At 34.7% G+C, this 72,089-nt stretch overlaps 2 protein-coding genes across 2 annotated transcripts; both read right to left on the reverse strand.

Annotated features, from left to right (window-relative positions):
• Positions 1-24,486: 24,486 nt before the first annotated feature.
• LOC139846591 (probable galacturonosyltransferase 10) lies at positions 24,487-28,270 on the reverse strand. Its single transcript, XM_071836068.1, has 2 exons — positions 27,920-28,270; positions 24,487-26,207 (listed from the first exon to the last, which is right to left on the reverse strand). Exons 1-2 carry the CDS (start codon positions 28,070-28,072, stop codon positions 24,756-24,758), a joined length of 1,605 nt encoding a protein of 534 aa, XP_071692169.1. The 5' UTR covers positions 28,073-28,270; the 3' UTR covers positions 24,487-24,755.
• An 8,969-nt stretch (positions 28,271-37,239) lies between these two features.
• LOC139849485 (protein ULTRAPETALA 1-like) lies at positions 37,240-40,095 on the reverse strand. Its single transcript, XM_071839140.1, has 3 exons — positions 39,855-40,095; positions 37,929-38,247; positions 37,240-37,414 (listed from the first exon to the last, which is right to left on the reverse strand). The coding sequence occupies exons 1-3, from the start codon at positions 40,093-40,095 to the stop codon at positions 37,240-37,242; spliced, it is 735 nt and encodes a 244-aa protein (XP_071695241.1).
• Between the last annotated feature and the right edge of the window lie 31,994 nt (positions 40,096-72,089).

Below are 72,089 nucleotides of genomic sequence, written 5' to 3' on the forward strand. Positions count from 1 at the left end.
AGTTGTAGAGGATGAAGAGAGGATTCCAAATATGTAATTTGTTTTGTTGCAAGCTTCCTAATCCGAATTTAGATGATGAATCTTTGGATTGAAGATTGAGAGAAAATGTGGAAGTATGAAAGAAAAAGGAAAAAGGAAATAGAAAAGAATGAATGGATGAGGATGGAGTTTGACTCCTTTGACCTAGTCACCATTTTGGCATTTTGGCAAGTTTAGTCCCTCAAGTTTGTAGTCGGGTGCGGGAATTAACCGAACGAATTATTTTGACTTTCACGAGAGTACGGGAGACGTTATAATCCAATAACGAAATTATTAAGAATGTTAGCTAACGGAGGATACGAATCTAGTTACGAAGGATATTATTTAAAATAAAAAGACGGGCGTTAAAATAATTTAACGGAAAAATGCGGGATGTTACATTGCATGTGATGGAGCCACCGCGCCTACATTCTTCCTCACCCATCGCGCCCTGTAAAGGAGCTATGGGGGCGTGATGGGACCCTTTTTCGCTCGATCACGCTGCACTATTCGACGTCTAAGTTAGTTTGAATGTGAAATCGAAATTCAAAGTAAGTTACACAATCAGGATCAGCCACGTGTGTTTTACCCGAAGTGAAGTGATGTTTATCTAAATTGAAATTTGTATTGTGTTGTAATTACTATTACTATACTATCTAAAAGACAAAACCCTGTAGCACTATTCATCAATAGTAATTAGGGGTATTTTCGTCATTTCACCTTTTTTTGTCTTCAACGATAACAGAAGCAACTTTCGTAAAAGAACCAACCCTTCAATGTTACCAAAAGATGTCGAAAAAAATTCTTTTTTACAAAAAAATCAACTACCTTTTTTTTTTCCTCAACGATAAAAGAGGCAACTTTCATAAAAAGAACAACCTTTCAATGCTACTAAAAGATGTCGAAAAACATTCTTTTTTACAAAATAGATCAACTAACTTAAAAAAAAAAAAAAAGGAACGCTAAAAGAAGCAACTTTCACAAAAGGAACAATCCTTCAATGTTAGATGTCGAAAAAAAAATTTACAAAATAGGTCAAGACTTTTTTTTAACTCGCATTCAAAACGGAGTCTCCGACGCGAAGCGAGGGCTCCACAACTAGTTTAGACAATTAGACATGATAAAAAAAAGTTAATAGTGACGTATTGCGTATGTTGCCTTTTAAATAAAAAAAATAGTGACGTATTGCGCAACTATATATGATCTATTCCCTCTTTTTTCTTAACAAAATAGTTTGATGTAAACCACTCGATTATGTTCCAATATATACTTTCGATGAATTTTAAACAATGACTTTTATATTTAATTTTATTTTATTAGTACAAAATGATGATGATGTAGCTTAACAGTTAAGCAACGCTAACATCGAACTAGTATGGACTTAACATTTTATCAATCAATCAATAATACCATTTTTATACACACTCAAAATAATTGTAATCTGATGTCCGAATTTTAGTTACAATTTTAGTCTAAGTTCCTTGTTTCATTATGTATGATCAATCAATAATCAATGACTACCTAAAAAATTGTTGACGTATCTTCTATCAATACTTAATAATTTATCTAATTATCTATAGAGACACTACACAAAGTTATGGTTACTCCTAAATTGTTCATAAATGTAATGTTTTCAAGGAATTAGGAATAGGAATGATGAGCACAAATCATTAATAAATGAATCAATGGATAATATTAGCTACTTATTAAATACTTTGATGCTAAATACGAGCTACGTTTTGCTTTGTCAAGAATGAAAAGGTGTAATTGGAATAAACTTTGGAGATGAACAAAAGAAACAAAGCTACTGATAAAAAAAAATGTACACTAGCAACATTAAATAAGAACCAAAGTAAACAAACATAGGAACATCAACTGAAGTACTCCGTAACTGAATAAATCCAAAACATACCAATTACGGGCTTAAACAAAAGGCATAAGACTAGTTTTAACGCGACGTCAGAAGGGTCCGCGTCAACTGAGTTGGCCAAATTTGACGCCCCTGACGCCTATAACGCAGCGTCAAAAACTGACGCGCAGGGGCGTCAGTTGATAATATGACGAAAGGGTGAGTAAGGGTCAGGGACGCGTGGCAGCTTCTGATTCGTTCTGTAATTTCAACGGATATATAACTGTTGGAATTTAAAAAAAAAATTAAAATTTAATTTATTTAAACATTTTAATCTATATAACACCACATACACACATATATCTTCACAACCATCTTCCTCATCCATCTATTTTTTTTTTTTTTAAATCTTCAAATATTCATCTATCATAAATCTTACATTTTTACTCATGGGTTCGAGGTTGCGTAGTTCCAATTCCGATTCGGAAGATTTTCGCCTTGTTCAACTTAATCAACAAATAGAAGAGGATGATTCTGAAGTCGATTCTGCACCGCGCATTCCACGCATTCGAGCTTACATTCCTAGAGATCGTGAAGAGGCTACAGCCCGATTGTGGAGAGATTATTTTTGTGAGTCGCCGATATATCCGCAAAAATAGTTTAAAAGGCGTTTTCGTATGCGGATACAATCATTCCTTCGAATTGTGTGTCATCACTTTGTTCAAAATTGAATATATGAGATCTCCCAACACCCATGATGTTGCGAGATTATATAATGCACACGAGGAGAGACATGGTTTTAGGGGTATGCTCGGGAGTATAGATTGTATGCATTGGGAGTGGAGGAATTGTCCTGTTGCTTTAAAAGGCCAATACACTCGGGGATCACAAGAAACCAACCCTTATGCTTGAAGAATTTGCTTCATATGACTTGTGGTTTGGCATGCTTTTTTTTGAGATGGCGGGTTCCAACAATGTTATAGATGTTTTGAATCAATCCCTATTTTTTGATAAACTGAAGAACGGAACAGCTCCATCTGCACCATATGAGGTAAATGTTCATCACTATACCAAAAGATATTACCTTGCAGACGGTATATATATCGATTGGACGACTCTAATAAAAGGATATTCATGTCCAACTGAAGAGGAAACGATTAAGTTTACTAGATATCAAGTTAGTGCCCGAAAGGATGTAGAGAAGGCATTCGGGATTCTTTGTGATGACCCGAGAATTTCCGACCAAATTTAAACTTAATCCTTATATGATTTCGACAAGATAAGTAAAGTCTGTTAGGTTGTGTCTCAAAAAGTTTGAACTATTTCATATATGCAATTGACCTTCGACTGCTTTCGACGATTCACGAACAATTAATTGTAAATAGATATTTATGTATTTAACAATATTTATATATATATAATTATTATATGTATATTGTGATATAGGTTAAAATGTATAAAAACTTAATATTCAATGTTAGTTCTATAATATACATTATATAGATACATACATAAGCAATAACATATAATACTAAAATACAAAATTTAATTATTAATTGTTATAATATTATTTGTTGTTTCTTTTAATGTTAATGTCAATACTATTGTTAATAACATTATTATCTGAAGATAAGAATAATGATATATATAAAGTGATAAATTATTATTAGTAAACTTATTATTATCATTACTATAATTAGTATTACTATAAATAACATTATGGATATCACTAATAATATTATTGTTATCAATTTTTATTAATATTATCATTATTGTTAATGATTATTAAATTGATTAAAATTATTATTTTTGCTATTATTATTAACATATTATTATTATTATTATTATTATTATTATTATTACTATTAATGTTAATATTAGTATTATTAATCATCTTTATCAATATCAATATTAGTATTTCTATTATTATTATTAGTATTAGTATCTTTATTATTATTAGTTAGTATTATTATTATTAATTATTATTATTAATTATTATTTCTAATTAATTTCAAGTGCAAGGACAAAACACAAATAAAATCTTTCCATCTCTATCAATCTATATTCTTCTACTGTATTAAATTGATTCCCATATCTGATTCTTGTTATGTATCGAACCATTTAATCAATACAAACAAATTCAGTTTATTTTCTTGTCTGCCTTTTTATTTTTTTTATTTTCCTGAGTACTAGAGGCGACTAATCTTGTACTATGAACCAATCAATCCCAAATTGTTAAGTGAATTCTTTCAACCTTACACTATCATAATCAATCACAATTACTAGTATCTCTTAACTCTTAATTATTTGAGAAATCAAACCAAATAAATAAAGAAACCAAAAACCCGACTCTGCTCGTACTATCTTTTTACTCATACCCCAAATTCGAATCAAATGTCAAAATCCTTAATTACAAAGTTGTTAGGAATCATTTATAAAAACTATCTGGAAAGTTTCAACATCCAATTCTTCAAAACGAGTTCAAATTTTGTAGTCAAACTTTTAAACTCAAAAAGTCAAACTATGTTCTTCGATTAAATTCGAGTTCATATGAATGTTTTAGGTTCAATTAACGTTTCCAAAAGTTTCTAAGATTGATTTAAAAAATACTTCGTGTTATAAATTTGGCCTAATACCTTCTGTAAATCGAAATCATTTTTTTTCTCCCTAAACAGCGACGGCAGGTGCTGTTTTTTTTCATTTTTTTCGTTAATTTTTGTTATTAAATGGGAAGTCACAGTTAGTTAGATTGTTTCAAATTCGTATACTCATCCAACTTTTAATATGTGGTCTTGCTACTCCAATCGTTGGTCGATTTTATTTAAAGAGGGAGATGAAGAAGATGAAACAGTGTAATGGGTTAAATAAATTTGGGTGGGAAATAAATTAGGAGAGACAGAAACAGAAGAGTGGTCATGGTTGTTGTGTGTGAGCGGGAGGTCTCGGGTTCGAGCCCGGGTGATGGCAGTTCTTTTTTTTGAAAGGAGGCTTAATTGAAAGGTAGTCATTTTTTTTTTATTCTATTACTTCTATTATTATTATTATTATTATTATTATTATTATTATTATTATTATTATTATTATTATTATTATTATTATTATTATTATTATTATTATTATTATTATTATTATTATTGTAAAAGTTATTGATAACATATTAATATATGAAATTTGTATGATAAGTATTATTAACTTTAAATATGAAAATGAAATTATGATGTGATTATGATTGTAAATAAAAGATAAATATAAAGAATTGGGTATGAATACATGTATGTACATTGATATGTAATATGATTAGTAATAAATAAAGTTTATAATATAATATGAAATACTATGAGGAGATAACTTGAAGATTAGAATTGCGATGATTAAAAATATTTAGTTATATGTAACATGTACATATAAATAGATATATAGAAAACTCATAAGGTTAAACTTTAATATAAGTATTAATATGAACTTACTCTTAATATATAACGACTATTATAACCTTAAGGTGTAAATATTACATATAAAATTAGGTATATATTAAGGTACAAAATATATTACGACTATAAATGAGAATTGTGTATAAATATATATATAACTAAATATGAATTAACGAAACATTAGTAAAATGGTAAATATATTTATAAGACGTGAGTTATAAATATAACTAATGTTTAATATATATATATATATATATATATATATATATATATATATATATATATATATATATATATATATATATATATATATATATATATATATATATATATATATATAGTGGACCAATCCATGGATAAGCACTAAATGGGGCACAAACTGGATAAGTAAAATTTCAAAATTTTTTTTTTAAAAAAACGATCCTTTAATATGCAAATAGAAGAAAACGAAAAAATTTTAAAAAGTTTTTGAACAAAATCGTTCGAAAATCGATGATGAATGGTAAACATCGATGATGAATGGTAAAAATTGATGATGAATGGTAAAATTAACCATTCATCTGGTTAATTATCATTCATTTTTGTTCGCGATGAATGATAAAATTAATCAATGCTAAAAAAAAGCAGATGAATGGTTAATTTAACCATTCATCTGTTTATGATGAATGATAAAAAAACAGATGAATGGTTAATTTAACCATTCATCTGGTTTTTTTTAGCATTGATTAATTTTATCATTAATCGTAAACAAGATGAATGATAAATTAACCCGATGAATGGTTAATTTTACCATTCATCATCGATTTTTGAAAGATTTTGAACTTTTTTTTTATGAAAAAAATTGATTAGAGGTGCATTTTAATGCAGATTTATGAATGTAAAAAATTATTCAAAAAAAAAAATTTATTTTGCTTATCCGGTTTGTACTCCTTTTAAGCTTATCCATGGATCGTGCCCCTATATATATATATATATATATATATATATATATATATATATATATATATATATATATATATATATATATATATATGAAACACATAATTTTTTTGGACAAAACTTGTGATATTATAATCATCAAGTAATTATAATATAACATTTTGCTATAGACAATATTAAGTAATATGTATAAAATTTACTATAGAAATAATTATGATTTTAATAAGTTGTTTACTATTATTATCATTATCATCAATATTATTATTAACACTACCATTAATAATAATTAGTATTATTATTATCATTTTAATTATTACTAGTATCATTATTATTATTAAAATAACTAATAATTATATAAAAACCATATCTATTACATATAATCTAACTTTATTATTATTATATTAATTAATTATTCAAGATATATAAAATAAATATATTTAAGTTATTAATGGAACACGTAATTTATTAAAATAACAGTTATATCACTAATAATAATATATATATTTGTTCGACTACAAGTATATGTTTTAATATATATATATGAATGAAATAGGTTCGTGAATCCGAGGCCAACCCTGCATTGTTCAGTTGTTCAATATCGTAATATGTATTTTTACTACAAAATACATTACAGTGAGTTTCATTACTCCCTTTTTAAATGTTTTTGCAATATATATTTTTGGGACAGAGAATACATGCGCTGTTTTTATAACTGTTTTACGAAATAGACACAAGTAATTGAAACTACATTATATGTTTGAATGATCGAAATCGAATATGCCCCTTTTTATTAAGTCTGGTAATCTAAGAATTAGGGAACAGACACCCTAATTGACGCGAATCCTAAAGATAGATCTATCGGGCCCAACAAGCCCCATCCAAAGTACCGGATGCTTTAGTACTTCGAAATTTATATCATGTCCGAAGGAGGATCCCGGAATGATGGGGATATTCTTATATGCATACTGTGAATGTCGGTTACCAGGTGTTCAATCCATATGAATGATATTTTTGTCTCTATGCATAGGACGTATGTTTATGAGAAATGGAAATATGAAATCTTGTGGTCTATTAAAATTATGAAATGATTATTTATGTTAAACTAATGAACTCACCAACCTTTTGGTTGACACTTGAAAGCATGTTTATTCTCAGGTACGAAAGAAATCTTTCGCTGTGCATTTGATCATTTTAAAGATATTACTTGGAGTCATTCATGACATATTTCAAAAGACGTTGCATTCGAGTCGTTGAGTTTATCAAGATCATTATTAAGTCAATTATAGTTGGATATATTATGAAATGGTATGCATGTCTGTCAACTTTAGATGAAATGAAAGATTGTCTTTTCAAAACGAATGCAATGTTTGTAAAATGTATCATATAGAGGTCAAGTACCTCGCGATGTAATCAACTATTGTGAATCGTTTATAATCGATATGGACTTCGTCCGGATGGATTAGGACGGGTCCTTTCAGTTGGTATCAGAGCGGTGGTCTTAGCGAACCAGGTCATGCATTAGTGTGTCTAACTGATAGTTGTTTAGATGCATTAGTAAGTCTGGACTTCGACCGTGTCTGCATGTCAAAAGTTTTGCTTATCATTTCTAGTCGAAAATCATCTGCTTATCATCTTTAGGAAATTACCTGGTTATCATTCTTAGTCTAGACACATCTTACTGTAATGACTGCATGAATAGTGTATAGACAAAATTCATATCTTAGCGTATCTTACAATTCATATCTTAGCGTATCTGTTACTGTAGACTTTGCCTGACAACTTCCGTAGATTCCTCTGTAACTTATGGGATTTTAGTATTATATATGCATATGTAAATTATGTATTGCAGGGTACTAATCTACATCCTATAATCTATTTCTTATCGAAAATCCTTCATCTGATTGTACGAGATGAATCCTGCAACCAGTTCGAGTCCCTCAGATTCTGATAGCTATTCTGATAGTTATTCCGATAGCTATTCCGACATAGATGTTCACCTAAGCTCCGAAAATAGCGTCATCGGCATGAATCAACCAATCAGCCATTATCAATTCATCGGATGGGTTCGTAGTCGACTTAATTAATGGAAACGTGCAGAAGGCAATCCCTTCCACCAACCGAATTCACCTCTTGACAATGAACCTGAAGCGTTTACCGGCGAACCTGTTCGAGACACCATTTCTAGTCTCATTTCCATGGTAACTCGACAAGATTATATGCTATCCACAATTCTGAAACTTATTCATCCGCTCGTTCCGACCGACAATCATCCTGGAGTAATAAGTCTACGAACTTCGCGCTCGAATAATCAATTCGGAGAATATGGTGCAAAATGTACCAGCTTCAGCAACATCACTGGCACCAACAGTACCATCAATAACAGCACCAGTACCATCAACAAACCATGCTTCAATATCATCATCTGTACTTTGAGTATGATCTTCGTTCTACGTATCGTTCTACCTCATTTATCTTAGTTCGACATGGCGAATATGTAATCTCTAAAGTTTTGGAGATTATTTATTCTAGTTCCAACCGAAAAGCAAATGAGTTTAATATCATATTAACTCATTAAATCCATGAATACATCTGAAGAAAATATATATGTATATATGTTTTCGTAAAGATTGTAATTAAAAATTTCTCTTGTACAAACTGTTAATGGTGAAAATATTTTAACGGGTAGGTAATACCCGAGGAATATTTAAATATCACATTAATAAGTTACATTGTACGTTTTTCGGATATGTTTCAACAGTCATTTACTATCCTACTTACATCCACAGATATACGTATCCGATCACCACAGAATAACCATTTCCATTCAAATTTCATATTTGAATTTTGACCTATCAGAATTCAACAAGTGGCATAATGAAGAAAACATTGGACAAAATAAAAATTGTTAGAAACAAACAAATTAACTATGATAAATTTTGTTAAGAACCCACGCTAACTGTTCCTAGCTAATTGTTCCTAGCTAACTGATTACATTTTATCTATGGCAATTTAATTATCCCAATTTACATTCTCGCAATTTTATTTATCGTCATTTAATTTCTGTTATTTACTTTACGCACTTTATTTATCGTTATTTAATTTCTGTATTTATTTTACGCACTTTAAATATCGGGACACGTATACAAGGTTTTGACATATCATATCGACGCATCTATATATATTATTTGGAATCACCATAGACACTCTATATGCAGTAATGATCGAGTTCTCTATACAGGGTTGAGATTGATTCTCAAATAATATATATACTTTGAGTTGTGATCGAGTCTGAGACATGTACATGGGTCACGATACGTATTAATTAATTCGAATATTATATAGTAAACTATATATAAATTATTATTGGTACACTACTAACTGTGGACTATCAACTGAGGACTATCAACATTGGACAATTAAAATGAATTAAAATATTGATTACAATATATGAAACTAAACAATCCTTCAAGTTTTCCACTTGATTTCATTCTAAACTTCATTAGTATCTTGACGATTACAATCTGCGTTCAAACCTTTCATGATTCTTGAAAACACCTCAATCGATAGGATGAATCAACCGCACTTCAGCTACGGAAGAAAAGATTTATGCATATAGTTATGCACCTAAGAAACTCTCGGCAATTGAGTAAAAGTTTAACACGTAGCCGCGTCAGATCCTTTGGCATTTATTAGCAAAAATAACTTTGCGATCCCTTTTCAAAGTAGCCAATTTTATCACAGCTCCAGCAGGTCAACTTCGACTTTTCATTCGAAGTAGCCTTACTATAAATCCTGGTATATACGATTACCCTTTTGATACCGGAAAATTCTTTTATATTCCACCATATTACCAGCAGACGTACCAGCAACCTCGTTGCTTCTTGGCTTAAATCTCTCTGACAAATCATTATATTTATTCATTGAAACCCTATCGTATACTCATCCGCATCTTGTAACGAGAACTGCCATACCAATTACCGGGAATCAGCAATCAGTACTTTGAAAACTCACAGTATATATACGTCAACTGTTATATATATAACATTTATCTCTTAGGATTATGATCTTTCATTCTGAAATTCTGAAAAGCACTCAGTCTACAAAGCAATACTCTTAAGGTTGAAAAAAAAACTGAAGGAAGCAGCAGAAACCGTAGACAACCGTAAACGACCTTAATCATCGGAAGTGATGATAAAGAATATTATATTGGAAAAGCTCAAAAAAGTTGAAACTGAAAAACGGATTGAGCTAACCACGAAGGAGACCAAGGACAAATACAAGGACCATATCCTGTATTCAAAGAATTCAGGTAGTTCTAGATTCGATGAAATCTTTAGAGAATATCCTGCTCCAAAGTCATGTTAAAATCTTACGGAAAATCTTTCTCCATCAACCATCGAACTTAGAAATTCCAAAATATCATCATCAATATCTTCGATATTTCTGAGGATATTTTCATAAATATTCTCGTCCAAAATTATATACCTCTTCGTGTTTCCTGTGTGTCATTATATTGGAAACATTCAATAGAAAATTTAGTACCGAAAAGCAGATTATGCGAAACTATGTAGAAATCCGTAGACAAATCACAAAGAATAAGTTTGACTTCAAAGAATCCAAATGATTCAATGTCTGCTAAGGTCTTTAGTGAATATCTTGCTCCTTACTCTAAACCCTTGCGAACAATAGTCTCCATTATCCTCCGATCTTAGATATTCAAAGATATTATCGTATCTTTCATTATAAATATCTTCGATATTTCTGAATATGTTTTCATAACTAATCTTATCTGAAATCTCTTCGTGCTATCAGTGTTATATCATATAGAAACTGTTAGTTTCTATATTCTGTAAACTTTCGAGCTTAAAATATGAATGTTATTGAAGTAATGTTGGGAACTATGCATGAGTTAGTATAATATAATGACACTTGATCAACGTGATTATATTACAGTAAGTCATGCTGAGTTTCTGATGGAACGTGATGATTCACAGATCATAATGTCATCATGTCCCATGTTACAAAACTCTTTCATTTTGCTTAACTTCTGAACATATCAAGAAAATATATTCTTGATAGTTCTATTCTCAGTGATTCTGGTAATTTGACAAATCAAATCGTACTAATACATTCTTTCTTATTTAGAACATGATGTTTATCCAAATTTCCATACTTATGAATTCTGGACCGTTACTCGCTTTACTAGAGGTCGGGAGGATAATAACAAGGCAAAGAACTCCAAAATATAAGAGAAAATATTAAGCCCAATAACAACACGGAATTTCCAAACCGTGGATATTAATAAGAATAGCAACATAAAGACACGGTATAATTAAGAAAAGTATCACCACAAGGTAATAGTAGAGGTAAACAAATTTTTTTGGTGGAAGGTTGAAAAGAAGGATGACAGAAATGATAATTAGGAAAATATCAAGGATTAGAGCTAGATGAAGCATTTTCACAATCTTTTAGAAGTAAGAATTAAGAATGAAAATATAGGAATGGTGAGAATAATGGAACGAAAGAGTTTAATTTATAAATGAAGTATCAGACAGAGTAATCGAGGCAGATCATGGTATTTAATGATAGAGATCTTAATTTCCTTACTCGCCGAAGAATCAAATCTTATAGATTTCGAAGATTTTCTTTAAATCCCTTGAATTCCAGAATTCAACCCTGACTACGTCAAAAGTTAAGATGCATCTCATTTTCTAAATTCAACTAAGACAACGTCAAAAGCTAAAACGAAATTTCATTTATTCATTTCATTCTTTTGCGATAACTTCATTAGTACTCTTCGAATAATCGAATTACTTTTATCCATATTACTCAATGATGATAAAACTCAATTTATCAACTCACATTCGTCATGAAAACATTTTTATTGTTAGCCATGACCACCTCACTCAAATTTCGGGACGAAATTTCTTTAACGGGTAGGTACTGTGATGACCCGGGAATTTTCGACCAAATTTAAACTTAATCCTTATATGATTTCGACAAGATAAGTAAAGTCTGTTAGGTTGTGTCTCAAAAAGTTTGAACTATTTCATATATGCAATTGACCTTCGACTGCTTTCGACGATTCAGGAACAATTAATTGTAAATAGATATTTATGTATTTAACAATATTTATATATATATAATTATTATATGTATATTGTGATATAGGTTAAAATGTATAAAAACTTAATATTCAATGTTAGTTCTATAATATACATTATATAGATACATACATAAGCAATAACATATAATACTAAAATACTAAATTTAATTATTAATTGTTATAATATTATTTGTTGTTTCTTTTAATGTTAATGTCAATACTATTGTTAATAACATTATTATCTGAAGATAAGAATAATGATATATATAAAGTGATAAATTATTATTAGTAAACTTATTATTATCATTACTATAATTAGTATTACTATAAATAACATTATGGATATCACTAATAATATTATTGTTATCAATTTTTATTAATACTATCATTATTGTTAATGATTATTAAATTGATTAAAATTATTATTTTTGCTATTATTATTTTTTCTATTATTATTATTATTATTATTATTATTATTATTATTACTATTAATGTTAATATTAGTATTATTAATCATCTTTATCAATATCAATATTAGTATTTCTATTATTATTATTAGTATTAGTATCTTTATTATTATTAGTTAGTATTATTATTATTAATTATTATTATTAATTATTATTTCTAATTAATTTCAAGTGCAAGGACAAAACACAAATAAAATCTTTCCATCTCTATCAATCTATATTCTTCTACTGTATTAAATTGATTCCCATATCTGATTCTTGTTATGTATCGAACCATTTAATCAATACAAACAAATTCAGTTTATTTTCTTGTCTTCCTTTTTATTTTTTTTATTTTCCTGAGTACTAGAGGCGACTAATCTTGTACTATGAACCAATCAATCCCAAATTGTTAAGTGAATTCTTTCAACCTTACACTATCATAATCAATCACAATTACTAGTATCTCTTAACTCTTAATTATTTGAGAAATCAAACCAAATAAATAAACAAAACCAAAAACCCGACTCTGCGCGTACTATCTTTTTACTCATACCCCAAATTCGAATCAAATGTCAAAATCCTTAATTACAAAGTTGTTAGGAATCATTTATAAAAACTATCTGAAAAGTTTCAACATCCAATTCTTCAAAACGAGTTCAAATTTTGTAGTCAAACTTTTAAACTCAAAAAGTCAAACTGTGTTCTTCGATTAAATTCGAGTTCATATGAATGTTTTAGGTTCAATTAACGTTTCCAAAAGTTTCTAAGATTGATTTAAAAAATACTTCGTGTTATAAATTTGGCCTAATACCTTCTGTAAATCGAAATCATTTTTTTTTCTCCCTAAACAGCGACGGCAGGTGCTGTTTTTTTTTTTCATTTTTTTCCGGTAATTTTTGTTATTAAATGGGAAGTCACAGTTAGTTAGATTGTTTCAAATTCGTATACTCATCCAACTTTTAATATGTGGTCTTGCTACTCCAATCGTTGGTCGATTTTATTTAAAGAGGGAGATGAAGAAGATGAAACGGTGTAATGGGTTAAATAAATTTGGGTGGGAAATAAATCAGGAGAGACAGAAACAGAAGAGTGGTCATGGTTGTTGTGTGTGAGCGGGAGGTCTCGGGTTCGAGCCCGAGTGATGGCAGTTCTTTTTTTTGAAAGGAGGCTTAATTGAAAGGTAGTCATTTTTTTTTATTCTATTACTTCTATTATTATTATTATTATTATTATTATTATTATTATTATTATTATTATTATTATTATTATTATTATTATTATTATTATTATTATTGTAAAAGTTATTGATAACATATTAATATATGAAATTTGTATGATAAGTATTATTAACTTTAAATATGAAAATGAAATTATGATGTGATTATGATTGTAAATAAAAGATAAATATAAAGAATTGGGTATGAATACATGTATGTACATTGATATGTAATATGATTAGTAATAAATAAAGTTTATAATATAATATGAAATACTATGAGGAGATAACTTGAAGATTAGAATTGCGATGATTAAAAATATTTAGTTATATGTAACATGTACATATAAATAGATATATAGAAAACTCATAAGGTTAAACTTTAATATAAGTATTAATATGAACTTACTCTTAACATATAACGACTATTATAACCTTAAGGTGTAAATATTACATATAAAATTAGGTATATATTAAGGTACAAAATATATTACGACTATAAATGAGAATTGTGTATAAATATATATATAACTAAATATGAATTAACGAAACATTAGTAAAATGGTAAATATATTTATAAGACGTGAGTTATAAATATAACTAATGTTTAATATATATATATATATATATATATATATATATATATATATATATATATATATATATATATATATATATATATATATATATATGAAACACATAATTTTTTTGGACAAAACTTGTGATATTATAATCATCAAGTAATTATAATATAACATTTTGCTATAGACAATATTAAGTAATATGTATAAAATTTACTATAGATATAATTATGATTTTAATAAGTTGTTTACTATTATTATCATTATCATCAATATTATTATTAACACTACCATTAATAATAATTAGTATTATTATTATCATTTTTATTGTTACTAGTATCATTATTATTATTAAAATAACTAATAATTATATAAAAACCATATCTATTACATATAATCTAACTTTATTATTATTATATTAATTAATTATTCAAGATATATAAAATAAATATATTTAAGTTATTAATGGAACACGTAATTTATTAAAATAACAGTTATATCACTAATAATAATATATATATTTGTTCGACTACAAGTATATGTTTTAATATATATATATATATGAATGAAATAGGTTCGTGAATCCGAGGCCAACCCTGCATTGTTCAGTTGTTCAATATCGTAATATGTATTTTTACTACAAAATACATTACAGTGAGTTTCATTACTCCCTTTTTAAATGTTTTTGCAATATATATTTTTGAGACTGAGAATACATGCGCTGTTTTTATAACTGTTTTACGAAATAGACACAAGTAATTGAAACTACATTATATGGTTGAATGATCGAAATCGAATATGCCCCTTTTTATTAAGTCTGGTAATCTAAGAATTAGGGAACAGACACCCTAATTGACGCAAATCCTAAAGATAGATCTATCGGGTCCAACAAGCCTCATCCAAAGTACCGGATGTTTTAGTACTTCGAAATTTATATCATGTCCGAAGGAGGATCCCGGAATGATGGGGATATTCTTATATGCATATTGTGAATGTCGGTTACCAGGTGTTCAATCCATATGAATGATATTTTTGTCTCTATGCATGGGACGTATGTTTATGAGAAATGGAAATATGAAATCTTGTGGTCTATTAAAATTATGAAATGATTATTTATGTTAAACTAATGAACTCACCAACCTTTTGGTTGACACTTGAAAGCATGTTTATTCTCAGGTACGAAAGAAATCTTCCGCTGTGCATTTGATCATTTTAAAGATATTACTTGGAGTCATTCATGACATATTTCAAAAGACGTTGCATTCGAGTCGTTGAGTTTATCAAGATCATTATTAAGTCAATTATAGTTGGATATATTATGAAATGGTATGCATGTCTGTTAACTTTAGATGAAATGAAAGATTGTCTTTTCAAAACGAATGCAATGTTTGTAAAATGTATCATATAGAGGTCAAGTACCTCGCGATGTAATCAACTGTTGTGAATCGTTTATAATCAATATGGACTTCGTCCGGATGGATTATGACGGGTCCTTTCATTCTTCAAGGTCGATTTCATATTTTACGCATAGTTGAGCGCACTATGTTAGTAAACGGGATGCGAAGAGTAATGGATTGTTGTGTCATATTACATAACATGATTCTTGAAGATAATGGATTTGCTCTAAGTGGGAAGAACGATTCATTACCGAAGACATGGAGAATCGTATGGAACGTGTTCTAAATAGAGGACGACATCAAGACATCATCGCAAGAGAAATAAGGGATATGGACGTGCACAACCAACTAACCAAGGATCTAGTAGAGCATATCTGGAACCTTTCAACGACATTTCGGACTGCGAATTAGTTTATTTGATGTTTTATTAATTCTATGTAGTGTGAAATCTTATGTAATCGTTAAATTATATAATGTTGAATTTTAATTAAAATCTAATTTATGTCTTTTTTAATATTTAATATGTATTTTCATTTATGTTTTTTTTTAATATTAAATATATATTTTATTTTATATAATCCATTAATCTACTTAATTATTATTCAATAAAAAATAATAATAAAAACTGGTGGACCCTACAAAATTTTACACCAACATTTGACATTTTAGGTTATTAAGGGTCAAATATTTGACACTGCAATGTCACTGACAGAGTGCACTTTTTGGCAAAAAAATGAAAATCTGTTTGTGATGTCACATGCAGGGTTAGGATTAGTCTAAAGAGTGTAATTTACAAACCTCGAGACCCAGATGGACAATAGAAGCTTGAAGTCAATACAATTTGACTAAAAGATTGTATTTTATTTTTATTGATTAAGAACACTACATAAACACCCTACTTATAGCTCAAGAATTCAACAATAATTTTCCCTCTCCACAAAACCCTAGTTTCAATTTCGTAGCCTCCCCCCATTACCCTAATTTTTGCGCCGACACCTCCTTTTTGACGGTTTCTCGACCGTTTTTAGCCATTGAGCTTCCTTCTATTCTCCAACCACTGACATCTCGTCGGTGATTTGGCCTTCTTCCCCTTCTCTCATCTTCCGACATAATACGTATATTCCGGCAGACAATAAACTGTCTCGTCATCGTTCTCATGACTATGATCGATGGTTGGTTGGGATACACCTCGAATGTCGATCATCATTTGTTTTGATATTCGCCACCTCTTGTCTCCTCCACGCTGGTGTTGCGTTTCCCGGATCTAGCCGAATCTGGTTTCCGTTTGCTGGAGTTTTGCTCGACGTTCCGTCGGCCATCTACACACTCACGAAGCTTATTCTTTGTCGGATATTGGTGTTGATTGAGGTTGCATTATGCTTTTGACTTTCGCCAGAATAAGTTTTTCGTTGTCGGATTTCATTTTCTATGATTTTCTTTCTACTCGGGAGCCAGGCGGCGAGTACTTTCCTTGGTACTATGGTTGGTTCCCGGATTTGTGGGTGGTTTGATTTGCTGGTCATTGACTTTTTTCGACCGGTTGCCTTTTTCGCTAGTCTGTTGGTATTTTTCTGGTTCGCCTCACAAGTCCTGCTTCCTCTGCAACGTTCTCTTAGTGGTCAGATTTTCTTTCCGGCTGTTTGGTAGCTAGCCGATGGGTTGCGGGCAGTTCACTTGGTGTAGCAGGCAGTGTTCTCTCGCTCGTCTCATATGTTTTTTTTATTCCTGCACGTTTGTGGGTCTCTGGTATTCTTTCCGTTTGCTTTTGGGCTTGTGGGAATGATTTAGAGTGCCGGTACTAAGGTTTCCATGCGTTATAGCTTTAGTCACGTTTTAGTTCCTAATCAGATGCATATTCACCACCCTATTGGTGAGTTCGTTTGTTTAGGTTGTTGGTGGCTAGAGCTCGTTTGTTGATTTACTTTTGTATCGGTTGCACTTGATGTTCTTTGGATCCGTTTAATGTTATTACATGTTTTTTCGGGGGAAAAATAGGAAACAAACTAATGCAACATTACTGGGTGATAATGATGTTGCAAGACATATAAGTTAATCCGGTTTGTTTACAAATTTGTAGTATAGAACAAGTTACAACTGGATTCTAGAGCAATAGATAGGATCATAGGCCGTTTATTTATCGTAATTAATCAATGAAGATAACATTCAATTGTTATAATAATAATAATAATATAGATATGGATAGTCAATTTTGGTGTATACATATAGTCAATTTTGGTACACAAAGTATGTATTTTTATATTGAGATTTTAGGCTATAAATACTCATGAATGCAAGCATTAAACTTGCACCATTTCTCACACTTACAAAGTGTTTCTTTCTTTCTCTCCATTATCATCTTTGTTCTTACACTTCATTATTAGTATTCTAAATCAAGAATCAAATCACTAAAGGTAGTTATAAGCCTACTGAATTATAACATCAAGAATCAAACCACTAAAGGTAGTTATAAGCCTACTGAATTATAACATCAAGAATCAAACCACTAAAGGTAGTTATAAGCCTACTGAATTATAACACGTTATCAGCACGATAATCTTAATACTAAATATGGTTGGCTCTGCCACCAAAATGATATATGGTCGGTTATACCACCAAAATGATATATGGTCGGTTATACCACCAAAATGATATATGGTCGGTTATACCACCAGAATGATATAGGTCGGTTATACCACCTGAAAAAATATATGGTCGACACTGTCGCCAAATTTTCATTTATGTTTACTAATATTTATATTTTTGTTATATAACATTTATTTATGATTGCTTACACATGGTCGACACTGTCACCTACTTATCATTTATGTTATATTAAATTTATGTTTAATGTTTATATACTTATGAATATAAATTGACTCTAATTTATCATGATGTTTGTTTTAATTTTTGATAATAGAAAATGTCGAATCTGGAAAAGCTTAAATTTACTCCTTTAGAATCAACTGGAAACAACTACATGCCATGGGTTATAAAAGTAAAAATGCATCTTAAATCAATGGGCATTCTTGAAACCATAAATGAAAACAACACTTGTTCTGAAAAAGAACAAGCTACGGCATGTTGCTTTATTCATCAACATATTGATGAATGCTTACAAAATAATTATGTGACTGTAGAAGATCCCCATGTTTTATGGGAAGGTCTCAAAAGCAGATTCAATAATCAAAGAGAAATTTTACTTCCAGCTGCAATGGAACAATGGAGAACATTAAGGTTCCAAGACTTTAAGAAAGTAAATGAATACAGCTCAGCTCTGTATAATACATGTTCACAACTTAAATTCTGTGGACATGAAATTAGTGATGCAGACATGATGGAGAAAACTTTCTCCACAATGAATGCTGCAAACATCACAGTGCAAAGAAATTTGAGAATGCTAAAGTTCAAAACATATCCTGAACTTAATTCATATCTCTTAGTTGCAGAGCAAAATGATGAGCTATTAATGAAAAATCAGCAATCCCGTCCTACTGGTACACTTGCAATCCCTGAAGCAAATACTGCAAATAATTATAAACAGGGACAAGGACGCGGGCAAGGTCGTGGTTATAATAACCATCACCATCATCATGCCAAAAGCCATAACTATGGTAGAAACCATCCTTATGGTAATGGTAATGGGCGTGGACGTGGTCGTGGTCGTGGCCGTGGTGGTCAAAGAAATAGTAATCCACGAAAATATAAATATCAACCACAAAACAAGCCCATTAAACAAGATGTTGAAGAAAATTCTTCTAAAAATTCTGAAGAATCTTGCTACAGATGTGGTAGAATGGGCCACTGGACTAATACTTGCCGAACATCTAAACATCTTGTTAAGATGTATCAGGATTCGCTGAAAGGTAAAGAAAAGGAAGTAAATTTTGTGGATAATATTGATCCAACAGTCACTGAGAAACCATCTGATTTATATGAAGATTTCTTGAATGTTTAAGTTGTGTGTCTTTTGAAAAATAAACGATTTAATATCGTCTGTCTTTGTCATTATGTTTGCTAAATGTTTCAGTACTATCTATTTGCGTTTAAAATATTGTGTAATATTAATGTACTCACTATTTATTTCTTATATATGAAGTTCAATATGAATTTTGCTGGAATACAACATCAATCAAGTGGTGGAGATCTCTGTATAGCAGACAGTGGAACTACACACACTATACTTAAATCCGAGAAATATTTTATTGATCTAAAACCAACGGAAGGAACTATACATACAATATCAGGACCTGCTAACTTGATAAAAGGGATAGGAAAGGCAAATTTCATACTACCAAATGGTACAAAATTTTTAATAAATGATGCCTTATTTTCTCCCAAGTCAAGCAGAAATTTATTGAGTTTCTCCGACATATACCTTAACGGGTATGATTATCAGTCAGTGACAACAGAAAATGAGAAATATTTAAGTATCACTGACAAGAGTCATGTGGTTGAAAAACTGCCAAGACTTAGTTCTGGATTACATTATACACATATAAATGTACCAGAAATACATATGGTAGTTAACGAAAAATATATTGATCCTGGTGTATTCAGTTTATGGCATAACAGATTAGGTCATCCAGGATCAACAATGATGAAAAGGATTATTGAATGTACTCATGGACATCCACTAAAGGATAGAAAAATCCATCATGATACAATGGTTCCATGTACATCTTGCTCTCTTGGAAAATTGATAACTAGACCCTCACCACTTAAGGTTGAGAAAGAATCACCAATGTTTCTTGAAAGAATTCAAGGTGATATATGTGGACCAATTCATCCACCATGTGGACCATTTAGATATTTCATGGTTCTAATAGACGCATCTAGCAGATGGTCTCATGTTTGTCTGTTATCAAGCCGTAATGTGGCATTTGCAAAATTTCTTGCCCAAATTATTAAATTGAGAGCTCATTTTCCTGATTACACCATTAAAAGGGTGAGACTTGATAATGCTGGTGAATTTACATCTCAAGCATTTAATGACTATTGCATGTCTATAGGAATTGTTGTTGAACATTCTGTTGCTCATGTGCATACACAAAATGGTTTAGCCGAGTCATTGATTAAACGTTTACAGTTAATCGCTAGACCATTGATAATGAGAACAAAACTCCCTGTATCTATATGGGGTCATGCAATTTTACATGCTGCTGCATTGATTCGCATCAGACCAAGTGCAAGTCATAAATATTCCCCCCTACAACTTGCTTTTGGTCAAGAGCCAAATATTTCCCATCTTAGAACATTTGGTTGTGCAGTGTATGTTCCAATTGCGACACCACAACGTACAAAAATGGGTCCTCAAAGGAGGTTGGGAATATATGTTGGATATGAAACATCTTCAATATTAAGGTATATTGAACCTATGACAGGTGACGTTTTTACAGCACGTTTTGCTGATTGTCATTTTAATGAAACATTGTTCCCTAGATTAGGGGGAGAAATGAAAAATAAAGAAAATGATGTTTCATGGTGTGAACCTCAATTAAAGTATCTTGATCCTCGCACAAAAGAATGCGAGACAGAAGTTCAAAAGATAATGCATATACAAGAACTTGCAAATCAATTGCCTGATGCATTTACAGATACAAAAACGGTGACAAAATCATATATACCAGCAGTAAATACTCCAGCTCGAATTGAAATTCCAAAAGCTGGCAATAACGTCACTCATGAATCTTTGCCACGTCAGAAACGTGGAAGACCAATCGGTTCAAAGGATAAAAATCCTCGAAAAAGAAAATCAGCTGATAATGAAGTAAAAGAAAGTGTTCAAGAAGAACCACAAATCAGTACTCCTACTGCAGAGGAGATTGATGATGTCAATACAGAAATTGCAATCAATTATGCATATTCAAAAATATTATGGAACCGAAATGAAATGAAAAATCTTGATGAGAAATTTTCATTTAATGTTGCATATGACATCATGAATAATGATGATGATCCAGAACCAACATCTATGGTTGAATGTCAAAATAGACATGATTGGGCTCAATGGAAAGAAGCAATACGAGCTGAATTAGAATCACTCAATAAAAGAAAAGTTTTCGGATCCATCATTCTCACTCCTAAAGATGTGAAACCTGTAGGATACAGATGGATTTTTGTCCGAAAAAGAAATGAGAAAAATGAAGTTACAAGGTATAAAGCTAGACTTGTAGCTCAAGGTTTTTCTCAAAGACCGGGAATTGATTATGAAGAAACTTATTCTCCTGTTATGGATGCAATTACTTTTAGGTACTTAATCAGTCTGGCAGTTTCTAAAAATTTAGAAATGCATCTCATGGATGTTGTGACTGCTTATCTATATGGATCACTTGATAGTGATATATATATGAAGATACCTGAAGGATTTAAGGTACCAGAAGCATCAAATGCAAAACCCAAAGAAATGTATTCGATTAAATTACAAAGATCTTTATATGGGTTAAAACAATCGGGACGTATGTGGTATAACCGATTAAGTGATTACTTGATAAGCAAAGGGTATACAAATAATCTTACTTGCCCTTGTGTTTTCATTAAGAAAACAACATCCGGATATGTGATCATAGCTGTTTATGTTAATGATCTTAACATCATAGGTACAAATAAAGAGATCCATGAAGCCATTCAACTTCTAAAGAAAGAATTTGAAATGAAAGATCTCGGAAAAACCAAGTATTGCCTTGGTTTACAAATTGAGCATATGCCTAATGGTTTACTTGTACATCAAACAACATATACTGAAAAGATTTTGAAACGTTTCAATATGGACAAGGCAAAACTATTAAGTACTCCTATGGTTGTTAGATCACTCAATGTTGAAGCTGATCCATTTCGTCCATGTGAAGATCAAGAAGACATTCTTGGACCAGAAGTACCATATCTTAGTGCAATTGGAGCTCTTATGTATCTTACAAATTGTACAAGACCTGACATTTCTTTTGCAGTTAATTTGTTGGCAAGGTTCAGCTCTGCTCCTACCAAAAGACACTGGAATGGGATCAAACACATATTTCGATACCTTCGAGGAACTACTGATTTAGGATTATTTTATTCTAACGAATCAAAACAAGATTTGGTTGGTTATGCAGATGCAGGTTATTTATCTGATCCACATAAAGCTAAATCTCAAACTGGATATGTATTCCTAAATGGAGGTACTGCAATATCATGGCGTTCTCAAAAACAAACACTTGTTGCTACATCGTCAAATCATGCCGAAGTGATTGCATTACATGAAGCTACTCGAGAATGTTTTTGGTTGAGATCAATGACACAACTCATTACTGATTCTTGTGGACTAGAACGCGATAAAAGTCCAACAACTATCTATGAAGATAATGCAGCTTGCATAGCACAGATGAAAGAAGGGTATATCAAAAGTGACCGAACAAAACACATACCACCTAGATTCTTCTCATACACTCAAAATCTCATTAAGGACAACCAGATTGAAATGAGATATGTGCAATCTAGCAAAAACTCTGCTGATCTTTTCACGAAAGCACTTCCAACTGCTATTTTCAGAACACACGTTCATAACATTGGCATGAGACATGTTCAAAAGATGTAACAGCTGAAGCGATGTCTACTTGAGGGGGAGTCAATTCCATGCTGCACTCTTTTTCCCTTAGCTAAAGTTTTTTCCCACTGGGTTTTCTTTAGCAAGGTTTTTAACGAGGCAGTAATTTATAGTTGATCTTCAACAAAATAAAATTGCTATCCAAGGGGGAGTGTTATAATAATAATAATAATATAGATATGGATAGTCAATTTTGGTGTATACATATAGTCAATTTTGGTACACAAAGTATGTATTTTTATATTGAGATTTTAGGCTATAAATACTCATGAATGCAAGCATTAAACTTGCACCATTTCTCACACTTACAAAGTGTTTCTTTCTTTCTCTCCATTATCATCTTTGTTCTTACACTTCATTATTAGTATTCTAAATCAAGAATCAAATCACTAAAGGTAGTTATAAGCCTACTGAATTATAACATCAAGAATCAAACCACTAAAGGTAGTTATAAGCCTACTGAATTATAACATCAAGAATCAAACCACTAAAGGTAGTTATAAGCCTACTGAATTATAACATCAATCTTTTAATTTCATTTCATATTAAAATTTAGTCCGATATTCATTTTAACCGATTTTATAGGAATTTTTAAATCCGACTTTGACCAACTAAATTTGATTTTGACACATTGACAGATGTTCAAATTGATTATTCGAATTATGAAAAATCATTTCGGCAGGTTTCTATAAAGGAGTAATCGGCATTAATTGGGTTACTTTTACAACACTAGCACTCTAGCAGTACTTGAATTTTGTCATGGAAACGTTAGATAAGTAATTTATAACATTAATAAGTTAAAAAAACTGTTAATTCAAACACTCTAAATACTAAGATATAATCAATTTTGCCAATAAAAAAGGCATCTTCAACTGTGATCAAGAAGATCCCTACTAGATCCCTCTAATCAACACACTGATAAACAAGAGTCTGGTAGTAAAAATACAAGCCTGAGGCTCGTATATCAGGTACAAACAAAACGACCCATACAATATAGTATACAGCGTAATCGTTACACTTAAACCATCGACTAATTAGTGTAATAAATAATAAATCTTGATGATAAACAAGAGACCTAAACCGAAAGAGACCCCATGTACCCAGGCAATCTAACATGAATATTTGACAATAACTTATGCTTCACTTTGCACAACAAAAAAATTGAGTCTAATCAGAAATACCGGTACATATCAGTGGAAATTGCATCGTTCCAACATCGGATGACTGTAATCAACATATTTCTCCCATAAAGCCTTGTACTTTTCCATTGCAATTTTCAACCATGGCTTCGAATTGCCATTATAGTGCAGCACAGCTCCATTTTCAATCACCTGAGGATCCACATTCGTGTAACCCAAACCTAGAACATGCCAGCTGGCATCCAAAGGCTCCGTTAATCCATAAAACGTAAGAAGTCCAGGTGGCAGCGTACCAAGCTTCCATAGCGTCCGGTCAACATTCTTTTCTTGCCAATAATGGTAAATCCCAGTAACATTCCTTTTCCTCCACTCGACTAAATCGAAAACATTCATCCCAAAAGCCCACCCACAAGCATCGGGATCAAAATGCGATCGTATAAGCGGGTGAGAGTAGTTTAAGTACTTGTGGTATCTATGAAACGTCTCCATACATGTTTCGACTGCACCATTTACATTACCCTTTAAATCTACAATAAAAAGACCCGCGAGATCCTTTTGAACCACAACATCATCATCAAGAAACACGAGTTTCTTCAGTGAAGGAAAAACTTCCGGAATGTAAAACCGTAAATGGTTCAACATCGATAGATATTTAGGATTTCTGAACTTGATTGGCGTTTTCCCATTATCGTTATTTCCCGAAAAATAATAATTTTGGGTATCGGAGTCTTGTAACTGTTTAAGAACAGGGACGTAAGACGCGTTTAACCAAGTGAAATCTTCAAACTTTTGAACGTCAACTGTGACCCCACGAAAACTGTTCATTGTAAACCATGCTTTCATGGCTGCATAGTTGACTTCATCCGTTACAAGATGGAACACTAGTCGATCGGGATTTCGAGAATTCGATGCTGACGAATTTACCACAACTGAAGTAGCAAGAATGTTGTCTGAGAAAACACAGAAATGATACATATTGTTGTCTTTTAATTTCGTGCTGATTTGCTTATTATTAAGGGCTTTTTTCTGTAGATCTGTTCGTTTGAACCATTCGGTTGTTAAACGGACACCAAGACAGTATAGGCTTTTTGGTACTTCTTCGGCAGCTATTTGTCCGTACTTATTACTTTTATCGGTTACAGAACTCATCTGTTCTTCAAGATCTTGGATTCGGGCTTTTAGTCTCATGATCATGGTTGAACTATCGTAATGGAGTTGTTGGGCTTGAAAAAGCAAAAGGGCCATGTCCCGAATAGCAGTTTCTGATTCTCGAAGTGTTAACGGAGATCGTCTTAAGGCTGCATTCGAAAGAAGGATCTGGGAGTTACGAATTTGGGCACTTAGCTCCCATGCAAATTGGAGGTTGTTGCTTTCTTTTGAAATCACAACATATGCTTTTGCTAGTGATATTTGATCGTTGAGTTGTCGTGCGATTGAGTCCGGACTCAACATTTCAGCTGTCACGTTAAGACCCTCCATCGATTTATTATTCATATACGAACTCTGCATTGACCAATTTAAAGTGTGAATGTTACAAGAATTCTTCACCATTTTAACAAGAATATTGTGTCATCATATAAATACACAGGCTTTAGAACTTAATTACACGAAAACTAGAAGATTAAACACACAATGATAGGTAGATAAAAAATTACAAATGACTATTAACACGTTCATTGGGAATTTGGGACTTTAGTTGGGAAACATATTAATTGGTCTGTTTACTCGGAGATTAAGTTAATAAGATCCCAATTTCTAAATCATAAAACAGTTTCGAACCACTTAACTTGTAGCTCCGTATTGGGAATAATTATGAACTACTTAACAATTAGCTCCACATTGAAGTATAGGTTGAGACTTTGTTAGATATTACTTGACAAATATAAATTATTAATTATTGGGTAAATTACTGTCATGATATAGGGCACATTTTACAACGGCGATTCAGAATGAGCCTATCCTCTCCATACACAGTTTTATGGACCTAGCGAACCGCAATCTAGTACCAGATCAATCTGAGTTCAATGTGACCATGGTTCTAACACAGTTTGAAACAATCAGCATGAGAGATCATGTTGACAACTTACAAGTTGTTAATTACAATTTGAGACTCACCACTTACTAAAATTAAGGCCCCACTATTTTACGTTCCTCTCACAACAGTTCATACAATGACCTCATGTTGATTTTATCATAAGCGGATCTATATCTGTTCTAATAGTATTCGGTATCAATATTAGAAAAAAAGGAATATACAAGAAGGTCTACCAGGAAGTCATACAGACGCAATAAAAACACATACAGGCCAAGGATCCTGTAAGAAAATATCTAAATTAAGAAAAGTAGGAACACTCAGTTCTTTAAATTCGAATCATATAATAGACAAATATATAAAACTGCATACTTATATCAGTAATTTTTACATTAACATTTTTTAATATACGTACGCACGTAGATGCATAAATATGGCGGATACACATTTTCATAAAAGATAAAAAATCAATCGTATATGCAAAGATTCCACATTTAAGCAAGAGGAATAGAGATGCAGAAGTCAAAAAGTGTGATTTCGCTGAATCAATGCTTTAAAATGTTAATGAGATTAAAAACCGATGCTTCCTACTATGGAACATGCGTTAGCATTATATCATTCCTACAAGTGAAAAGGCTCTCCTGGTATTAAACACTTCTATACATATATAAATGTATAAACTATGTTCGACTTACATGATTCGAGTTTTAACACTTAAATGCTTAGTTTGAGAAGTGTTCTTCAATAACAAGCATATCATAAAGATATGAAAAGATAATCAAGTACTATATATTAAAAACATGCACCCGAAGTAACATTTCGTAGTTCTAATTACACATTTTTTTTAAAAAAAAAGGGAAAACCACTAATGAGGATCACTCCACCTTGTATATGGAGCTTCAACAGTCTTAAAAGAAGCATCTAGATTAAAAAAAGCTTCTAGGTAAACAGCTAAATGATGCAGATATGCAGATGAATATACACTTATTATATCAAGATAAATAAATAAATGTCCATTTCTTGCTTAACACTTAATTCTAAATGCAGTTTTCACACATGTAATACAAAACAGTTACTCCATATATTATAATTTATAATAATTCACTATATACAACAATCCTAATCCTAATATAATAACAAAATACTAATAATTACTTAAAATATACATATAGTTTGAATTTACCTTCGATAAAACGGATCTGGATCTAGGTTGTGTTGATTCTCGACTTAATAAAATGATCAACATTAAAACCACTAATCCACATAAAGTTAACCAAATCACATTCGGAAACCGCCGTCTAACTTGCCGCCGGAACTCCGGCCGTTGTCTTCTCATATTTACGAGCCCTAAAATTACATCCAATCACTAACAACTAACAATATGAAATTAAATCGATCAATAATTAAAGTGATTTAAAGCTAGGGTTTGGAGAATTAATTCGAATAGAGATTGATGTGAAAAATACGAATTTAGGGTTTTATGATTGAGAATATTGGGGCTATTTTAAGTTAGGCATCAGCCACTGAATATTAATCAGTGTTGAAGCAAACACCAGCATAGCAGTGGTCGAGACTCGATCTAGTTTGAGCTGATTGTTAAGTTTGGAGTGATTTTCAAGAATAGTCCCTCAAGTATTTCTTAATTTAATTTTTTGTCTTTCAAATTTTTTGTTTATAATTTATTTACGTTAACTATAAGTTAAGGAATACGGAGTATTTGTTAACTTGGGTCCAACTTCTTTGTTTGAAAAATATTGTGGCTACATCCGTTCAAGATCGAAGCTGAGTCGAGTACCAGAAATTATGAGTTTAGCTTGTTTAATAATTACTTGACATAAGATGTCTAAAACTTGTTGGAAATTTTGGATAAAATAAATGGTTTTTACCAAACTTTGGACACATATTAATATATGATAATGTAATACATATTAGTAACTATTTAGTGGATTTTGTAGTCCTTGACGAGGACTTTAAAACGAGCTAAAGTGTGTCCAAAACGAATAGAATGTGAATGAGATATCGAGTCTCAATGTTGTGTGTTTGATACAAAAATATGGAAATCTAGTAGGATGCATCTTGTCCCACATAGGAGTGGAGATAAACTTATGAGAGGTATATAAGTTCTTATCTCCAAACCTATGTCAAGACCTTATGCCATATTTTACTCTAGCACCTACTCTCGCGCAAGGGGGGGGGGGGGGGGTGCAAAATAAACTTGGGATTTCCTGTGATCCAATGGGCGTGCCCGCACGAATGCAGCTCCGAAAATCCGGGCCCGTGCGAGGCCGGTTTTTGTACTACGTTTTTTTTGTCACTTGGTTATGGAGTAATTGCAGATACACATGTTTTCCAACTTGGTTTCCACTGTTGACTTTGTGAGTCAGATCCACTTCATACTGATGTGGATACCAGTAGTAAGTTGCAAGTGTGAAATACTGATGTGGATACCAACAGTAAGGCTGCAACTTTGTGCTATAAAATTGGAAACTAGCCTGCAGAAAAAAAAACACACAACAGATGACCTGCAGCACACACAACAGAAACCTGCAATCCGAACCCGTTTTCATCTCAGCTTCACGTTCCGGCTTCTTTTCAGGCAAGTGTTAAGTCCGGCAGTACGCTGCTTCGAACCGGTGTACCCTGGGAACAGACGTCGAATCTGTTTAAGGGGATTGTGTCAAACACAAGCCCGGTTCAACCCGTCACCTCGGTTTGATCGTATTTATATTCAGTTTTACGTTTCAACTTATTGTTAACTTTATAGTTATATTGCAATGCATTTATACGTTTACAGTTCCATACAGACATAATTGCTAACAATCTTAAACAGATCCGATTTCACGAAAATTAAATAATTGTTCTTGTGAAACTCAAACTGCAACCTATGATATCATATCTGTACTACTGCATATGTTTTAAAGTTTCGTTTTAAAATATGTATTGCTTGTGGCCAAACATATAAGTCGACTCCTATATATTAAATGATGTGATATACACAGACATTCATGATATTTATTTATAACAATCATTTACATCAGACCTTTAAAATATATTTAAATATCTATTTGTCATCTATCTTTGAATTATATTCTTCCATAAATATTAGTTACCACTTGCTGAATATATAATTATGAATCGTATATGCTATTTCATGTCTAAACTTAACATGAAATACACATCGTAAAAAAGTTGTGTGGAAATAAAATTACTTTCATTCGTGATTATTAATTTGGTTTACGACTTCTTTTCAGAATGAATACTCAGTCGAACCCGGATTCCACTACCGTTGCTGCTACAAATACTGGTGCGACAGTATCGATCCCGAGCTCCTCCACTGTTAACGCTACTGTTGCGACAGTTGCACCACTACCGAATGCGGTAGTTTCTCATGCTGAGAAACCTGAAAAGTTCACTGGTGTGGACTTTAAACGTTGGCAGCAAAAGATGCTCTTTTATCTGACAACGTTGAACCTTGCGAGGGTCTTAACAGAAACCGCTCCCCAACTTGTTGCTGGGGATGTTCAAACTGTGAGCGCGGTTGAGGCATGGAAACATTTGGATTACCTGTGCCGGAACTATGTCTTGAATAGTTTGGAGAATTCTCTCTATAACGTGTACTGCACAATAAAGCCTGCCAAAGAATTATGGGAGTCTTTAGAGCGAAAGTACAAGACTGAAGATGCTGGTACCAAGAAATGGGTAGTAGCTAAATTCTTGGACTTTAAGATGGTTGACTCAAAGACTGTTATGAGTCAAATCCAAGAATTACAAGTCATTATTCATGACATATATGCGGAAAAAATGATAATCAGTGAAAGTTTCCAAGTTGCAGCTATGATTGAGAAACTGCCACCAAGCTGGGTTGATTTCAAAAATTATTTGAAACATAAGCGAAAGGAAATGACCGTTGAAGACCTTGTGGTCCGTCTTCGTATTGAGGAAGACAACAAAGTTGCTCTTAAAAGAAGCATTACCCATGTTTCAGCAAAGGTTAATATTGTTGAACACGGTCAATCCTCAAAAGGTAGCAACCGCAAATGGAAGACTGAGAAGAGTAACAAGGGAAAAGGGTTCAAGTTTGGACCTAAAGGAGGTGTTGCCAAGAAGAAAAAGTTCTCTGGAAAATGCTTTAATTGTGACCAGCCAGGTCATCGTGCTGATCAGTGCACTAAGCCAAAGAAATATACTTCTAAACAAGCTAACATGGTTGATGATGCTGACAACCTGGTTGCTATGATTTCTGACCTCAGTATTATGATTTCCGAGGTTAATCTGGTTGGTTCTAATACCAGAGAGTGGTGGGTTGATACTGGGGCTACCCGTCATGTGTGTGCTGATAAGAGCCTCTTTAACACTTTCAAAGAGGTTACTAGTGAAGATAAGCTGTTTATGGGAAACTCGGCTACTGCTGATATCAAGGGTGAAGGAAATGTGATCCTGAAAATGACCTCTGGAAAAGAACTTACTTTGACTAATGTGTTGTATGTTCCTGAGATTCGTAAGAATCTTGTGTCTGGGTGGTTATTGAATAAGTTTGGCTTTAGACTAGTGTTTGAGTCTGATAAGGTCGTGTTGACCAAAAGTGGTGTTTATGTTGGTAAGGGTTATGCCCTTAATGGCATGTTTAAGCTAAATGCAATGGTTATTAACACTGAAGCTAATAAAACAAGTACTACTTCTGTTTATTTTCTTGAGTCTTCTAATGTGTGGCATGGTAGACTAGGTCATGTTAATTTTAATTCCATTCGTCGCTTAATTAAATTAAATTGCATACCAACGTTACACATTGACTCAAACTATAAATGTAAAACATGTGTAGAAGCCAAATTAACAAGATCGTCCTTCAAATCGGTTGAACGAATAACCGAACCCCTTGATATGATTCACACTGATGTGTGTGATTTAAAATCCATTCCAACAAGGAATGGTAACAAGTACTTCATTACATTTATCGATGATAGCACGAAGTATTGTTATGTTTACTTATTGAAAAGTAAAGATGAAGCAATTGAGAAATTTATTGCTTATAAAAATGAAGTTGAGAATCAACTTGAACGGAAAATCAAGGTTGTCCGCAGTGATAGAGGTGGCGAATATGTTGCACCTTTTGCTGAATTTTGTGCGCAAAATGGCATTAGACATGAATTCACTGCACCTTACTCACCCCAATCAAATGGCACTGCTGAAAGAAAGAATAGAACCTTGAAAGAAATGGTGAATGCCATGTTGGTGAGTTCAGGTATAAGCCAGTCAATGTGGGGGGATGCCATCCTATCGGCAAACTATCTTTTAAATAAGATACCCCAAAAGAAAAGGAATGAAACCCCATACGAGTTATGGTGGAAAAGAAAACCATCATATGAGTATCTCAAAGTGTGGGGGTGCCTAGCAAAGGTAGTTGTTCCACTACCTAAGGCACAAAGGATAGGGTCAAAGACTGTTGACTGCATATTTATTGGATATGCTGAACACAGTACGGCTTATCGGTTCCTTGTGCATGAATCCAAGATTTCGGATATACATAAAGGTTCGATCATGGAATCGAGAAATGCTTCGTTCTTTGAAAATGTATTTCCGTGCATTGCGAATGAACATGTTGAAGTTGAGACACCTCATAAAAAAGTTCATGAGGAACTAGTAGAATCTGAGGAAGAAGAGCTTGAGCTGAGACGAAGCAAAAGAGCAAGGACAGAAAAATCATTCGGTCCTGATTTTCACACTTACATGGTTGAAAATGAACCTACAACTTACCGTGAAGCGGTGTCTTCCTCTGAAGGACCTCAATGGAAGGAGGCCATTAAAAGTGAAATAGATTCTATTTTACAAAACCATACTTGGGAGTTAGTGGATCTTCCTCCGGGATGCAAGCCACTAGGTTATCGATGGATCTTCAAGAAGAAGTTGAAGCCAGATGGTACCATTGATAAGTATAAGGCAAGGTTGGTGATCAAAGGTTATAGACAACGAGAAGGTCTAGATTACTTTGATACATATTCGCCGGTAACGCGAATAACCTCAATCAGGTTGGTACTTGCCATTGCCGCCATTAGAAACTTGGAAGTACATCAAATGGATGTGAAAACCGCTTTCCTAAATGGAAATCTCGAAGAAGAGATTTACATGGAACAACCCGCGGGGTTTAAAGCGCCTGGACAAGAAAGGAAAGTTTGTAAACTCGTTAAGTCCTTGTATGGACTAAAACAAGCTCCCAAACAATGGCACCAGAAGTTTGATCATGTCATGCTTGATTTAGGATTTAAGATCAATGAATGTGACAAGTGTGTTTATGTGAAAGACACACCAGATGGATATGTTATCCTTTGTCTATATGTAGATGATATGCTCATTGCTGGTAGTAATGAGAAGATGATTAAATCTACAAAAGACATGTTAAAATCGAAGTTTGACATGAAAGACATGGGTTTGGCAGATGTGATATTGGGGATAAAAATCACACGAACCCATAGTGGACTTGTTCTAAGTCAAACCCATTATGTGGATAAAATTCTTGAGAAGTTCAATGCAAATGACTCTAATGTAGCTAGAACTGCCATTGACACGAGTCAACATCTAGCTAAGAACAGAGGAGAACCTGTTAACCAATTAGAGTACTCAAGAATTGTTGGCAGCTTAATGTATCTACTGAGTTGTACTCGACCCGACTTAGCATATGCTGTAAGCAAGCTAAGTAGATACACGAGTAATCCAAGTACGTCTCACTGGAGGTGTATGACAAGGTTACTTCGGTACTTAAGATACACTAGGGATTACGGGCTGCATTATAACAGATATCCTGCAGTGATTGAAGGTCATTGTGATGCAAACTGGATATCTGATACAAATGATTCCAGAGCGACAAGTGGATATGTATTCACACTTGGAGGTGCTGCTATATCGTGGAAATCGTCTAAACAAACGGTTATTGCTAGATCTACGATGGAATCAGAATTCATCGCTTTAGATAAAGCTGGTGAAGAAGCAGAATGGCTACGTCAATTCGTTGAAGATATACCAAGATGGCCTAAGCCGGTGTCGGCCATAAGTATACATTGTGATAGCCAATCGGCGATTGGTAGAGCTCATAGCACAATGTATAATGGTAAGAATAGACATATACGGCGTAGACATAATACAGTACGACAACTAATCTCTACAGGAATTATCACTATTGACTATGTGAGGTCAAAGGATAATATTGCGGATCCGCTGACAAAAGGCTTAAGCAGAGAGTTAGTGTATAAGTCGTGCGTGGGAATGGGACTAAAGCCCATGAAAGGCTAAGTTTATATGAAGGAAAACCTAACTCAGTTGACTGGAGATCCCAAGATCTGAGTTCAATAGGACAACCTACTTGTATGAACTAGCGAAGTCACTGTGGGGGAGTTAATTACTAAACTAGCAACCCCTACACCTTTTAAAGGGAGTTTACTAATTAAGAGTAGACTTCCTAGTCCATTCCTAAAAGTGACAAGTAAGAGGATAAGCATATGGCTTTTAATGATTCAACTGAAATAACCATGCGTGGTTAATCAGTAGCCACGCTGTGGTGAATCACCTATGTGAGAGAGAAGTGGGGTCGCTTCGAAGGGTATTGTTGGGGCATAATATTTGATAAGCTCTCGCAGAACCAGGCGAATGTTCATGACCATAACGAACATAACTATGAGGACTTGACTTTGTCAGGGAGAATCTTGTGTGAAGCGTATTGTCGCCTACACAAACGGCAGACGAGTTCAAAGACATCGCCGTCTACTCTGAGCCAGTAGACTAAGTGCGTTTCATAAGCGAAGGTTCAAAGGGTAACACCTACCTATCGTATGCAAGATTCAACTGCTGAAATTTAATCGGAAAATTGTTGTTTCTGAGATCGATCTCCATTCATGTGGGGGATTGTTGGAAATTTTGGATAAAATAAATGGTTTTTACCAAACTTTGGACACATATTAATATATTATAATGTAATACATATTAGTAACTATTTAGTGGATTTTGTAGTCCTTGACGAGGACTTTAAAACGAGCTAAAGTGTGTCCAAAACGAATAGAATGTGAATGAGATATCGAGTCTCAATGTTGTGTGTTTGATACAAAAATATGGAAATCTAGTAGGATGCATCTTGTCCCACATAGGAGTGGAGATAAACTTATGAGAGGTATATAAGTTCTTATCTCCAAACCTATGTCAAGACCTTATGCCATATTTTACTCTAGCACCTACTCTCGCGCAGGGGGGGGGGGGTGCAAAATAAACTTGGGATTTCCTGTGATCCAATGGGCGTGCCCGCACGACCTGCGGACACGAATGCAGCTCCGAAAATCCGGGCCCGTGCGAGGCCGGTTTTTGTACTACGTTTTTTTTGTCACTTGGTTATGGAGTAATTGCAGATACACATGTTTTCCAACTTGGTTTCCACTGTTGACTTTGTGAGTCAGATCCACTTCATACTGATGTGGATACCAGTAGTAAGTTGCAAGTGTGAAATACTGATGTGGATACCAACAGTAAGGCTGCAACTTTGTGCTATAAAATTGGAAACTAGCCTGCAGAAAAAAAACACACAACAGATGACCTGCAGCACACACAACAGAAACCTGCAATCCGAACCCGTTTTCATCTCAGCTTCACGTTCCGGCTTCTTTTCAGGCAAGTGTTAAGTCCGGCAGTACGCTGCTTCGAACCGGTGTACCCTGGGAACAGACGTCGAATCTGTTTAAGGGGATTGTGTCAAACACAAGCCCGGTTCAACCCGTCACCTCGGTTTGATCGTATTTATATTCAGTTTTACGTTTCAACTTATTGTTAACTTTATAGTTATATTGCAATGCATTTATACGTTTACAGTTCCATACAGACATAATTGCTAACAAAACTCAAGTAAATCTTAAAAGTTGTATTTAGGTTACTAATATTATTTGCCTTGTTGCCTCTACATTCTTTGTAACTTTTTCTTGGTTTATTAGAGCATTTCCATCGGTGGGTGTGGTTCATCCGTTATTGCCATCGCCATTCACCACACCAATAACATTGTTTGGCCATTGGTGTATTATCCAATTTTAGTGATAAAAGATGTGGTTGGAAAGCATATTAAATAATGAAACCATGTGCTTTAAATTGTTAAATTTGGTTGTACATTGTACGCTAATATTTGTAATATGATTAAGTAAATTAATTTAATGGTTGAAGAAGAGTGTCGCAGATGATATTGATTAGTTATTCTTTGATAGAAGAAAGTGCTAATATGACGTTGATTTAACAGTCTAGAATAAAGTTAATAGTTTTATATGATTTGCATGAATAAATAGTTTACTAATGTCAAACTCAAAATTACCGGTTTTTTGTTACTTAAATGCAAATAATTATCAATTTCAAGTTGCTCATTTATCTACTCGAGTGCGATGAATTTAGAGATCACATAAGTTGGTATAATGTTAAAATATAGCTTTGAATCCTACTATATACATTTATGTAAAGTTTTAAAATTACAAAATCCTAGATTTTAAGGTATTTGATTCGTTAAACTAGATTGGCTCATTATTTAAACAAATGGTTTAATGCTAATTTTGTACCGCTGCTTCGTTCTTTTCGACTTCAAGATGAGGGTCGACATTTCTTTCATTCCATCATGAAAAACACTTTTGGACGACTACTCAAATCGTGCAACGGATGTCTGCTTCAATCCTGCAACGAATGTTTGCTTCTGCTTCAATCCTGCATTTGCATAGTTATTCTAATCTAATCTCCGAAATGACATTACATCTTAAGTGTTGAGGACTTAGTATTGATTTATGAGAATAATGCTTCTGTAAAGATGGAATAATGTATTTTAATAGCTATTGTTCAAGCTCAAATATATTATCAAATTCGAATTTGAGTTCAACAATATCGAGGTTGAAAAGCTGTTAATTGCTGGATTCGTTAACAGATGTAACAATAGTTGAGAAGGGAGGGTAGTTTGGTTCATTTCATATTATGTTTACAGCCCCACTTTTTGAGTCTAGGACACTCATATTTTGGTAAGTCCGTAATAACCAAATGGGCTCCCAAATAACACATGTAACAATAGCTTGAAAAGTTTTTTGAACTTGGGTCCCGAAAATAACCAAATGGACCCATATAGTATACCTATGTTTTGATGCCAAAATTGTACTCAAAATTATTGTAACTTATATATAGGACGAAAAAGGACTCAAAATTATTTACCCAATCTCTACCATAAACTCATTTGAAGGCCAGAATGGTTAGTTAAGAATATAGATGAAAAAAAGACCCTTAACCATCGAATCCAATCCATAAATGAAAAGAAGTACAAGAACGATCGGTGGAACAAGTGCCTCATTCAAAACGCTCGGAACTAAATGGTTGCCCAAACGATCACATTTTGTGTTTTAAAGTACATTAAATTAAATTCGAGAACGTTTAATTGTTATGTCAAACAATGCAAAAATAAGTCAAGGAAGAGATGATAAAAAGATTAATGATTTAATTAAAATGTCTCCTCCTAAGTCAAGCTTTAGAGTTCCTCGTGAAGTCGATGCAAGTTTGACAACAACAGTCAGTAAAACGACAGATACCGCAACCAAAACAAACACAGGATGTACAACCTTTGCATGTAGTTGACCGAACACAACCTCTATATACTCTACGACTACCTCTTTCTTCTTCATCATCACATGTTATTCTGAAACAGACAAGCAAATGGTAAAACATATACCTTTTTACGTTACAAGATAATGAGCAACCGCTACACCGTATGGATTATAATATAAATACAGAATACGGATAGCAAGAGTAGTGTATAAAGATATCAAATGTGCTAATCAACTACAAATAAAACCTATGGGTCAATTTTGACCCATTTACTTATGTACGGGTTAAACTGTTTTATACGGAGTATTAATTTTATTATATCTTTTATTCATTTAAGGAAAATTGATTATTATTGAAATCATAAAATATGTAATTACATTCTGATCATAATTGACACCAAACTTTTGATCAAAAAGTGTTTCAACAAAAATCCAACCTGCCAATTTCTATATAAACTTAAACTATTTTACCAATTAAGAAACCCGCTCAATTTGCCACCTCAACCAGAGAGTGTTCGTTTAAATAATGGCGCCGAAGATCTTTTAAATGTTTCAGAAATAAGAATATAAAATATAATTTAACAAGAATAAGGGTTCAAGAAATACTTGTCAAAAGGCATTTTATAGCACTTCCAATCATCATCAATAAAAGCGTCATGATAAGCCCGACACTCCTCTTCTGTACGGAGATGAAACCTACGGAGTTTACTGCATTTCGTGCATCTAACAAACTCATCTCGATGACAAACTCGGCCATTTTGGGATTTGTTGGGTGTTTTAGTCAAAGCTCGATTATAGTACTTGAGAAGTGCAGTTTTTGATAAAGGAACCTTTTCTCCATCAACAATCACCCAAATGTTATTCTTCCATTTCCTTGCTGTTTCCCTACCCGAATGCTTCTCAAACGCCGCTGGGCTCAATTTGTCTAAACATTAATTATACAATAACAACTTGTCAATAACAAAAAATATGATAGAGAACACATACTATTAAAGCTAAAATCTAAGGCAATCAATAAACATCCACCAATGTAGCTCAATAATGCATTTTAAAACCACCTCAAATACATACAGAGACTGATTGAGGGATGCATATGAATGTTTTGTCACCCTCAAGTGAGCCAATTGCCCAATTTCAACTCAACGTCAGAGCCAACACGCTAACAGATAAACCAACTTTATTTTTTTTTTCTTTGCCAAAATAACGAATACTACTAAAAAAGGAACCTTCATCGAATGATGAAAGTCCCAAACAATTACAAACAAAACAACTCGCAAAGGCTCGAAACAAGTAAGCGTCACACAACCGGCGATAACTCCAACCGAACCCAACCGAGCTACTACACGCTCAGGGGCGACTTTAGGTTGTAACCCGTGGGGTCACGGGACACCACTAGTTTAAAATTTTGATGTAGAAAATACTCTTTAAATTGTATAGGACGCCACAAAACTTAACTATAGGATCCCATATATTTTAAGAATTTATACTTTTTCCTTTAAATTGTATAGAACACCACAAAATTAACTATTCGGATCACATATATTTCTCGAATTTGTAGTTTCTTGTAGTTAAATAACCACTAAAATAACATTAAAATATAATTAATACTTAAAAAAAAAAATCGGGATCCCATTAAGTTCTGATCCTAGAATCGCCACTGTACACGCTAAAAATTAAAGTTAGCAATATAAGAGACAAACAAACAAAGATTACTTGAAATGAAAAAAGTACAAAAATAAGACTAGTAACGAACAAAGCTAAACTTCAAAACCCACATGGAGACATGAACGTTCAACCATTTTCGGAGGATCTTTTTCCGTTTCTTTCATCCAGACGGTTAGTGATACCGTCTACTTTTTCTATGTGTCGACCTTTGCCCTTCCCCAACTATTACTGACACCTGCTAGGCTAGGTAGGCTTTAAGCTCACATCTTTAAAAGTAACATTTTGGTTAACACCAACATATAGGTCAAAGGCATTATGAGAAAATAAATTCTAAAAAACAACACAAATTTGATGTTGTCACGTGAAGGGTAAGGTAAATAACAGTATCTCTGAACAATCGCCGAATCCATGATTCTCAAACTCTGCAGTGACCAAACATCATGTAACATCACTCTCACCCTCAACCATTAAACTCACAATTTGCTTCAAAAAGACTACATTTTCTAACTTTATACAAAAACATCATACATACACAAGAACATAATATTCTTCAAAAGCACATTGTATCTATGCATCAAATTTCACAAATTGTTACTTGTAATAAAATATATACGTAGAGGTGTAATGTATCTATAACATTCTTTATTTTAAATTTTGGTAAAAACAAATATAAGTCACATGTTCGGATGTTTTTTTTTTTTTTTTTTTTTTTTTTTTTTGATGCATATGGTCAATGCAAACACATTTATTATATGAAATTTGAATGCATATATCACACACAATTATCAAATATATCAAAAATAACATTAATTATAAAGACAAGTTAACATGCATAAGTAAAAAAGGATGGAAAATATATAGATTGACCTTCTGGACAACCAGGGGTACAATCGCAGGTGATTTGAAGATCACCATTAAGAAACACCTTTAGGGTACCAACAGCATCACCATAGCAGTAACTAGTACACCCGCACGTGACCGCCACGTGATCAACGCCACCAAACTTCAACCCACACATCTCTTTCACCTCTTGTTCGGTAAACATTGCGGAATCACCTTCCACGTGTACCACCGCCACGCTGTCACTGTCTCCCGTACCATTTGCCATCTATCTTTTATTTTTATCCCAATAACAACAAACTTAACGCTTTTGTTATTAAGTTTTTATATTATATATATATATATAATTATAATTATATTATATATATTATATTATAATATAATATAATAGTTAAGAAAATCAAATCTAACAATGACGCATTTTCAAGATCTGCAGATCGAAGAGAAGAAAAGATAGATATATAGAGGTAGATGATGTACAAAGCAAAGCAAAAGGCTTTTTGAACTGTGTGTATATATTTAAGAGTATATTTTCGACGTGTTATTATTTTTCGGAGATTTAAAAAGTTTAGAGTATTATATTCTGGTTTTGTAATGATATGTACTGTGTGCAGTTGAGGTAGTATACTAGTATTTGGAATTTGTAATGTGGAAATGAAAAATAAACAAACTGATTGTAATGTGGAAATGAAAAATTTAGCAAACTGAGATTGCAAAAAATGTAGATATTGGAGAGGGGCTTAAAGTATAAATAAAACCAAGTTTTGTGATGTCATAGATTGACTTTTGGAAGGGTAAAATACTTGCATTACATGGACATGACCAATACAGTTTGTGCTGAATCCGATATCCAATAGTGAGATTCACATAATCTATGTATTGTACTTGCATTTTGTGTGTATGTTTTTGCACGGAGTATTATCATAATCTATGAATAATGTGGGGTTTAAAGAAATTTACTACTCCGTATTATTTAATTTTTTAGTTCGACTACCGTGTATAAACAAGATCCATATGATGATATCGATGTGGACTAAATGCTTAAGGCCACCATCAATATGTTCGTTGATCGTGACCTCAAAAAAGTTGTAGGTTACCGTCGATGAGGACTGGTATGTAAACCTTGTAGAACGAATGAAGGTGTTGATTGAATACGTAACTCGACTGTCGGTTTAATTCAACAAAGTGTGCTACGTAATCATGGTTGTTGTTACGGGGGTTTAGGGTTGTATTTATACGCAAACCTTAATTCTAGAATCATCTAAGATCATGTTAATCCTTTTCATTACTAACTTTCCGAGTATTGGATATAATTATGGAAAGAATCTTATCCTTGGTGACAAGGAATTAATAACCGACCTGGGGCGGTCCCCATGCCATCCGCATGCCGCATGACAACCGCATGCCGCATGACAACCGCGCGCAAAGGTAGACTTGGTCAACGATTCTGCAACAAATGCACATTGACTTTTATATATATTCCATGTGAAATAGCGCAATTACATGCGTGAATTCTGCGACTGCGGATATGCGCATGATTAAGTCCCTAAGTTCGGTGTTATGCGCTTTAAAGCGCATGACATTTAACTCTAGAAAATAATATAAAAAAATCTCTTCTAAAAATAAAAGATTTCTAAAAAATGGTAAGTATTAATTGTCTTGCTCGCAGATTTATGTTGCATTAAATACCCGTCGGGACATCATGGAAGACAACGATATGACATAAAATGTTGACGTATGTAGAGCGTGAATCCACGCACAATTATTTGAAGGAACTTGCGTTTTGCTAACGCTAATGCCAATTTTCAATGATCAGTGTCTCAGATTTGTCACACGTGACGATCAAGATTAAAAGCTATGTAACATCAACCATTTTTCTTCTACTATAAATACGTGTATGCCTTCATTCTTGAAATATTTACTAAATTCTTCCTCAAAAATTCATCGCCACCACTTTGATCATAACTTCCGGCAACTACTTTCGACGACTAGAATTAATCTCCGATCAAATCATGTTAGTTTACATTGCCTCTAGCAATTCAGTTCCTATTTAAACACATTTATTCCTTCTGTTAGTTAAGATTCAAATCATAATATTCAAAAGTTAATCACTTTATTTTGATGATGACACACAAGAAGTAAGTAGTTAATCATATGTACGACGACATGAGTTCATGAGCCTAAACTATCTCTAGCAAAAGACCAATACATAAGTAATTATCTTGGTAAAAAAAAAGGCTACACAGCTGAACTACGGTCGACCGTGAAACCAACCGTGTGTGTCCTGTACCAACGAGTTCAAGTTTTTCTAAAACTGTAAATCTACGTGTAACAACCCAAACCAAACCACCATCGAACCTGCGGAAAATATCAAAAAAAAAATTTTTTTTTGTTTGTTCAGCAACTGGCGCAGACCCCGCGCGGCGCGCCGATCTGGTCTGTCCAAAAAGTCTTGAAACGTGAAAAAGATTGGCCACTTCCCGACATAATTAGACAAAACACTTTTAACAACATATTCAAATATGTACAACTAACACTTTTCAAACCTAAAATAAGTTTTACAAAGCGGGGCCCACATCGGCCGTTTTACGAGTTTAATACATAACGAGAGTTTCGAACGCAAAAGTTTAAATACCAAACGACCCTACGAGCATGGTGTTTGGGGTTAAACTACATAAGTCTCGGTCAATCCCCAAAAGCTAATATCTCCAAAAGCGTCCCCTAACACGACGGGATCTCTACTCCGAACAAACGCCCTTACCTTTGTCCATACCTGAGCCTATAAAAAGGTAAACAACGAGAGGGTAAGCAAAGCTTAGTGAATGCAATAATTACACATACATATATATAACTCATCTATTTGCAATCACATTCACCAAATACCTCATACGAACTTGTAACTCAATTAGCATGTCATCGTACCCAAAACACTTAAACAAGTCGTACATTAACACAAAACCGCATTAGCATATACTCAACACAATGTATATATATATATATATATATATATATATATATATATATATATATATATATATATATATATATATATATATATATATATATATAAACAATATGCTAAATAATCGACAATCTCAATATGGTTAACCATAAATGCTATGGTGCTACCGCCTCGTGGTTCACACCATACGCAATTGAGTCATACTCTTTTATAGTGCTACCGGCTCGTGGTTCACACTCGATGCTACCGGCTCGTGGTTCACATCTTATTTTATAGTGCTACCGGCTCGTGGTTCATACTCGATGCTACCAGCTCGTGGTTCACATCTTATTTTATAGTGCTACCGGCTCGTGGTTCACACTCGATGCTACCGGCTCGTGGTTCACATCTTATCGCACACATGTTATGGCACTACCAGCTCGATGTTTCATACCATAACACCCACAAATAAACGTGTCATATACACATACGTATAACTGCACCACTCACCTCAAAATCTCTTGTGAAAGATAATCAAGCTCGGAAATCTTCAATGTAACGTACCTATTACATTATACATAATATCAATCACAAACTTAAGTTGGTCAACCAACTAAAACTCCATTCTAGTGTTATCTTGACCCATGGTGCAATTTCGACCCATTTACACCCTTAACCCTAATATTTGGGTTACATCCCCAAAACCCTAATCATTAGCCAAGTTAGGTTTAAAACGCATTTCAACACAAGGTTTATGCATTACACAACAACATTAACTAACTTAGGTCCATTTAGACCCATTTGACCAAATTAAGGTCAACACACCCATTTCGGGTCATCCACCAACCCACACAAAGCCCATTTACTTATCTCTAGGTGTGCTAGTAATTAACTAACTAATTTAAGCTCATAAACATCAATTAATACTTTGAAAAATCCTAGTTAATCATCTTTAGGTCTACATGACCCAAATTCACCCAAAACACCCAATTTACTAACAAAGTGGGTTTTAAGTTCACCATTAACCCTAACACTAACCCTTTCACAAAATTAAATTAGGAAAACAAGGTTAGAGCATACCACTACAATCAAAACGTAGCTAGAGGATAGATGAACAACTTTAATGCTTGCACTTAGACCCGAAATCGGATTCTTCTTCCTTGATTTGAGTTCTCTCACTCTAGAAAACCCTTTCTCTCACTAAATTAATTTGAAAGAGGTGAAGTAGGTGAAAATGGTGTTATGAGGCTCACCAAACTGAATCTAGAGCCTTAAAGTCGGCCCTTTAGTGAATTTACCAATTTGCCCTCAAAATATCTAATAAAAAAGAAAGGAATCTGTCACAGACCAATGGCGCGGCACGCCAAAGGCCTGCGCGGCGCGCCACTCCCCCAGATCAGACTCTTTCTCCTTTTAAATATGTACAACAAAACCCCAACTTCAAGCATCTTATTTACGCTTATGTACACAACAAATATTTGGGTCTTACAACCCTCCCCCACTTGAATCGGAGCGCGTCCTCGAGATCCAAGCCGCATGATAAGAGGGAAGATAAACTAACACAAACTCTTCGGGCTCCCAAGTAAATTCGGAACCTTTACTACGACGCCATTGAACTTTAAAAGTTCTCACTTCTTTATTTCTCAACCTTTTGACCTTCTCATCGAGTGACAATCGGCTCCTCAATATATTCTAACTTATTGTTTAGCTCAATCTCGTCTAACGGTACCCAAGATGAATGATTCGCAAGACACTTACGGAGATGGAAAACATGAAATGTATTATGGATCCCCGCAAGCTCTTCGGGTAATTCCAAATGATACGCAACTTCACCAACACGAGCTAAAATTTTAAATGGCCCAATAAACCGAGGAGCTAACTTTCCCTGTTTTCGAAACCGAATAACACCTTTCCATGGCAAAACCTTAAACATCACCATGTCACCTTCTTGAAATTCGATCATTCGTCTACGCTTGTCGGCATACGACTTTTGTCTATCTTGCTCCTTTTTCAAATGATCTCGAATCATATCAATCTTGCTATTCATTTCTAAGACCAAATCGGTACTCCCGATTTATTTTTGACCAACTTCACCCCAACAAATCGGAGTTCGGCACCTCCGCCCATAGAGCATCTCGTAAGGTGGCATCCCGATTCTAGTATGATAACTATTATTGTACGAGAATTCCACCAAAGGTAAGTACTCGTCCCAACTCCCACCAAAATCAATAATACACGCCCGTAACATATCCTCCAAAGTTTGATTCGTACGTTCGGTTTGACCGTCCGTTTGAGGATGATACGCCGTGCTCAATTTCAATTGTGTACCCATATCTTCGTGAAACTTTTCCCAAAACCGAGATGTAAAACGGGTATCTCGATCCAAAATAATAGATATAGAAACTTAGCCAAGGTCTCCGACGATATCGCTTCCCGAATGGGAAGAAACAAATCACTTTTCGTCAATCGATCAACTATAACCCAAATCGAATCAAATTGGGTTCTCGCCATTTTAGGTAACTTTGTGATGAAATCCATGGTAATGTGCTCCCATTTCCATTTCGGGATTTCTAACGGTTGTAACTTACCATACGGCTTTTGGTGCTCGGTCTTAACTTGCAAACACGTGACGCATTGCTCAACATACTTCACAACATCACGTTTCATGCCCGGCTACCAATAATCTTTTCTTAAATCTAGATACATTTTCGTCGCACCCGGATGAATGGAATACTTTGATTTATGTGCTTCATCAAGTAGCACTTGTCGATAATCACCCATCTTAGGCACCCACCCCTTTCCTTGAAAAGACAACAAACCACGCGAGCCCATAGTAATGAACTCTGATTGCCCCATGATTCGTTCCGCATGCTTGTTGTGAACGTAAGCCTCTATTTGAATCACACCAAGTTTTTTAAGAAAATCATTAGTAATAATCATACGTAATAATCCCAATCGTAACGCCGGGTGATGACTCTTTCGATTTAACGCATCCGCGACCACATTTGCCTTGCCCGGATGATAAAGTATTTCACAATCATAATATTTCACCACATCCATCCACCTACGTTGGCGATAATTCAAATCTCGTTGATTGAAGAGGTGTTTCAAACTCTTATGATCCGAATAAATCGTACTCTTGACACGATACAAGTAATGGCGCCAAATTTTCAACGCATGCACAACCGCCGCCAACTCAAGATCATGAGTCGGATATCTCGTTTCGTGTTCCTTTAGTTGTCTAGAGGCATAAGCGATGACTTTACCTCTTTGCATTAGAACACACCCAAGCCCATTTAACGAAGCATCACAATAAACCGTCATGTCTTCCACTCCTTCCGGCAACACTAACACCGGAGCTTGACACAATTTCTCTTTTAGCAATTGAAAAGCAATTTCTTGCTCGTTCTCCCAAGTAAATCTCGCGTTCTTCCTCGTCAATTTTATCAACGAAGAAGCGATCTTAGAAAAGTCTTGGATAAACCGACGATAATAACCGGCTAATCCGAGAAAACTTCGGATTTTCGTAGGCGTAGTCGGTCGTTTCCAACTCTTCACCGTCTCTATCTTCCCCGGATCTACTTGAATACCGTCTTTGTTCACAATGTGGCCAAGGAATTGAACCTCCCTTAGCCAAAATTCACATTTGGAGAACTTAGCATACAACTTCTCCTTTCGTATCGTCTTCAATACTTCGCGCAAATGACGTTCATGTTCGTTCATACTTTTCGAGTAGACTAGTATGTCGTCAATGAACACAATCACCGACTTGTCCAACATAGGTTGGCACACTCGGTTAATAAGATCCATGAATGCCACCGGTGCATTCGTAAGACCAAAAGGCATTACCACAAACTCAAAATGACCATAACGCGTTCGAAAAGCCTTTTTCTCGATATCTTCCTCACGGACCCTCATTTGGTGATAGCCGGATCGTAGGTCGATTTTAGAGAAATACGTTGCACCTTGGAGTTGGTCAAACAAATCGTCAATCCGAGGTAATGGATAACGATTCTTGATCGTCACTTTATTTAACTCCCGATAATCGATGCACATCCGCATACTACCATCCTTCTTCTTTACGAATAAAACCGGAGCGCCCCATGGCGAATCACTCGGTCAAATAAAACCCTTCTCAAGCAACTCTTGGGTTTGATTTAACAACTCTTGCATTTCCGTCGGCACTAAACTATAAGGAGTTTTAGCAATGGGGGCAGCCCCCGGAACCAACTCAATGCGAAATTCAACTTGTCTTTCTGCCGGAACACCCGATAACTCGTCCGAAAAAACGTCTTCAAATTCACTAACCACCGGAATTTCATGAATGGGTGATGGCTCATCACGAGTATCAACAACATGGGCAAGAAAAGCCATGCCACCACTATCGAGGAGACGATGTGCCCGTGCAAAAGTGCATATCGGCACAAGTCTTCTACGCTTATCACCGTGAATAATTAACTCTCCCCTACTTGGGGCCTTTACACGAATAAATTTTTCATGGCATGCAATATCGGCTCTATTATGATCGAGCCAATCCATACCATCAACGATATCGAAATCGGCCAAAGTCATCGGGATAAGATCAATCTTAAAGTTTTCGGCACCAAAAACGACATCACAATTTTTACACACATCAACCACTAGCACAGTCTTGCCGTCCGCTATTTCGACTTCTACCGGACGACTTAACTTAGCTAACGGTCTATTAAGTCTAGGCACAAATTTTGGAGATACAAACGACAAATTTGCACCACTATCAAATAGGATCCTTGCCGGATTAGAGTTAACCATAAAAGTACCTGAAACAACTTCGTTGGATTGCTTGGCCTCATCATTGGTCATCAAGTAATTGCAACCCCTTGCAGTACCCGCCGCTCTCTCCAACTTCTTCACATGATCATTATTCAAATCGGGACATTCCGGCCTCTTGTGTCCCTCTTTACCACAATTAAAACAAGTAAGCTTGGTCGTCGCCTTGGTACAATCACGGGCGATGTGCCCTCTTTGATTACAATTATAACACGTGGGTCCGAAACCTCCGAAAGCACCCTTCTTCACACTATTAACGCTTTCGGAGCCTTTCTTGTTCTTTTTATTTGAAAAGTTCGAATAACTCGAACCTTCAAATTTTCTCTTCGAAAAAGTGAAATCGCTTTTCCTTGGAACCTCCGGCTCAAAACCCCTAGCCAATTCGTATAAATCTTCAAATGACTTAGCCATTCCCCGGCTAATCTTACCCTTCAGCTCATCACTTAAAGTACGGTAGAAATCTAGCATCAACTTGTGATCATCACCAACATACTCCGGACAAAAACGAGTCTTTGCCAAGAAGGTAGACTTAAGAGTAACCAAGTCCATTGAACCTTGTCGCAAATTGTGCAACTCGTCCCGGATTATATCAAGATCGGAAGAAGTTCGGTATTCTTGGAAAAATTCCTTCTTAAACTCCTCCCATTTCAAACACATGCATTGCTCTTCACCATATAATTTGATTTTAACGTCCCACCACAACTTGCCCTCTTCGCGCAACATGCTAGACCCATACCTCGTCTTCTTCTCAGGAGGACACTCCGCGGTACGGAATGCTCCCTCGATATCGGAAATCCAACAAGTGTTTTTCAATGGATCCTTCACCTCATTAAACATCGGAGGTTGAGTATCCTTGAAATTTTGTAATGGAAGTCCCGCCTTCCACCCCCACCATTACCTTCATCCCCTTCGCCTCGAGGATAAAGGTTTCTAGCCTCTAAAGCCTCCCCTATTGCGGCTTTCATTCGTTCATTGATCATTTCGGTCACTTGTCCATCAACCGACTCTTGGAAGACCTTTCGGACGTCGTCTAGAAAATCCTTCTTTAGCCTTTTAAAGATGGCCTCAACCTTGGCCGTGAGTTCAACTTCCTCACTCGTACTTCTGTCATTGGTGTCGTGTCCATTTCTCATCTTCATTCTATAAAACGAAGTAAATTAAGCAACAAAACAAAAGGACTTAACACATATGTATATACATATACACCACACTACCCCATCTTGCTCAACAATCGTCGTACATCGCTTGTTTGACACGATTTGAACCCATAACAATGGTAGCTAATCATTGTTACGCGAACACATCGCATTAACTCACTAGTACCACGTCTATCTTACTTGAAGATTTCCAATACCACACAAAACAATAGCGCATGATTAGTTCACATAAACCTATGCACTAACCAAAACCCGATCCGACCCAAAGTCCAACAAGTCCCGCATAACGCGCACACAAAAAGTCTAAGTCTAGGCGCCTATCTCAAGTCACCTAAATTCCTTAGACCATGCTCTAATACCACTTGTAACAACCCAAACCAAACCACCATCGAACCCGCGGAAAATATCAAAAAAAAAAAAAAATTTGTTTGTTCAGCAACTAGCGCGGCGCGCCAGTACCCCGCGCGGCGCGCCGATCTGGTCTGTCCAAAAAGTCTTGAAACATGAAAAAGATTGGCCACTTCCCGATATAATTAGACAAAACGCTTTTAACAACATATTCAAATATGTACAACTAACACTTTTCAAACCTAAAATAAGTTTTACAAATAGGGGCCCACATCGGCCGTTTTACGAGTTTAATACATAACGAGAGTTTCGACCGCAAAAGTTTAAATACCAAACGACCCTACGAGCATGGTGTTTGGGGTTAAACTATCCAAGTCTCGGTCAAACCCCAAAAGCTAATATCTCCAAAAGCGTCCCCTAACACGACGGGATCTCTACTCCAAACAAACGCCCTTACCTTTGTCCATACCTGAGCCTATAAAAAGGTAAACAACGAGAGGGTAAGCAAAGCTTAGTGAATGCAATAATTACACATACATATATATAACTCATCTATTTGCAATCAAATTCACCAAATACCTCATACGAACTTGTAACTCAATTAGCATGTCATCGTACCCAAAACACTTAACAAGTCGTACATTAACACAAAACCACATTAGCATATACTCAACACAATGTATATATATATATATATATATATATATATAAACAATATGCTAAATAATCGACAATCTCAATATGGTTAACCAAAAACGCTATGGTGCTACCGGCTCGTGGTTCACACCATACGCAATTGAGTCATACTCTTTTATAGTGCTACCGGCTCGTGGTTCACACTCGATGCTATCGGCTCGTGGTTCACATCTTATTTTATAGTGCTACCGGCTCGTGGTTCACACTCGATGCTACCGGCTCGTGGTTCACATCTTATCGCACACATGTTATGGCACTACTGGCTCGATGGTTCATACCATAACACCCACAAATAAACGTGTCATATACACATACGTATAATTACTCCACTCACCTCAAAATCTCTTGTGAAAGATAATCAAGCTCGGAAATCTTCAATGTAACGTACCTATTACATTATACATAATATCAATCACAAACTCAAGTTGGTCAACCAACTAAAACTCCATTCTAGTGTTATCTTGACCCATGGTGCAATTTCGACCCATTTACACCCTTAACCCTAATATTTGGGTTAACATCCCCAAAACCCTAATCATTAGCCAAGTTAGGTTTAAAACGCATTTCAACATAAGGTTTATGCATTACACAACAACATTAACTAACTTTGGTCCATTTTGACCCATTTGACCAAATTAAGGTCAACACACCCATTTCGGGTCATCCACCAACCCACACAACGGCCATTTACTTATCTCTAGGTGTGCTAGTAATTAACTAACTAATTTAAGCTCATAAACATCAATTAATACTTCGAAAAACCCTAGTTAATCATCTTTAGGTCTACATGACCCAAATTCACCCAAAACACCCAATTTACTAACAAAGTGGGTTTTAAGTTCACCATTAACCCTAACACTAACCCTTTCACAAAATTAAATTAGAAAATCAAGGTTAGAGCATACCACTACAATCAAAACATAGCTACAGGATAGATGAACAACTTTAATGCTTGCACTTAGACCCGAAATCGGCTTCTTCTTCCTTGATTTGAGTTCTCTCACTCTAGAAAACCCTTTCTCTCACTAAATTAATTTGGAAGAGGTGAAGTAGGTGAAAATGGTGTTATGAGGCTCACCAAACTGAATCTAGAGCCTTAAAGTCGGCCCTTTAGTGAATTTATCAATTTGCCCTCAAAATATCTAATAAAAAAGAAAGGAATCTGTCACAGACCAATGGCGCGGCGCGCCAAAGACCTGCGCGACGCGCCACTCCCCCAGATCAGACTCTTTCTCCTTTTAAATATGTACAACAAAACCCCAACTTCAAGCATCTTATTTACGCTTATGTACACAACAAATATTTGGGTCTTACACTACGGCTGACTTCACGGACGACCGCAGCCCGACCGCAGTTTTCTCTGTTACCAATTTTGACCAAATAAAGTTTGACTAGTTCCCGATATCTATAATTTACAAAACCTTTTTAACATGCTTATAATAGTTGCCCTCTTTGATCTCAAAAGAGTTTTGAACCAAAAGATGTTAATTTTTACTAATCACACCTAATGACATCTTAATGACAATTTAAGCTTGATTTAGGCTAAAACACTCAAGTGTTATATCTCTTTATCTTAATGCATAGTGTCATTTAAACATACTAATAATGGTCATTAAAGTCCCAATTAAAGAGTTGCTCTCCCATTAGTTCTATGTTTCATTATTTGTATGAGAATGTAATTAGTTCAAGTCTAGTCAAGATGTAACAAGAATCATTATGTTCAAACTAGATTCAAACTAGTTCATTTAAGTTGTAACAATGTTCTAAAGGGCAAGATAATCCCATAAGCAAAATGACAAGTAATTAAGAAAGGTTGATGAAACTTTTGGAATATAATGGTTTGTCAAGAGACAAAAATCTGCAATTACCTCTTTTGGTAATCAATGACAAATGGTCAAAGATTGAAGACTTTCTTCTTTAATGGACATGTCAACTTCAAAGTTTATGTCCAAAACATAAAGGGTAATGAGGATAATTTCAGAAGTAATTGGACTTTAGTTGCAGCTATTCAACAACGGAAAATGACAATTTTCAAAGGACAAAAACTGCCATAAGAATCAGATGTCAGAGGTACACGGTCGAACCACGGTCGACCGTGCAGCGAGCTGTATAGCTTCCAGGCATATTTCTCTTTCCTATAAAAGCCAAGCCTTGAAGCATTTGAAGACTCACCTCTTGCACTCATATTTTCTCATACTTACTGATTCATTCTTATAATTGAATTGTAATCTTTTAGAGTGATTCAAGCAAGAGTACTTGTAAGCTTAAAGTTGTAAGTTTACTTGTAAACTATCTTCTTAAAGGGATCTAGAGGATAGTTGTGTTTTCACTAGGATAGTTCATTAGGATCTTGTGGTAAGAGCTATAGGTGATTGTGAAGTCTTCAAAGGGACGTAAGAGTTCACGAGTTGCGGCTTATCGAAGTACTAGTGTTGTATCCGAACACTCCACCGAGTTTGGAGTATCATAGTGAAGAAAAATCTCAATTCATAGAATTGAGGAGTGGATTAAGGAATATTAGTTAACATCTTCCCGAACCACTATAAATCGTTGTGTTTGTTATCTCTTCCCTTATCTCTTTGATTACAAGTTTTACATATATTTATATTGTTAGTATCATTGGAGAACAAACATTTCAAATCACACTATATCAAGTTCAAGTTCAACAAAACGCAAAGAAAATTTTAAAAAATCGACTAAGTAAATATTCACCCCCCTCCAGTTACTTACATTTGTATCAGAGCGGTTGCTCTAAACGTTTTGTCAACTAATTCAAAATTAAAACTAATTTTTGCAAATCTTAGAGTTTAAGATCATGGAACAAAAATTTGAGAACTTGAACTATAGTGAAGGATGCTCCATGCAAAGGCCTCCACTTCTTGAAAGTGAAGGATTTTGTTATTGGAAGCATCAATTTGAAACGTATGTCCGTTCCAAAGATATAGACTATTGGAACATTATTACTAAAGGTGATTATGTTCCATTTAAGTTTGGTGATGATAAGAAAACTAAAATATATATACCCGAGGAAGAATGGACTAAGGAACATAAGGTGGAAGTAGGCAAAAACTATGAAGCTAAGATGACCATTTTTAATGCATTACCTATGAAAGAATATGTGAGAGTTTTTATGATGGGTAGTGCTAAGGAAATTTGGGATAGTATCATGGTTACTCATCATGGAAACCCGCAAGTTATAGAAAATAAAGTAGAATTGCTTATAACTAAATATGAACAATTTGCTATTGTAGATTATGAAAAAATTGATAGTGCCTACATTAGATTTAACAATATTTGTTCAAGTTTGAAAGCTCTAGGTATGATCTATACGGATAAGCAATATGTTCGAAAATTCTTAAGGGCTCTACCATCAAGATGGAGACCAAAGGTGACGGCAATTGATGAATCAAAGAATGCGGAAAAGTTAACTCTAGATGAACTCATTGGAAATCTCAAAGTACATGAGGTCATTCTAGATAAAGATGATGAGGTATAAAAGTCCAAGAGAGAAAAGAACAAGTCAACTGCTCTAAAGGCTAAGATTCATGATGAATATGACGTTGATGATGACGATGATGATATTCTAAATGATGATGAACAACTAGCATTTATTGTTCGCTCATTTAAGAAGTTCTATCGAAGGCCGGGAAACCATGTTCGCCCTCCAATGGAACAAAAGAAAATACCATTCGATTCGAAGAAAAAGTTTGTACGAAAATGTTTTGGGTGCGGTGATCCAAATCACTTGATAAGTGAATGTCGTAAGAGAAAGAATGAAAAGCCTTTTCTTGGAGGCGCATGGGATGATGAAGAAAATGACACACAAGAAGAAGGAAAGGAAACGTGTCTCATGGCCATTGACATACCAAGTGATGACGACAAGGGATCGCAAGTCTGACAAACCGACAATGAGGTACTTCCAAATTCATTTGAGTCTAGTATTGACAACTTTGCTAAATTGTGTATCTTAAGTAGTAAAGTAAGCAACAAAAATACAAGTCTAAAGGAAGAAAATAACTTGCTTAGGTTAGAAATCTTACAACTTAAAGAAAGATTATCTAACTCACAAGAACGTCTTACATGTGATGACTTAAAACATGAAAACCATGCCTTGAACAAAACTAACAAACTACTTGAAAATAAAATTAAGTTTTTAAAATATAATGGAAGTAGTAAAGTGTTAGAAAATATTTTAAGTATTCAAAAATCAATAAATGACAAACAAGGGCTAGGATATAAGGAAAATACTCTTGAGATAAAATCATCCAAACATAAGCCGATAGTGTTTGTTAAACCTAAAGAAGTAGAAACACCAAAAACAAAGGCTTCCATAACTAAACAAGTTAAGACAAGTAGAAAAGAAATCAAACCATTTGTGAAAAATTATTCAAGAAGAATGATCAATCAAAACTTTGAAAGAAAAAGGGTCGAAACTAAAAGGAGCAATAATAAAATTGTTAAACGATGGATTAAAGTAGGAGTCTTTAATGCTAATCATCCCGGACCCAACAAACATTGGGTACCAAAGTTATTGATTAATTAAATATAGGTTTGTCTCAATGGTGTTGTACAAAATGAGGAATGGATAATTGATAGCGGATGTACAACACACATGACGGGCAACAAAGAATTCTTCACAAAATATATGGTGCACAATGGAGGTGATGTAATCTTTAGTGGCGATGTGAAAGGAAAAATCGTCGGTAAAGGTAACATTACTAATCAAAAGATTACACTTTGATAATGTGTTACACATTAAAAATTTAAGTTTTAACTTGCTAAGTGTAGGAAGAATATGTGATAAAGGATATAACATGACATTTACTAAAAATTCATCACACATAATAAAAGATGGTAAAAGTGTCATAAATGGAACTAGGAAGAAACGTCTTTATACATGCAAATTGAATAATTTCAAACATTTAGATATTTGTCTCACATCTATACATGATACTACTACCTTGTGACATAGCAGACTAGGGCATGCTAACATGAAACTAATTCACAACATATCCTCAAAGGACATAGTTAGAGACTTGCCTAAATTAAAATATGAAAGTCATTTTTGTGATGCATGCAAGGTAGGAAAACAAGTACATGCTAGTCATAAACCTAAGAACTTTATCTCTACTAAAAGATGTCTAGAAGTGTTGCACATGAATTTATTTGGACCATCGGCCGTTCAAAGTTATGGAGGAAATTTTTATACCTTAGTAATAGTAGATGATTTCTCAAGATATACATGGACACTATTTCTAAAGCATAAAAATGAAGCATGTGAAAGATTTATAATCTTCGCCACTAAGATACAAAATTTTCTTGGTTGCACTATAGTAATAATAAGAACGGATCATGGTAGAGAATTTGATAATGATGCTCAATTTGGAGTCTTTTGTTATTTAAATGGTATCTCTCATAATTTATCGGCTCCTCGCATAACTCAATCCAATGGGGTTGTTGAAAGGAAAAATCGAACTCTTCAAGAAATGAGTCGAACTATGTTAAATGAACAATCAATCCCTCAAAAGTTTTGGAGTGAAGTCTTTGCCACCTCCACTTACATTCAAAATAGAGTCTTAATTAGGCCATCAATGGATAAAACACCTTATGAAATTTTAAATGGTAGAAAACCAACCGTAAGTAATCTTAGAGTATTCAGGTGCAAATGTTTTATCTTAAACAAAAAGGAATATCTTACAAAGTTTGAACCTAAGGCTTACGAAGGAGTGTTCTTAGGGTATTCGTTAGAAAGTAAGGCATATAGGGTTCTAAATAAATACATAAATATCATAGAAGAATCCCTAGATGTCACATTTGATGAAACTCCACCTCCACCTATGACTAAACCTTTAAAGGATGATGATGTGATAGAACAAGATGCCATAGAATCAATGCCAACTCAAATCGAGTTCAATGACACCAATGAGGATGGATCTCGTTTGAAACCAAGTAAGGATAACTTAGCATCTTCGATCGATATTAAACATATAAAGGATCATCCTATAGATCAAGTCATAGGAGACAACAACACTAGAACCAGTAGATCACAAGCATTCAACCTAATTGCTAACTATGCTTTTATCTCCCAAATAGAACCCAAAAATGTTAAAGAAGCCCTATTAGATGAAAGTTGGGTAGAAGCTATGCAAGAGGAATTAAATCAATTCCAAAGGAGCGATGTATGGGATTTGGTTCCTTTACCTAGTGAGAGCAATATCATAGGTACAAAACGGGTGTATAGAAATAAACTAGATGAAGATGGCAACGTAGTTAGAAATAAAGCTAGACTAGTTGCACAAGGATATAGCCAACAAGAGGGAATTGATTATGATGAAACATTTGCTCCCGTCGCTAGGCTAGAATCAATAAGAATACTTCTTGCATATGCGTGTGCCAATAACTTCAAACTCTATCAAATGGATGCCAAAAGTGCCTTTTTTAAATGGTGTCATAAATGAAGAAGTTTATGTGTCACAACCTCCGGGGTTTGAAGATTTCGAAAAACCTTATCAAGTTTTTAAACTTAAAAAGGCTCTCTATGGACTTAAACAAGCCCCTAGAGCATGGTATGAAAGACATAGAACTTTCCTGATAAATAATGTAACATCCCGCCTTTTTCCGTTTACTTTTCTGTTATACTATTTTAAACTCCGTTATATGTTTATAACATCTCCCGTTAATACGCGTTTTAAATTATCTCGTTTAGGTAATTCACGCACCCGTTTCTAAAGTTGAGGGACTAAGTTTGACAAAGGAGCAAAGAGGTGACTAGGTCAAAGAGTCAACACTCTTCCTCCTCCATTCATTATTTCTTTTCTTTTCCATTTTTCTCTAATACTTTCACAAATTCTCTCAAACACCATTTCAAAGATTCATCATCTAATCAAAATCTAGCAAGCTTCAATCTAAACTAATTACATATTTGGAATCCTCTCATCTTCCTCTTCGATTCCATACCGATTTCATCAAGTTTGGGTAACTTTCTAAAATCACTAGATTTTGTGTTCTTGATGTTTTTAACTTATAAAGTTGTTAATTAGTGTCTATGGCTCAAGTCTAACATGATTATATGATTTATATGCTCGATTTCGTTATTTGAAGTAACTAGCTTGAATATGAACTTTGGTGTGTTTGATTTGGTAATTTGGTTGCTTAAATGTTGTTGTTATGGTAAAGTGCAAGTATTAAATGTGTTACTAGTAGCACTAACTTCAATTTGATGTGTGGGTTGTTTTAGAAAACTTCATAAACTTGATTATTAGTTTTGGTGGATTTGGATTAGGGTTTGATGAACTTGAAATGAACTGTTGATGCTTTGAATGACATGAAATGTTATTTGTAAGTGTTAGGTTGTATTGTATGCTTGATCACCTTCGAAACGGCATATCATTCATGTAAATTGGTTGCCGAATCATCGAATTTCATTTATGAACTTGAATGCATTTAATGAGGAGCTTTGAATGTGATTTTGGTTGTTGTAAATGTAAAAGTGATTGATGAAATGTGTTTAGTTGTTTTCCTTGTCAAAATACCTTTCCGATGATATAAGATACATGCTTTGGTTGTTTGCGGGTCATAAATGGTGATTGTTTGAAGTTAGGTTCGTGAATAAAACTTAAAAACTGCCAGTTTTCTCTGCACAGGTAATGGCGCGGCGCGCCATATACCCGCGCGGCACGCCAAAGTAGGCTGTCTAACTTTGTCCATTTTTGGAAAATGTTTGCTATGCTACGCACCTCCGATTCACATGTAACTTGTTCTAACATGCTCATATATGATTAAAAACCTCAGAAAAATAGTTCGGGACCCGACCCGAACGTGTTGACTTTTTCGTTGACTTTGGCCGACCAAAGTTTGACTTTTTGTCAAACTTAACCAAATGATTATGCAACATTCCTAACTTGTTTCTATACTTGTATCTTGCATGAAACTTGACAAATTGATTCACATGCTACGTAATCGAGTCGTAACGAGCCATAGGACTAATTGAACATCTTTGACCTTTTGTGTTTACGTTGTTGATATGGCCTATTTGTTTAGGTCAAGGCTAGCATTGTTCTTTGCACACGTTACTTGTCGAAGTACTTATTTACTCTTCCGCTCAAGGTGAGATCATAGTCACACTTTTACTCTTTTGCACTTACATTTGGGATGAGAAAACATAAACGTTTCTTTTTACTAAGTGAACACAAGTACAGGAAAACAAACATTCTACATACGAGTTTGAACAAAAATCCTCAATTCGATTATCATTAGTTACACTTGCCGGGTGTAAGCGAGAACTTATGTTATATGGCCATATGGATTTGACAAACCCTCATTCAAACGGTTCGCTACCGTTTACGAATGAAATGTATTTTCGAGAAACAGTGTATGTTCTAACACTATTGTGATGGGGTTCTATGGAAGGAATGTTAAGCATTGATAATTGGGTGCTCGTGAAACAAACTTTTGGAATGTATTACTATTATCTCATTGTTGCAAATCTTGTGGTTCACTTGTACTTACTTACTCAAACCTATGATTTCACCAACGTTTTCGTTGACAGATTTCTATGTTTTTCTCAGGTCCTTGAACATTTGTGTGATACATGCTTCCGCTCATTACTTTTGATACTTGCTTGGATGTCGAGTATACATGCATAGTTGGAGCATCTTTTGGCTACTTTAAATTGTGTCGCATAGGTTTCATTCGTACGTTAAACATTGTAATGTAACTAGTCTTTTGAACTACATTTGTAAACATGAAACATCCTTTTACTTATGAAATAAATGCGACATATTTTGGTCAAACGTCATGATAAAGACTTATGACCACGTAACGGGACTTAAGTAGTCGGCGCCGTCAAACATGATTTGGTCGGGTCGCTACAGATGGTATCAGAGCGTTGGTTGTAGGGATTTAGAGTTCATTGGTGTCAACCCCGAGTCATAGGGTACATTAGTGAGTCTAGACTACAACCGGCATATAGACTTGAAGTAGGAATTACTTGACTACTTGTACATTATACTCGAACGTTTCTACTCACATATACTTTTATTTCATCTTAATCTCACGTTGTTTAATTTGATTGACGCGCCACCTTGACTTAGTGAAATGATGTCGAATGCACATATGAATCAGGGTAATATAATTTCCGGGATTATATTACGGTGACTCATATGAACGTTCCGATATTGTGGCATAAAGAATTTAAGGCGAGTCAAGGAAAATTTTTCTCTCTATCCTTATTCTATATCATGATTAGTATTATTGAAAATACTAATCAACGGTATTCTTGTGTTTTGAAGGAACAATGCCTCCTCGTCGTGTGCCACGCCATGAGACTCCCGAACAAGCTCTACAACGAATGATAGCCATCGCCGTGGAAGCGGCCATGGCCGATCACTCCTCCAACAATAACAACAACCACAACAACAACAACAATGGAGCCGGTAACTCAAACGAAGGGTGCTCCTACAAATCCTTCATGGGGTGCAAACCTCACACTTTTGATGGAACCGGGGTACCGGTCGTGCTCAACCGATGGTTTGAGCAAACGGAAGCCGTCTTTTACATAAGCGGTTGTCGGGACCAAGAAAAGGTCAAATACTCCACTCACACCTTCGCCGGTGTCGCTCTTACATGGTGGAATACTTATGTACAATCGGTGGGTACCGATGAAGCTCACGCCCTCTCTTGGGCCGACTTGAGGGAAAAGATGATTGTCGAATATTTCCCTCGTGAAGAAACCCGAAGGCTCGAACAAGAGCTAAGAACTTTAAAGGCGATCGGAAATGATCTCAAGGCTTATAATCAACGATTTTCCGAACTAGCCTTGATGTGCCCAAATCTTGTGAACCCCGAAGCTTTAAGGGTTGAACTTTACATGGATGGTCTTCCAAAGAGTATCAAACACGGAGTAATGTCATCCAAACCCACTAATCATCAAGAAGCTTTGAACATGGCCCGCAAATTGATAGAAACGGTTGACGAAATCGTAGTTCCGGCACCTAAGGCCGAGGATAAATCGGGCGGCAACAAAAGAAAGTGGGAACCCTCCCAATCAAGCAACAACAACTTTTCTAAGAAGCCTTACACCTCCGACGGCAAGAAGGGTTATGCCGGGAACCTACCTCTTTGTAACAAATGCAACAAACATCACTTTGGTGAATGTGGCAAGTTAATTTGCCACCGGTGCCAAGGAGTTGGTCATAAGGCCAATGAGTGTAAAAGTGTTGTCCCCATCGCTCGAAAGGGGCCCAATGCACCAAAAACGGGCACTTGTTATGAATGTGGCCAAACGGGCCATTATAGAAATGCATGCCCGAAGAGGAAAGATAACCCCAATACGCGCAGCCGAGCTTTCAACATCAACACCGAGGAAGCCCGAGATGATAATGAATTAGTCATGGGTACGTTTCTTCTCAACAACACTTATGTTACTTGTTTATTCGATTCAAGTGCCGATAAGAGTTTTGTATCCAAGACTTTGACTCATTCTTTTAATACTCCACCACGTCTACTAGATACCACTTATACCATTGAAGTGGCCAACGGAAAACTATTGAGTGCCGACACATATTACCGGGGGTGTACGTTAAAAATTTTGGGTAATGAGTTTGAAATCGACTTGATACCCATGGAACTAGGTAGCTTCGATGTAATAATCGGTATGAATTGGCTAGCCAAAACGAAATCTCACATCCTTTGTGATCTTAACGCAATCCGAATCCCTATCGAGAATGGTGAACCTTTGATCGTCTATGGCGATAAGAGTTGCACCGGACTCAACCTCGTTTCGTGTATTAAAGTTAGAAAACTACTCCGTAAGGGTTGTTTTGCGATCCTTGCTCACATTAAGAAAGTCGAGTCCGATGAGAAGCACATCGATGATGTGCCAATTGTTAGTGACTATTCCGATGTATTTCCCGACGAATTGCCGGGTCTTCCACCTCATCGACCTGTTGAATTCCAAATCGATCTTATTCCGGGAGCCGCACCCGTAGCACGTGCACCATATAGACTCGCTCCATCCGAAATGCAAGAATTGCAAAGTCAAATCCAAGAACTACTTGATCGTGGTTTTATCCAACCTAGACATTCACCTTGGGGCGCTCCGATTTTGTTTGTTAAAAAGAAAGACGGATCCCTACGAATGTGCATTGACTATCGTGAACTAAACAAATTGATGGTTAAGAACCGATATCCTCTTCCTCGCATCGATGACCTCTTTGATCAATTACAAGGGTCTTGTGTATATTCAAAAATCGATCTCCGCTCGGGTTATCATCAATTGAGGGTTAAGGGGGAAGATGTCTCCAAAACCGCTTTCCGAACTCGTTATGGTAGTTATGAATTTCTTGTAATGCCATTTGGTCTCACTAACGCATCGGCGGTGTTCATGGATCTTATGAACCGCGTGTGCAAACCGTATCTTGACAAATTCGTTATCGTGTTCATCGATGATATTTTAGTCTATTCAAAAAGCGAAGAAGAACACGAGGAGCACCTCTGACTTGTGCTTGAACTTTTAAGACAAGAAAAACTCTATGCCAAATTCTCCAAGTGTGAATTTTGGTTAAAGGAAGTTCAATTTCTTGGTCATGTTGTAAGTGACCAAGGTATTAAAGTCGATCCAACGAAAATCGAAGCCATTAGTAAATGGGAGACTCCTACTACTCCTACTCACATCCGTCAATTCTTGGGTCTCGCCGGATACTACCGTAGATTCATCAAGGATTTTTCTTTGGTTGCTCGTCCTTTAACCACGTTAACTCATAAGGGAAGAAAATTCGTTTGGGCAACCGAACATGAATCCGCATTCCAAATCTTGAAAACAAAGCTAACCACCGCTCCTATCTTGTCACTTCCCGAAGGCAATGATGACTTTGTTGTATATTGCGATGCCTCGAAACATGGTTTTGGGTGTGTATTGATGCAACGAACGAAAGTCATTGCTTATGCTTCTCGACAACTCAAAATTCATGAACGAAACTACATGACGCATGATCTCGAACTCGAAGCCGTTTTCTTTGCACTTAAAATGTGGAGACACTATCTTTATGGAACCAAGAGTACTATCTTTACCGACCACAAAAGTCTCCAACACATTTTCGATCAAAAGCAACTAAACATGAGACAACGAAGGTGGATTGAAACCTTAAACAATTACGATTGCGAGCTTCGTTACCATCCCGGGAAGGCAAATGTAGTAGCCGATGCCTTAAGTTGAAAAGAAAGAGCGGTGCCTCTTCGTGTCTGAGCCTTAAACATCACCATCCACACAAACCTTAATAGCCAAATTCGGGTAGCCCAAGATGAGGCTCTCAAGGATGAAAACCTTTCATACGAGCTCTTGAACATTCTCATCTCTCGATTCGAAATTAGGGAGACCGGACTCCGATATTACGCCGGAAGGATTTGGGTGCCTAGTTATGGGGACCTACGAAGCCTTATTTTAGATGAAGCCCATAAGTCATGATACTCGATTCACCCCGGTGCCAATAAGATGTACCACGACCTTAAACAACTATATTGGTGGCCGAACATCAAAAGGGACGTAGCTACTTATGTTTCCAAGTGTTTGACATGTTCCAAAGTCAAAGCCGAACACCAAAGACCGTCCGGACTACTTCAACAACCCAAGATCCCGCAATGGAAGTGGGAATGGATAACGATGGATTTTATCACCAAGCTACCAAAAACGACGGGCGGTTATGATACCATTTGGGTTATTGTTGACCGTCTCACCAAATCCGCACACTTCCTTGCCATGAAAGAAACGGACAAAATGGAGAAACTTGCACAACTTTACATTAAGGAGATCGTAGCCCGACACGGTGTACCTTTATCGATTATCTCCGACCGAGATGGCCGTTTCGTTTCTAGATTTTGGTGTACATTGCAAGAATCGTTGGGAACGCGTTTAGACATGAGCACCGCATATCATCCTCAAACCGATGGACAAAGCGAACGTACAATTCAAACCTTAGAGGACATGTTACGAGCTTGCGTGGTTGATTTCGGAAAAGCTTGGGACAAGCACTTACCTCTCGCCGAGTTCTCTTACAACAATAGTTATCACGCGAGTATTAAAGTCGCACCTTTTGAAGCGCTATATGGCCAAAAATGTCGTTCACCTCTTTGTTGGGCTGAAGTAGGCGACGTACAAATCACCGAACCCGAACTCATTCACGAAACCACCGAGAATATTGTTCAAATCCGAGATAGGCTTCGGACGGCCCGGAGTCGTCAAAAGTGCTATACCGACAAAAGACGCAAAGACCTTGAATTTCAAGTCGGTGACCGCGTCATGTTAAAAGTCGCACCTTGGAAGGGTGTAATCCGTTTTGGGAAACGCGGGAAGCTAAATCCACGGTATATTGGTCCTTTCGAAATCTTGGAGCGTATTGGAACCGTTGCTTATCGTTTAGATCTTCCGCCTCAATTGAACTCCGTTCATCCTACCTTCCATGTATCTAACTTGAAAAAGTGTCTTGCCGAACCCGATATCGTCATCCCTCTCGAGAAACTTACTATTGATGACAAACTTCATTTTGTGGAGGAACCGGTTGAAATTGTGGACACCTCCGTCAAGACATTGAAACAAAGCCGAATTTCGATTGTTAAAGTCTGTTGGAACGCTAAAAGGGGACCCGAGTTTACTTGGGAAAGGCAAGATCAAATGCAAAATAAATACCCTCATTTGTTCCCGGCTCCGGAAACGCAAGATCCCGAGGAAGAAACAACGACTACTACGCCTACTTAAATTTCGGGACGAAATTTCTTTTAAGGAGTAGGTAATGTTACATCCCGCCTTTTTCCGTTTACTTTTCCGTTATACTATTTTAAACTCCGTTATATGTTTATAACATCTCCCGTTAATACGCGTTTTAAATTATCTCGTTTAGGTAATTCACGCACCCGTTTCCAAAGTTGAGGGACTAAGTTTGACAAAGGAGCAAAGAGGTGACTAGGTCAAAGAGTCAACACTCTTCCTCCTCCATTCATTATTTCTTTTCTTTTCCATTTTTCTCTAATACTTTCACAAATTCTCTCAAACACCATTTCAAAGATTCATCATCTAATCAAAATCTAGCAAGCTTCAATCTAAACTAATTACATATTTGGAATCCTCTCATCTTCCTCTTCGATTCCATACCGATTTCATCAAGTTTGGGTAACTTTCTAAAATCACTAGATTTTGTGTTCTTGATGTTTTTAACTTTTAAAGTTGTTAATTAGTGTCTATGGCTCAAGTCTAACATGATTATATGATTTATATGCTCGATTTCATTATTTGAAGTAACTAGCTTGAATATGAACTTTGGTGTGTTTGATTTGGTAATTTGGTTGCTTAAATGTCGTTGTTATGGTAAAGTGTAAGTATTAAATGTGTTACTAGTAGCACTAGCTTCAATTTGATGTGTGGGTTGTTTTAGAAAACTTCATAAACTTGATTATTGGTTTTGGTGGATTTGGATTAGGGTTTGATGAACTTGAAATGAACTGTTGATGCTTTGAATGACATGAAATGTTATTTGTAAGTGTTAGGTTGTATTTTATGCTTGATCACCTTCGAAACGGCATATCATTCATGTAAATTGGTTGCTGAATCATCGAATTTCATTTATGAACTTGAATGCATTTAATGAGGAGCTTTGAATGTGATTTTGGTTGTTGTAAATGTAAAAGTGATTGATGAAATGTGTTTAGTTTTTTTCCTTGTCAAAATTCCTTTCCGATGATATAAGATACATGCTTTGGTTGTTTGCGGGTCATAAATGGTGATTGTTTGAAGTTAGGTTCGTGCATAAAACTTAAAAACAGCCAGTTTTCTCTGCACTGGTAATGGCGCGGCGCGCCATATACCCGCGCGGCGCTCCAAAGTAGGCTGTCTAACTTTGTCCATTTTTGGAAAATGTTTGCTATGCTACGCACCTCCGATTCACATGTAACTTGTTCTAACATGCTCATATATGATTAAAAACCTCAGAAAAATAGTTCGGGACCCGACCCGAACGTGTTGACTTTTTCGTTGACTTTGACCGACCAAAGTTTGACTTTTTGTCAAACTTAACCAAATGATTATGCAACATTCCTAACTTGTTTCTATACTTGTATCTTGCATGAAACTTGACAAATTGATTCACATGCTACGTAATCGAGTCGTAACGAGCCATAGGACTAATTGAACATCTTTGACCTTTTGTGTTTACCGTTGTTGATACGACCTATTTGTTTAGGTCAAGGCTAGCATTGTTCTTTGCACACGTTACTTGTCGAAGTACTTATTTACTCTTCCGCTCAAGGTGAGATCATAGTCCCACTTTTACTCTTTTGCACTTACATTTGGGATGAGAAAACATAAACGTTTCTTTTTACTAAGTGAACACAAGTACAGGAAAACAAACATTCTACATACGAGTTTGAACAAAAATCCTCAATTCGATTATCATTAGTTACACTTGCCGGGTGTAAGCGAGAACTTATGTTATATGGCCATATGGATTTGACAAACCCTCATTCAAACGGTTCGCTACCGTTTACGAATGAAATGTATTTTCGAGAAACAGTGTATGTTCTAACACTATTGTGATGGGGTTCTATGGAAGGAATGTTAAGCATTGATAATTGGGTGCTCGTGAAACAAACTTTTGGAATGTATTACTATTATCTCATTGTTGCAAATCTTGTGGTTCACTTGTACTTACTTACTCAAACCTATGATTTCACCAACGTTTTCGTTGACAGATTTCTATGTTTTTCTCAGGTCCTTGAACATTTGTGTGATACATGCTTCCGCTCATTACTTTTGATACTTGCTTGGATGTCGAGTATACATGCATAGTTGGAGCGTCTTTTGGCTACTTTAAATTGTGTCGCATAGGTTTCATTCGTACGTTAAACATTGTAATGTAATTAGTCTTTTGAACTACATTTGTAAACTTGAAACATCCTTTTACTTATGAAATAAATGCGACATATTTTGGTCAAACGTCATGATAAAGACTTATGACCACGTAACGGGACCTAAGTAGTCGGCGCCGTCAAACATGACTTGGTCGGGTCGCTACAAATAATGGGTATGAAATAGGAAAAATTGATAATACACTCTTTATCAAAAGGCATGAAAAGGATTTAGTTATAGTTCAAATATATGTTGATGATATTGTATTTGGTTCTACTAACGAATCTCTTAGCAATGAGTTTTCTAAGTTAATGCATGATGAGTTTGAAATGAGCATGATGGGTGAACTTAAGTTCTTTCTCGGACTACAAATCAAGCAACTAGAAGATGGAACATTCATCAATCAACAAAAATACATTCATGAAATGATCAAAAAATTCGGAATGGAGAACTCAAAACCAATGCCGACTCCAATGGCAACAAATGTAAAACTCACCTTGGAAGGGGAAGGAGAACTGTTCGATAGTACAAAATATAGGGGAACGATTGGATCCCTTCTATACTTAATGGTAAGTCGGACCGATATCATGTTTAGTGTGTGCTTATGTGCAAGATTTCAAGAAAAACCAAAGACATCACACGTTGAGGCCGTCATAAGAATTTTTAGATAATTAAAAGGGACAATGCATCTTGGGTTATGGTATCCAAAGTTCACCGGAGTTGATATTATGTGCTTTGCGGATTCCGATCACGGAGGATCAATGATTGATAGAAAAAGCACAAGTGGAGTATGCGCATTCGTGGGTCTTTACCTAACTTCATGGTTCTCGAAGAAGCAAACGTCCATTGCATTGTCTACCACCAAAGCCGAATATGTAGCTATGGGAAGAGCATGCGCACAAGTGCTATGGATGAAGTAAACCTTCCTCAATTACGGTATCATCTCATCTGAAATACCCGTATGTTGTGATAACAAAAGTGCTATAGACCTATCGAAAAATCAAATATTACACTCTAGGACTAAACACATAGACATTAGGCACCATTTCCTTCGTGACCACGTCCAAAATGGTAATATTGTGATAGATAAGGTAGAGTCTGCGGAAAACATAGCTGACATATTCACTAAGCCCCTTAAAAAGGAAATATTGGGAATGATGGAACATACTCTGTAAAATCCTATCCTGATCACGCACGGTCGAACCACGGTCGACCATGTTGAGAGCCGCCTGATGTGTGACGAATTTCTTTGTCTTTTATTCAACTCCTTTAATATCCAAATAACTTTTCCACCAACCACATCTCTTCCTTAAACCCCAAACACTGAATTTATGGTTTTACTTTTGTCTTCAAGTACTCTTCAAAAAGTGGTCCATACTCTTTCAATTCTCTTCAAGGTAAGCACCTAAAACTTACTTCAAATTTTACTAGATTGATTATATTCTTTCCAAAATCATAGGAACACTTACTCATATGTTTGTCATAGTTAACACTTACTCATATGTTTGTCATCATCAAAAAGGGGGAGAATGTTGGTTAAGATTCAAATCATAATATTCAAAGGTTAATCACTTTGTTTTGATGATGATACACAAGAAGTAAGTAGTTAATCATATGTAGGATGACATGAGTTCATGAGCCTAAACTATCTCTAGCAAAAGACCAATACATAAGTAATTATCTTGGTAAAAAAAAGGCCACACGGCTAAACTACGATCGACCGTGAAACCAACCGTGTGTGTCCTGTACCAACGAGTTCAAGTTTTTCTAAAACTGTAAATCTACGGCTGACTTAACGGACGACCGCAGCCCGACCTCAGTTTTCTCTATTACCAATTTTGACCAAATAAAGTTTTACTAGTTCCCGACATCTATAATTTACAAAACCTTTTTAAAGATGCTTATAATAGTTGCCCTCTTTGATCTCAAAAGAGTTTTGAACCAAAATATGTTAATTTTTACTAATCACACCTAATGACATCTTAATGACATTTTAAGCTTGATTTAGGCTAAAACACTCAAGTGTCATATCTCCTTATCCTAATGCATAGTGTCATTTAAACATACTAATAATGGTCATTAAAGTCCCAATTAAAGAGTTGCTCTCCCATTAGTTCTATGTATCATTATTTGTATGAGAATGTAATTAGTTCAAGTCTAGTCAAGTTGTAACAAGAATCATTATGTTCAAACTAGTTCATTTAAGTTGTAACAATGTTCTAAAGGGCAAGATAATTCCATAAGCAAAATGACAAGTAATTAAGAAAGGTTGATGAAGCTTTTGGAAGATAATGGTTTGTCAAGAGACAAAAATCTACAATTACCTCATTTGGTAATCAATGACAAATGGTCAAAGATTGAAGACTTTCTTCTTTAATGGACATGTCAACTTCCAAGCTTATGTCCAAAACATAAAGGGTAATGAGGATAATTTCAGAAGTAATTGTCCTTTAGTTGCAGCTATTCAACAAGGGAAAATGAAAATTTTCAAAGGACAAAAACGACCATAAGAATCAGATGTCAGAGGTACACGGTCGAACCACGGTCGACCGTGCAATGAGCCGTATATCTTCCAGGCAGATTTCTCTTTCCTATAAAAGCCAAGCCTTGAAGCATTTGAAGACTCACCTCTTGTATAACGACCCTCATTTTTCCATTCTATATTTCTCATTTTTTCATTCTATACTTTTCCTTATTAAATGCCCAACTAAATAATTAAACTTAACAATTAAGACTTTATTTAACGATTGTTAAGAATAATAATAATTAACTTTGTAAACGACAAGTAAATACAAGATAAAAATAATAAGCTTATTAACTTTTGTGACTAAATAAATAACTTTAAAACTTGTGTAATTTGAAATGTCCCGTTCTTATTGATTAAAAACGTTCCATATTAATTGATTTCGTTGCGAGGTTTTGACCTCTATATGAGACGTTTTTCAAAGACTGCATTCATTTTAAAACAAACCATAACCTTTATTTCATCAATAAAGGTTTAAAAAGCTTTACGTAGATTATCAAATAATGATAATCTAAAATATCCTGTTTACACACGACCATTACATAATGGTTTACAATACAAATATGTTACAACAAAATAAGTTTCTTGAATGCAGTTTTTACACAATATCATACAAACATGGACTCCAAATCTCGTCCTTATTTAAGTATGCGACAGCGGAAGCTCTTAATAATCACCTGAGAATAAACATGCTTAAAACGTCAACAAAAATGTTGGTGAGTTATAGGTTTAACCTATATATATCAAATCATAATAATAGACCACAAGATTTCATATTTCAATACACATCCCATACATAGAGATAAAAGTCATTCATATGGTGAACACCTGGTAACCGACATTAACAAGATGCATATATAAGAATATCCCCATCATTCCGGGACACCCTTCGGATATGATATAAATTTCGAAGTACTAAAGCATCCGGTACTTTGGATGGGGCTTGTTGGGCCCGATAGATCTATCTTTAGGATTCGCGTCAATTAGGGTGTCTGTTCCCTAATTCTTAGATTACCAGACTTAATAAAAAGGGGCATATTCGATTTCGATAATTCAACCATAGAATGTAGTTTCACGTACTCGTGTCTATTTTGTAAATCATTTATAAAACCTGCATGTATTCTCATCCCAAAAATATTAGATTTTAAAAGTGGGACTATAACTCACTTTCACAGATTTTTACTTCGTCGGGAAGTAAGACTTGGCCACTGGTTGATTCACGAACCTATAACAATATATACATATATATCAAAGTATGTTCAAAATATATTTACAACACTTTTAATATATTTTGATGTTTTAAGTTTATTAAGTCAGCTGTCCTCGTTAGTAACCTACAACTAGTTGTCCACAGTTAGATGTACAGAAATAAATCGATAAATATTATCTTGAATCAATCCACGACCCAGTGTATACGTATCTCAGTATTGATCACAACTCAAACTATATATATTTTGGAACCAACCTCAACCCTGTATAGCTAACTCCAACATTCACATATAGAGTGTCTATGGTTGTTCCGAAATATATATAGATGTGTCGACATGATAGGTCGAAATATTGTATACGTGTCTATGGTATCTCAAGATTACATAATATACAATACAAGTTGATTAAGTTATGGTTGGAATAGATTTGTTACCAATTTTCACGTAGCTAAAATGAGAAAAATTATCCAATCTTGTTTTACCCATAACTTCTTCATTTTAAATCCGTTTTGAGTGAATCAAATTGCTATGGTTTCATATTGAACTCTATTTTATGAATCTAAACAGAAAAAGTATAGGTTTATAGTCGGAAAAATAAGTTACAAGTCGTTTTTGTAAAGGTAGTCATTTCAGTCGAAAGAACGACGTCTAGATGACCATTTTAGAAAACATACTTCCACTTTGAGTTTAACCATAATTTTTGGATATAGTTTCATGTTCATAATAAAAATCATCTTCTCAGAATAACAACTTTTAAATCAAAGTTTATCATAGTTTCTAATTAACAAACCCAAAACAGCCCGCGGTGTTACTACGACGGCGTAAATCCGATTTTACGGTGTTTTTCGTGTTTCCAGGTTTTATATCATTAAGTTAGAATATCATATAGATATAGAAAATGTGTTTAGTTGATTTTAAAAGTCAAGTTAGAAGGATTAACGTTTGTTTGCGAACAACTTTAGAATTAACTAAACTATGTTCTAGTGATTACAAGTTTAAACCTTCGAATAAGATAGCTTTATATGTATGAATCGAATGATGTTATGAACATCATTACTACCTTAAGTTCCTTGGATAAACCTACTGGAAAATAGAAAAATGGATCTAGCTTCAACGGATCCTTGGATGGCTCGAAGTTCTTGAAGCAGAATCATGACACGAAAACAAGTTCAAGTAAGATCATCACTTGAAATAAGATTGTTATAGTTATAGAAATTGAACCAAAGTTTGAATATGATTATTACCTTGTATTAGAATGATAACCTACTGTAAGAAACAAAGATTTCTTGAGGTTGGATGATCACCTTACAAGATTGGAAGTGAGCAAGCAAACTTGAAAGTATTCTTGATTTTATGTAACTAGAATTTGTAAAATATATGAAGAACACTTAGAACTTGAAGATAGAACTTGAGAGATATCAATTAGATGAAGAAAATTGAAGAATGAAAGTGTTTGTAGGTGTTTTTGGTCGTTGGTGTATGGATTAGATATAAAGGATATGTAATTTTGTTTTCATGTAAATAAGTCATGAATGATTACTCATATTTTTGTAATTTTATGAGATATTTCATGCTAGTTGCCAAATGATGGTTCCCACATGTGTTAGGTGACTCACATGGGCTGCTAAGAGCTGATCATTGGAGTGTATATACCAATAGTACATACATCTAAAAGCTGTGTATTGTACGAGTACGAATACGGGTGCATACGAGTAGAATTGTTGATGAAAGTGAACGAGGATGTAATTGTAAGCATTTTTGTTAAGTAGAAGTATTTTGATAAGTGTCTTGAAGTCTTTCAAAAGTGTATGAATACATATTAAAACACTACATATATATACATTTTAACTGAGTCGTTAAGTCATCGTTAGTCGTTACATGTAAATGTTGTTTTGAAACCTTTAGGTTAACGATCTTGTTGAATGTTGTTAACCCATTGTTTATTATAACAAATGAGATGTTAAATTATTATATTATCATGATATTATGATATATAATATATCTTAGTATGATGTATATACAGTTAAATGTCGTTACAACGATAATCGTTACATATATGTCTCGTTTCGAAATCATTAAGTTAGTAGTCTTATTTTTACATATGTATTTCATTGTTAATACACTTAATAATATATTTAATTATCATTTAACATAATTAACCAAGTGTATCAATATCTTAATATGATTCATATGTACCTAGTAAGACGTTGTTATAACGATAATCGTTATATATATCGTTTTCGAGTTTCTTAAATTAATAGTCTCATTTTTATGTATATAACTCATTGTTAAAATACCTAATGAGATACATACTTATAATAAAAACATGTTAACTATATATATAACCATATATATGTCATCGTATAGTTTTTACAAGTTTTAACGTTCGTGAATCACCGGTCAACTTGGGTGGTCAATTGTCTATATGAAACATATTTCAATTAATCAAGTCTTAACAAGTTTGATTGCTTAACATGTTGGAAACATTTAATCATGTAAATATCAATCTCAATTAATATATATAAACATGGAAAAGTTCGGGTCACTACAGTACCTACCCGTTAAATAAATTTCGTCCCGAAATTTTAAGCTGTTGAAGGTGTTGACGAATCTTCTGGAAATAGATGCGGGTATTTCTTCTTCATCTGATCTTCACGCTCCCAGGTGAACTCGGGTCCTCTACGAGC

The sequence above is a fragment of the Rutidosis leptorrhynchoides genome, chromosome 5, assembly GCF_046630445.1.
Source record: "Rutidosis leptorrhynchoides isolate AG116_Rl617_1_P2 chromosome 5, CSIRO_AGI_Rlap_v1, whole genome shotgun sequence".
Taxonomy (NCBI): Eukaryota; Viridiplantae; Streptophyta; class Magnoliopsida; order Asterales; family Asteraceae; genus Rutidosis; species Rutidosis leptorrhynchoides.

What these genes read in the sequence shown, in the direction of transcription:
- LOC139846591 (XM_071836068.1), bottom strand. Translation starts at nt 28,072, where the DNA reads ATGAGAAGACAACGGCCGGAGTTCCGGCGGCAAGTTAGACGGCGGTTT. An exon ending in CCAGATCCGTTTTATCGAAG is followed by an intron (nt 26,208 to 27,919) that starts GTAAATTCAAAC and finishes TGGTCAATGCAG; the next exon opens with AGTTCGTATATGAATAATAA.
- LOC139849485 (XM_071839140.1), bottom strand. Translation starts at nt 40,095, where the DNA reads ATGGCAAATGGTACGGGAGACAGTGACAGCGTGGCGGTGGTACACGTG. An exon ending in TACCCCTGGTTGTCCAGAAG is followed by an intron (nt 38,248 to 39,854) that starts GTCAATCTATAT and finishes ATTAATGTTTAG; the next exon opens with ACAAATTGAGCCCAGCGGCG. An exon ending in TATAAAATGCCTTTTGACAA is followed by an intron (nt 37,415 to 37,928) that starts GTATTTCTTGAA and finishes TGTCTGTTTCAG; the next exon opens with AATAACATGTGATGATGAAG.